Source organism: Pituophis catenifer, unplaced genomic scaffold (genome assembly GCF_029215685.1).
Source record: "Pituophis catenifer annectens isolate HBS135680 unplaced genomic scaffold, rPitCat1.0.hap2 SCAF_1, whole genome shotgun sequence".
Taxonomy (NCBI): Eukaryota; Metazoa; Chordata; class Lepidosauria; order Squamata; family Colubridae; genus Pituophis; species Pituophis catenifer.
This window is the reverse complement of record NW_027256881.1, coordinates 53,991,153-54,054,678: the sequence shown is the minus strand read 5'-3', so window position 1 is coordinate 54,054,678 and position 63,526 is coordinate 53,991,153. Positions and strand designations below refer to the sequence as shown.

General features: G+C 39.6%; 1 protein-coding gene across 1 annotated transcript; it reads left to right on the top strand.

Moving 5' to 3' along the window:
• The first annotated feature begins 34,211 nt into the window (after positions 1 to 34,211).
• Positions 34,212 to 54,091, top strand: LBH (LBH regulator of WNT signaling pathway). Its single transcript, XM_070932436.1, has 3 exons — positions 34,212 to 34,504; positions 38,708 to 38,807; positions 51,537 to 54,091. The coding sequence occupies exons 1-3, from the start codon at positions 34,479 to 34,481 to the stop codon at positions 51,723 to 51,725; spliced, it is 315 nt and encodes a 104-aa protein (XP_070788537.1). The 5' UTR covers positions 34,212 to 34,478; the 3' UTR covers positions 51,726 to 54,091.
• The last annotated feature ends 9,435 nt before the right edge of the window (positions 54,092 to 63,526 follow it).

Sequence of the window (63,526 nt, the reverse complement as noted above, 5' to 3'; positions counted from 1 at the left end):
TTGTTAAGTGAGTTTTGCTCCATTTTGCGACCTTTCTTGCCATAGCTGTTAAGTGAATCACTGCAGCTGTTAAGTTAGTAACCTGGTTGTTAAGTGAATCTGGCTTCCCCATTGACTTTGCTTGTAAGAAGGTCGCAAAAGGGGATCACGTGACCCCAGGACACTGCCTCCGTCTTAAATACGATGATAAAATTTGGTTGCCAAGCACCCAAATTTTAATCGCATGACTAGGGGGATGCTGCAATGGTTGTAAGTGTGAAAAACGGTCATAAGTCACTTTTTTCAGGGATGTTGTAACTTCAAACGGTCACCAACTGAACTGTTGTAAGTGCCTGTATGAAGAAAGATATTGTGCTACAAATGCAGTCAACAGAAGATTTCATAAACCAAACCAAACAGTTGATATAACTGTACTTAATTTCCATAAATATGAGCAGGAACTACAGTCCCATAAAGAAAAATTGTGAGAACAGAATATAGTTAACCTTGAGATATGATAACACTCTTCAAGTACCTGATGGAATGCCACAAAATCAGTTTTACTCTGTTGCCTTTTGGTGTATGACACGGTACAGATTTTGTCAGGGAAAACTTTCTAATGATAACACATTGTCAATGAAAGCAATTACTGAGGGTAATTATGAGGTTCCCATTGCTGGATGCATTCAAACAGAGGATGGGTAGCCATCTTTCAGGATCTTGCAAACTGAATTTTTTGTATAGAACAAAGAGCCGGGCTCAGTAGTTGAAATCGTCTTTGTTAACTCTGAATCTTCTTGGACTTCTTGCAAGCAAAAGAAGTAAGAGTTTGACTGGAACTGTTTCTTAGAGAGAGAATATTGTTGGCAGAAAACTGGTATGCCATTCTCATTCAGGAGTCTAGAGCTGACAGTCTAGACAAAGAATCATTTTATTTCATTGCAGCAAAACCAGAGCCTGAGAGTTTAATGGAAAACTCAGTAATACTGCAGAACATAGAAAAGGTCTTAGATTCAATCCCTGTAGCTTCCAGTTGGGTTGGAATAAATTTTATTTTAAAATCCCATAGATTTAAGGCCTGTCCATTCTTCAGACGATACTAGCTCAATTATCTGTTTCAACATTAGATAGCTTATTCACATTATTCCATATATTTATTCTTATCAATAAAGGAGAATATTTGTAAGTCAGGGTTAAAATGTGGTGTCCTTGGTGCTCTTTGACCTTGGTTTTCTTGCAGATATTCATTACCCAAACTAGGTAATATCAGTACTAGTCATGATGATGTTAGCACTGGTGATGTTGCTTAGTTTGGGTAATAAAATGTCTGCAAGAAAACAACCAAATTCAGAGAGTACCAAGGACCCCTCATTCATTCTTAAATCAATTAATTCATCCTTAGCACATATTGATAAATAATTTTGTTGTTCTCTTACTATTTTGAAAGTGAACTACATGTTTCCTTTGCTTTTTCCTTACTGTATATATATTTAACCTACTCTGGCAAAATGTAAGAGTTATGTTAGGAAATGATTTTACCTAACTTGTTGGGTTGGCAATATATAAACCATCAATATTGCTTTAAGACTGCTGTATTGCTGTATTGCATCATACTGTGTCCTGATTGGTTAGCTCTGTAGCCAATGTTCTTAAGAGGGAGCTAGAAACCTGGTTTGTTTCTCTTTGCTCTCTTTGCTGATTTTTGCTGCTTTGCTGTGTTTGCTACTGTTTGCAAATATAGAAGAACTGTTAATGTGTATGACTACGACAACTGGTAAGAAGACTTTGTTATTGGATTATCCCTGGACTATTGTTTTACTATCTACTGCTTTATCTGTGTATGACCTGGACTGTTTATTGGACTGTGCCTTATTACTATTTCCTGAAAGTAAACAACTCAGTGTATCTCTGTGTTGGCTGTGTTATTTCCTAACTACTCTCAATCGCTTTTCATGTGCACACCCTTGCTACTCAAGGGTTGCTCTGCAAATTCCTCAACAAGTTATTTCTTCCCAAGTGGCACCATAAAACCTGAGAAATGTGTGCTCTTTGTGACTACAAGAAAATGTAATTGGTTGGAGATAAAGTTGCATTTAACTGATATGACTGATCCTAGGTTATATTGTGCCTTTTGTGCTTAGTATATATAAAGAGATAAAGTGGAATCTCCAGCTAGACTGGAAGGAGAGATCAAGAGGGAGATTCTTGTATAGTTGATTAGCAATAAATTATTATTGAGACTCTTCACTAGAGGTTCTGATTGCTTTCACCTGACAGATAAGATGTTCTTTCCTTTTTTGCCTAAATTGAAAGATAGAGATGAAAGTTAAAGTAATGCATTGCTCAGTAAATATAAAAAACTAAATTGATTCTGCCTAGTGTGGGATGGTTTTCACAGATACCAGTGAAAACTTTAAGAAACAGAGGGAAGAGCTGATGGGATATAAAAAGCACAGAGAACAATCTTTTAACTGTAATATATAATTAAATTCTATATAATAGATGATTAGATTCTTATTTATGAACAAGCCCTGGCAATAAATTGCTGAGGTTAGATTACCAGCGATTCAAGCTGGAAATCTCAGAAAACACTATTTAATTTTCCTGTCTTCTCCCTTCACCCTACTCCACCCCACCAGTTTCAGTTATTTTTATTGGTAGAGCTGGAAAAATGCTGTGAGTGGAGACTAAACCTTGCATGATAGCATTGTTTGCATTTTAATAAAGACAATAAATTTGTGTTCATGAAGAAAATAAGAAGCCTAGCCATCAAGTCTCAAAGGTGCTTTTTCAAAAAAGGCAACTGAACTGTTTTTTGTTTTTGTTTTTTTGCTTGAGGAAGAAGAAGACATATTGCTTCTCATCTAAGAAGCTTCATCAATTGTGATGGTATGGGAATGGAAGGATAGGTACTGACAGGATGTGGGAGGATAGAAGGATTGTATTTTTTTGAAGTCATCAGGTCATTAGCAGTCTCTCTGAGAGCCATTGAGGCCACTTGGGGATAGAGAGACAGAGAGACAGAGGGAAGGAGGGGGAGAGGGAGCGCTAATGACCAGATGACTGTAAAGCAGTATAATCCTTCCATTCCCCCCCAACCATCCTGTCAGAACCTATCCTTCCATCCTCCCACCATCCAGTCCTAACTGTCAGTACCTATCAGGGGTGGGTTCTAACATTTTTTACTACCGGTTCTGTGGACATGGCTTATTTTGTGGGCATGGCTTGATGGTCATGTGACAATTCTTTAGGATTTAGCAGAGGTACTGGTCTACCAGGTTTTTAACTGCTTGCAGAGCTGTACCGGTCTACTCATTTGTTTTTGGAGGCACCGGTCTACCACCAAACTGCCTTTTTACCACTGATCAGCTGTAGGGTGGCCCTTTGAAGCCCCGCAGCAAGAGTTTAAACAGTTTTTTTTTCCTTCTAGCTGATCAGCTGGGACTCAGGAGGCAGCAATAGATTGGGGGTGGGGCCAAATAAAAGGTAAGAATAACGCGGGGGGGTGTGGGGGTGCGGGGGGGCAGAACCAGTTCGGTGACATCATATCATCACCGCTACCGGCTCAGTGGAACCGGGCGGAACCGGGCGGAACCCACCACTGGTACCTATCCTTACATCCCCTCCCCCCACCATCACAACTAATGAAGCTTCTTGGATGAGAAGCGAAATGTCTTCTTTTTCTTTCTCAAGGAAAAAACAGTTGCCTTTTTAAAAAAAGCACCTTTGAGACAACTATGACTGAATGACTGAGAATCTCCATAGACACATAGCCATCAAATTTCTTTATGGGACTTTGCTTCAATTTACAACTATATAGTGCTACACTGTGCACTATGCAGTAAGTGGTGGAACAATGTATAAACCTTCTTTCTTTCTTTCTTTCATGCCATGTAGATACTGAGGCAAGGAAAATATTATTCACAACAACCCTCCAATGGTCATCTTGTTGAAACTTCCCATGAATTTTGTTGTCTTCTGCAGCCATATTTTTAAAGATATGTTTAAGAAAGCCTTTGGCATTCACTATGATTTAAACATTAGGATTTAGTGTTGGAGGTTTTGATGGATAAGAAGGAGCTGTTCTGATATCATTTGATCAGAATTTGATAGAGTAAGATTACTACAGTATATCATTTTAAGAACTCTCATTTTTATTTTAATTCAATCTCTTGTCTGTTTTGATGTAGAAATCAACTGATATATACTCCCTGCTAGAAGAGGAATGGGGGAGTATGATTATTTTTCTGGACCAATTGTTGGCTTTTGCTATCATGAAGTGGGATAGCTTTCCAAATAGGTTATCTTTACTCAGGGCTGGGGGCCTTGTATTTCAATGAATTTCTGTAGCATTGTGTTACAATGCATGGCTTTCTTTATTCATTTATATTTACTAATCTAATTTATATGGCTGCCTATCTAAGAACAAACAGATGTTTATATTAAGATATAAAAACAACAACCGAAGCTTCATGGAGGCTTAATGAAAACACAAGACCACGAGACAAATACACCTGTGCCAGAGATTCCATACTAATATCCTGACTCCAATGCCTGGGGAAACAACCAGCTCTTTATAACTTTGTAAAAAGCCAATGGAGTATTTCAGGGTGATTGAGGAGGGTTGTTTCACAAGGTAGTGCCTTAACAAAGAAGACATACTTCTAGCAACCCACTAAATGACATTGTTTTATCAGCGGCATCCAGATCATACCCACTTTTCCCCATCTGGTGGGGCAGTCAAAAACCACTGGAGTGAAGTATTCCCCTAAGTAACCTGGTTCCATGCCATGTAGAACTTTAATGGTGGCAATCGGCACCTTAAATTGAACCCAGAAACCTAGTGAAATCCTTTGCAGTTCACAAAGCAGTGGAGTTACATTGGCTTCTTGTAGTGTACCTTAATTACACATGCCACCTAGTGAAATCCTTTGCAGTTCACAAAGCAGTGGAGTTACATTGGCTTCTTGTAGTGTACCTTAATTACACATGCCACTACGGTACTTTCTGGACCATCCAAAGTTTCCAAATGCTCTTCGAGGGCTTCCCCTTATAGAACACATTGCAACAATCCAATTGGGAGATATGAGGCATGAATGTCTTTGAGGAATGGGCATAATTGGCACACAAGGTATATCTGTAAAAAAAGCTCTCCTGGTCATAGCTTCCACTGGCTCCTCAAGCAAGAGCTATGAGTACAAAAGAACCTCCATACGGTACACAGACTTTGAGTGGGACAGTGAATCCCACTCACGGATAATGATGGAAAGTCAGTAGGTCTGGGTGGGTGGGCACTAAACCCCACGTGCAGAAGATGCAGTTTTCAGTCTGTGGCATCTCCAGTTAAAAGAAACCAATAATGAATAATGATGAAGCATTCCATCTGTGGTCTTGGACAGAGATATCCAGCCAAAGCAGATAAAGTTGGTTTAAGAAATCTGGTCGTCTGACAAAGCATTTAGCAGCCTCATTTGATTTATCAGTTTTGGCCAGCCCTTCTGGCAACATCCATTACTGAATAGTTGGAGGGAGGGAGGGAGGGAGAGTAAAGTAGCAGGGGTTCTTGCCTAAAGCCCAGATTTCTACTGCTAAACCTAGATATGATGGCATGTGCTTTCAGGTCAAAGTCAGGCACTTCGTGGAAATATTATCAGAATTGTAAATTCCTTTGAAATCCTGACACACATTCCACCTAAAGAGGAATAAAGAGTGCTTTTAATTTTGTCTCAGTTGTGTTTCTGTTAATATCCAAGATCCATCTTTTTTTCAGATTTATGGGCAATTTAGCATTTCTGTACATTGAATCTTTTTCAGGGAACATACCAGAGATCGGTTCAGACTTTGAGCCATTCTTTTCTTTCTCTGTCTTTCTCCTCTGCCATTTACTTCTTTGGCCTGTAAGCAAAACCTTCAACAAGTTGACAGTTTTCCAAACATTTGCAATAATAACCCTAAAAGGGGTTTTCTCTAGTAAATACAAATGTATCTGTGCTAAAATGGTCTTGTCTATAACTCTCCTTTTTCTGTACAAGAGTCACAACATAGAAAGTATTGAAGTCTTTTGATAAAAACAAACACACATTAAAAAGCCAGGAGTAGCATATGACATGACTAATATTTAAAGTAACTAGAGAGACCCTGCCTGACAGAACTATGGGAAGTAATGTGTTGGGGCAGATGGATTTATATTTCTTTTTTAAAAAAAATATACTGATGCCATCTGTTTGAAACTATGCCCCAAATCCACATCCTACTGTGCACAATCATCTGTGTCAATTAACAGAACAACATTTTAAAAGTTACACTTCCAGCATGTTAAGCAGTGTATTCCTTACTATCTTTACCTGGCTTATGCTTCTTGGGGAGCGACTGTTTCTATCACACTGCTTCCAACCTCTCCTTATATTCTTGGAAAAGCAAGCAAAGCCAAGTCACAGTTTTTCTGCAAGCAAGCAGTTCTCTCCAGATCACACTTGCACTCACAATAATTAAACAGAGGCTGCAGCCAACAGATAGGCAGCCCTCCTCAGCAAGGGGCTGCTGTGTGGTAGATGAAACAACTTCTGTCACATCCCTGTAGGCAAAGATTTAGCAAATGAAATTGATCTCTTGTCTAATTATGTTTAGAACTTTATTAAGGGCCTTCTTAGTGCTAAGCTAGAAGATTCTCTCTCTTTTTGAACTAATCCTGTCTCCTTTTGACTCAATTAATATTCACATAGTTTTAATGTTAAGATTTAATCAAAGCACTGAATACAATCAGTCAAGATACATTTGTACAAAACAATTCTAGTGATTAATGATTAAACCTTCCTTGGAGAGTCAAACAAGTGACGGAGACAATCTGCATAGTCATACCTCTGCTTGCATGAGCTGGGAAATCAAACTGAATTATTAGCAGCTTCGGAAAAAGCCAATAGAATAAACTAACAGCAGCCTATGGTTAAACCAAGGGCAGGAAATCTTTTTCTGGCCAAGAGCCATACTTTAATACTTTCCCAATGTCACAGTTACTAGGGAATGATGCAAAGTCTACGAGGCCCTGTAATCCACATAGAAAGGGATAAGGTTTTATAGAATAAGAGAATATATATCCCATACAAACAAAAACTCTTTGGCTCTTTCATAATTTTTAAAAGTGGGGTCCTGACAGCAAAATAGTGAAGAAACACTGCTGTAGAGTGAATGTCAACAATTTGTTTGGTTGTTTATTAAATGCATATGTCACCCCTTTCATCATTAAAGTTTGGAAATTTGCAAGTAGTTTTTTTTTTTTCAACCTCCCAGGTTTTTTTCAACTTCTTTTGGTCTATCACCCCAGAATTTCCCAGATGAACTCCCTCTATATATTAATCAGGTCCCTCCCTACTAGTTTTTCAAGCTGAACTAAAGTGAGACAAGAAGATTGCTTCAGATCAGAGGTGGGTTTCAGCAGGTTCTAATCAGTTCTGGAGAACCGGTAGTGGAAATTTTGAGTAGTTCGGAGAACCGGTAGTAAAAATTCTGACTGGCCCTGCCCCCATCTATTCTCTGCCTCCCAAGTCCCAGCTGATCGGGAGGAAATGGGGATTTTGCAGTAACCTTCCCCTGGATTGGGGACGGAATGGAGATTTTACAGTATCCTTCCCCTGCCATGCCCACCAAGCCTCACCCACCAAGCCATGCCACGCCCACCAAGCCACACCCACAGAACCAATAGTAAAAAAAATTTGAAACCCACCACTGCTTCAGATGCTATTTACACCCTTGCATCCCTGTGTGTAATTAATTTTAATTAATGGACACAGTGTCAAAAATAAATTAATCCTGAAGATGGCGGAAAAAACAATACAATTGTCTCTTGAGAAGCAATTTAGTTCAGTCCTAATGCTCATGTAGTCATTTGATAAGGCTTTGTGTATGTACAGTATATGCCTAATTCTAGCTTTAGGATTGATAGCTCAATACCTCCCTCTGCTGTTCAAGACAAAAACAACGAATGAACTGGTGGGGAAATCTTTACAAGGAAGATTAGAAAGAAAAATTATAAATACTGTACAGAAAATCCTGGGAGTGCCAGGCTCCCTAAGCTGAAGATCCCATTTCAGTTAAAAACACTTCTGGAGATTTCCCTCTTCCCAATTAATATATCCAGGTCCCATTTACTTTTGTACAACATAAAAAAATATTCTTTTGTGACCCTGTAATCCCTTAATTCAGGGTAGAGTCAGGACGACTGGATGGAGCTGAATCAGATTTACTGGTCAGATGCCCTTCCTGATGCCACACAGAGTTCACAGCAGATAGTTTTCTTTGTGCCCTGGGAGAGAAATATCTGCTGTTACTTTCAACCTTCGGAGTGGGAAGCAAGCGTCTTCACCACTAGGCTACCACACTGCCCACTTTTGTATATCATGCCGTACGGAAAATCCAATGTATCCTTGTAAGTGATAGAATTTGCACAAAATTAGCATCACCCCTTAAGTGTCTTCAAGGGAATCATTTCCTTTATCTCAAAAACCATGAGTCCATCCATCTGCCTGTTTAAAACAGTGTCCCACTGTCCCAGTTATGTTCCTCTTCTTAGCAATAAAATCCCTATACAGTTATCCATCCTTGCATTTTGAATTTTTCTCTCTATTCAGTTAGGTGCTGAAGGCACTTTATTATGAAACTAGTATAAAAGACAAGTAAAATTAAATGAACCTAGTGAAATACAATAAGGCAGAAAAAATCCTCTAAATAGCAGTAGCAATAGACTTAGACTTATATACTGCTCCATAGTGCTCTCTCTAAGCAATTTACAGAGTCAGCATATTGCTCCCAACAATCTGGGTCCTCGTTTTACTGACCTCGGAAGGATAGAACCTTGAGAACCTGTCAGGATTGAACTCTTGGCTGAGTTTGCCTGTAATACTGAATTCTAATCAGTACACCACCACAGCTCCTAAAAGAGCTTTTGTACTTCTAAATGTGTTATACTATCATGTGCTAGATTTGTACTATACTGTACTCACTTTCAATTTCCTAAATAAACCAAAAGTTATGTGCCATCATAGCTTAATTCATCATAGCATATATTGGGGTAAACTGAAATGAAAAATGTGTATTATGGTTTGGAATGATATATAAATGCAACCATTCATTATTCTGTTCTTAACACAACTAGAGTAGTTTTATTTTTTAAGAAGTATAAAAATTGTACCTTTTATACAAAAGGCACAAGTTGGAAAAGCAGGGATAAGAGGGAGTTAGGGTGCAGCACAAATGGTTACCTTCCAAACAAGATTGTTTTGGAAGCAACATGGCAATTTAAAAAATCCCAATCTTTTTTTGCTCTGTTAAAAAGCAATACACAAATTATTTAATTAGCACTGGAGTTCTTTTTCAGAGAGCCAGAACATTCTTTTATGAAGATGGGTTTCCCAAATAATGGGTCTCAACTTTGAAGCCACTCTCTGTGTGGTGCATATCCATTGCACAAATTAAAAGAAAGGAACCAGGTTTCTAAGTGTTAAATTGAATGTGATCATGAAGAAATACCTCTGCAGAATGTGTTGGGATCAGTGGTGGGTTCCACTGTGGTGGTGGGCGAACAAGTAGCAGTGGCAGCAGGAGACTCCGCCCAACCGCCCGGATGTCATCAAATATGCTCTGCGCATGCACAGAACCGGTAGCAAAGGTAAGTGAAACCCATCCCTGGTTGGGATGCTGTGAAATAAGTGGGATAGAGATACAATGATAATATCTCTTATTTAGAAAAACATCTGACAAGGAATAAATAAAGGCTAATATGAGGACACCTAAATGTTTCCCACATAGAATAGAATAGAATAGAATAGAATAGAATAGAATAGAATAGAATAGAATAGAATAGAATAGAATAGAATAGAATTCTTTATTGGCCAAGTGTGATTGGACACACAAGGAATTTGTCTTGGTGCATATGCTTTCAGTGTACATAAAAGAAAAGATACTTTCATCAAGAATCATAAGGTACAACACTTAATGATAGTCATAGGGAACAAATAAGCAATCAAATCATATTAGAAAACAGTCAATATAAATCATAAGGATACCAGCAACAAGGTTACAGTCATACAGTCATAAGTGGGAGAAGATAGGTGATAGGAACGATGAGAAGATTAATAGTAATGCAGACTTAATAACTAGTTTGACAGTGTTGAGGGAATTATTTGTTTAGCAGAGTAATAGTGTTCAGGAAAAAACTGTTCTTGTGTCTAGTTGTTTGGTGTGCAGTGCTCTATAGTGTTATTTTGAGGGTAAGAGTTAAAAGAGTTTATGTCCAGGATGTGAGGGGTCTGTAAATATTTTCACAGCCCTCTTTTTGACTCATGCAGTATACAAGTCCTCAATGGAAGGCAGGTTGGTAGCAATTGTTTTTTCTGCAGTTCTAATTATCCTCTGAAGTCTGTGTCTGTCGTGTTGGGTTGTAGAACCAAACCAGACAGTTATAGAGGTGCAGATGACAGACTTAATAATTCCTCTGTAGAACTGGATCAGCAGGTCCTTGGGCAGTTTAGCTTTCTGAGTTGGCACAGAAAGAACATTCTTTGTTCTGCTTTTTTTGATGACATTTTTGATGTTAGGTGTCCATTTTAGGACTTGAGATATGGTAGAACCTAGAAATTTGAAGGTCTCTACTGTTGATACTGCGTTGTCTAGTATTGTAAGAGGTGGTAATATGGGAGGGTTTCTCCTAAAGTGTAAATAAAGTGTAAAAAGTGTAATAAAGTGTAATCATAATGCTACAAAGGACTTGTTCTATAATTTTCATTTGCTTTTTTTCCCTCATATGTTCCATACAAGGAGGCATGTATTAAGCATTAATCCAACCAGGACACATCTCTGAAAGCTGGGATCAGTCCAGATGAGTTGCTAAGGTTCTTAAACACCAAATAGTAGATAGCTGAAACTCTGCCAAAGACACAGGATATAGCATCAAGAAATGGTTTAGGGACATTCTTAATCTTTTAAGACTTTAGGACTGATGTGCCTATTTCTAATTATAACTGTATTGTAAAGCCTCTTCCTTAATTGAAAGTATCTTTCCATTAAGTAATTATAGATATTTGGGGGGGTTGCTTTAAGGAAGCAATTTTCTACTTTCATCAAACTAAGAGTCTCAGATAAAAGATTATTTCCTAAAGTTGAAGCAAAAATAGTTGATGAAATCGGATTCTTTCAGAATGGGACTTTTGTAAAGCTGTACTGTGATTGTTTTTTCACAGCTTTTCAAATAACCCAACACAGTGCTCAGAATCAAAATACCCGATATGCCAAAACAGGTTTTAAAGACTAACCATGATGATCAGTTCAATGGAGAAAAAACGATGTTTGTTCTTCAGCATTATCCCCAAATTAAACTTTGGAAGGGGATAGCTTATTCTGTTTGTGAAAGTTATTATTGTTATTTTTGAAATTAAATGCATTGGTGGGTAACATTAATATCAAGATTTTCAGTTCAGGAAGGGTAGACATCTCCATTTTGCTTCTACTTGCCACCCACAGGACGCCATAAAAATATAGAACAAAAAGCTGCTAAATAGAATCTGAACAACTAAATACAGTGACAATGTTGTTCAAATCTTTATGTGAAGCTAATCATTGATAGCAGTAGATTGCTTTTTTAATAGCTGCACTTGTTAGTTTATCATGCTCCCAATAGATAGTCCAAAGCTGGAGAGAGTAATGATGAATTTATGCAGTAAAAATACACAGGAGTTCTGCAAGATAGAAAAGTTACAGTCCCAGTGCAGAAGTTGGTATCTAGAGAAATAGTTTCTGGATGGGGCTAGCAGTGGTAAGTAAGGTATAGATTTTTGGATGTTGCAGAATCACAGTCCTTATAATACCACACCTCTTGCTGTGCTAACTAAAGCTGATAGGAATTAGACTTCACTAATTTCAGAAAGGATACATATTGTCTGTCCTTTTCATACGGTTTATGTTCACTGTGTTGCATGCCTAAAGAATGTTGAGGAATAGGCTAGTGTAGACCATTGAAACAAATGGGTGATAATTGGGAACTTCTAAAATTGCAATATTTTGTGTAGCAAATCATTCCATGTCTACGGAGATCCTTAGTCATCCAGGTCATGGTAGTCCCAAAGATGCTTTTTTAAAAGGCAACTGGACTTTTTTTTTTCTTTGAAGACATTTCACTTCTCATCCAAGAAACGTCTTCAGTTCTGACTGAAGTTTTGACTGAAGAAGCTTCTTGGATGAAAAGCAAAACATCTTCATGGAAAAAGCACCTTTGGGACAAATAACTCCATGTTTTAAAATCAGAGCAGGACAGACAGATTGAATAGATATTGAATAGATATTACCAAAGAGAAAAGAGGATGTCATAAAAAAAAGATGTGCAAAATTTGGAACAAGGATGTTTGTGAAGGTTCCTCTGCAGATTCTAAAATAACTTGATTCAAAACAAACAGTAAGATAATATTTATTTATACCAACTAAGATGAGTGCGTTTTTCTTAGGATATTTTGGTTGGCCTAAATGATGTAACAGTTGTTTATTTGATGCCTTTTCCCCCCTTTTGCAAATTAATCCTTTCACCAGGAGGGGGAGCGTGTCTTCCATTAAATGGTCTGGTGCTATATAGGAGAAGAGTTATGAAGAAGAGTTCAATTTGCTCTAACTGATATTCATGTTGTGATCGTTTTGAATTTAACAAGAACGGAAAGCATTTGGGAAATTCCACGAAGGAGAGATGGGAAAAAGCTCATGAACTTCTTCCTCCTCTGTCTGATTTCTTCCTTTCATTTGACACATTCATTTGTGTGTAAAAATTCTGATCAAGGAATAATGGCAGGCATGTTTATTAGGATTAGATATATTTTTTCTCTGCGATCAAACGATTAAAGACAATCATCAAGAAAGAGCTTTGCTAATACCCTGATGTGGGTGTTGGATTCTTAGAAACGGTGAGATTCAATCTGTTTATTATCTTAGTGGCAAGGAACATAATTGCTATGTGTCACCTAACAATATTTAGAATGAAGCATGGGTAGGGAGTGGGCTGTCATCCTTCTTGATTGGCTTTTCAAAGAATGAAGGGGGAGGGGGAAGTACCCTACTTTGTTTTTAATTCCAGTGCCTCTGGGTGCCATTGCCAAGAGCTTTTGGTGGGCACTGCTACTACCTCTTTTAACCAGGCTCTTTTAACCAGGCTGCTTGCCATATCCCTGATAGGTACCTCCATTTTTTTTTGCAGGGAGCCTGAGAGTCAGGGTGTAGCCAAATCTCATCTGCAGGTAGTGAAATATCAGGAGTCATACCCGCCTCTGCTCGGAATGAGCAAAAACAATAACCATCAGTTCTGGAACAAGCTAGACTGAAGCAGCTTGACAATGCCTCTGTCAACATTTCAAACATTAATGGAGTGGCAAAAGAAGGATTAAATCATAGCTGTGCTGGCTTTAACAGCCTGATGCAAGTGAATCATCACCATCATTTTATTTGTAGTTTTTAAGGTATGTCTCACATTTGTCTTCCATTTATAAACTTCCACTATCTATAGAGAAATGTGTTGGGGAGACAGAAAAAAAATTCAGAAATTGTGAGGTACTAATAATATCAAAGTCATTTAACTCTCCACTATAACGTTTCAAGTTGGGCTCGCATATTGGGCTAAGCCACAATGCAATTTGTTTGGTTCTTCTTCAGCTCAACCAACAGTTTTGGTTTGCAAACTCTGGTTTATGTTAGGCATCTCATAAAATAATAAGAGTCACAGGAGAAATGGCTATTCACAAAATGGTACTATATTGGACAAGGCTTATGAGACAACTCCCACCCCCCGCACATTTTTTAAATTAAAGCCATAATACTACATCATGATGACAATGATGATGATGATCTGTGCTGGACAAGAAGTTCACATTAAGAAGTGGAAGAGAGTTTACATGAACATTCATCCTCCAATTCTTAATTCCTAGCAGTAACTATCTTTTCCAGTTAAGGAACCTACATGAATTTCCAGTCAACATGGCTTTTTGTCTTGCTGGCAGCATGGTAAGCAAATTGTAGCCCAATAACTATGAGAAACCAGGGAGGATTGTATCACAGAAACTAAAATTATTATTTGTTTCCTTTATACAAAAACAGTTTTTTTTCCTCTTTTCTTTTGTTTTCCACCTTTCTAGGAACTCATGTGTTTTACTTCAGATTAAGAACAGGGGGAAATCACCTAATGTGTGTTTCTCTCTCTCTCTCTCTCTCTCTCTCTCTCTCTCTCTCTCTCTCTCTCTCTCTCTCTCACACACACACACACACACACACACACACACACACACACACACACCCTGGTTGCAACCTGAGGTCAATACAAAAGCAATTTGAATGTCCTCAACCTCCGTGGAATCTGATTAAACACAATTTTCATTATTTCAGCCACTTTTCCCTTCTCCTTTCATCTACATCTTGCCTTATAAAACAGTCTGAAAAGTGAAAAATCTGTAGACTCCTTTGTGGTCTTGATGTATTCTCAGGCATAGGTTCAGATCTAGTCACAAAGCTAATCCAGCACTCTGGTGATCATTTAATAATGATGCTAGGGATTTACACTTGTTATGTTCTTGGTTCTGCTTCTATCTGCTATAATCACCAGGTTTTGTGCATATGGGAAGTTTTGCAAACAATCAATGCTTTTGCATAAAATGAAGTTGGATCATAATATTATAATCTTCCATAGAAGGGTATGCCCGGCTTGCTTCATTTTCAAGTTTTCTTATTGCCAAATGACAGGAATGACAGAATGCTATCATCCTAATCCTTCAGTGGGGGAATGGAACAATTTGTGTTTAAGTGTGAAACTGAATGACAGGCTATTGGCCAGCAGATGAGCATGGGTGAGCTGAGACATCTCTGTGCTCATCTTTCAACCAGGAAGCAAATTGTAATTGATTTTCGGTTGTCTGCAAGTACTGCAGACCTGTCAATCAGTGATAAAGGCAGTCCTTGTCATTTATTGGTATTCGGAATGTCAGAACAGTCTGCTTAAACCCTGCTAAGAACTTGAATGAGTTGGCCTAAAAAAATATATGGTAGTTCTTCTGTCATTTTGTTTGAAGACAATGACAGAATTTATTGAATGTTATCATTGTGGTTATATCAGGCCAACACAGAAAGCAGCTGTGTTTCTTTGACCCCACCTCACAATTCATTTAGTCATGGATTGCTGAATCAGCCCAACTTTTTTGAATTGGCATGAAACATCTGATAAACAAACCACATGAGCTGTTTCACACAGCATGCTAGATTAAAACAGGATTAAGCAGATAGTGATTCAGCGGTTGTGTAAATTTAACTGTTGACACACCCTAATTAATCCTTATTGGAATACCTCCAAAGATATACAATAAAGGCTGCTAAAGCTGATCTATTTTATATTCCAGTGATAAGAAAGCAACATAAATCTACCGATCATTTATTTTTCAAAAGAATAAAAATTGGTTGAAAGTCTCTAAAGCTTACAATATAATAACCAGATCCTATTTCTTTCCCAGTGAACTTAATCCTCTTCCCTATTCTCATATTACTGCATTTGAATCTGAAATGATAGCAGTTCCTTAATTCAGTACTCAGCACAAATTAAATTCCCCACATCATCCATAAATACCCACTGCAAGAGATAAGGGAGTTATATGCTTATCGGAGTAATCTTGAATGTGACCTTCTATTCTCATGTGCTTGGAAAAAAAAAATCCATTTTAGGCTGACTTCATTCAAAATATGCAGTGTTGGCTATCATGCCTGTGATATAAACAGTGCAGATTCTGAAGGTCTCTTTGCGGCACCTAGGGATCAGCAATAAAAACAAATCAAAAAATTGATTTGTATATTAACTGAACTCAGAGCACTGGCAGAAGATCTATGCAGGTGATTTCAGATGTAAAAATCCTGTCAAGTGACTGCTGGGAAGGAAAAATTTATTTTCTGGCAGAGCTGTCCAGGTCTGATTTTTAAAGAGTTGTAATATTGCAAAGCTTCAGCCCAACCACCAAACCTTTCCATTTGTGAATTTCAGAGCTGTGTGCAGCTGGTTTATGTGCACAGACATATTAACACAATATGTGTGTGGATATTAGAATAGAATAGAATAGAATTTTTTATTGGCCCAGTGTGATTGGACACAGAAGGAATTTGTCTTGGTGCATATGCTCTCAGTGTACATAAAAAAAAAGATACATTCATCAAGAATCATAAGGTACAATACTTAATGATAGTCACAAATAAGCAATCAGGAAACAATATCAATATAAATCTTAAGGATACAAGCAACAAAGTTACAGTCATACAGTCATAAGTGAAAGGAGATGGGTGGTGGGAACGATATGTTGGAAGAAATATCCTTCTGGGTTCAGCTCCAAGTGGGAAAAAGACACTGGAAACATGGAGACTGCTTGGAAAAATGGTTTAATGATGGACAGGATCACATGGCTTGAGTCCCTGAACAGAAAAGGCAGATACAGCGAGTCTCCGGGTTTTATGCTCTCTCTGGCTTTGAACTTCCTGGGGCCCAGAAAGAGTATCCTGATTGGTTGTCAGACTCCAGGAGGTGGGGGTCTTAGCTAGCCTTGCTGGCTGATGTAATCTTCCCAGGTGCCATGTGGTGAGTTTCTGTCCTAGATGGGTCCCATTGTCTTGCAGATGAGGTCCATTGACAAAGATTGAGTTTCTGCCTCTGGTCCATTAACAAAAGGGTGGGGGCAGGAAGGTGGGAGCTGCTTTGTCTTTAAAACATACTTCTCCATTTCTCATCCAGGGAAACATAATATTCTGCCTTTTTAATATTTCCCAAAATATTTCATTCTTCTAGGAAAGGGGTGGGTGCTAACTTCCTACAGATGAGAAGATTAATAGTAGTGCAGACTTAGTAAATAGTTTGACAGTGTTGAGGGAATTATTTGTTTAGCAGAGTGATGGCGTTCAGGAAAAAAACTGTTCTTGTTGTCTAGTTGTTCTGGTGTGCAGTGTTCTATAATTACTGGATGACAATATTGAATGACAATTTGTGGAGATATACAAAGGCTTTCCCAAGCGGTTAATATGGGCTGCAAACACTTGCCCTCCCCCACCCCAGCACTTGAGTTACAGTGCAACTCCTTGGTTCCATCTTGTGGTCATCGAGGTTCTTGCAGCCTAGTACAATGTAAAAGTCTGTGGACTTCAACTCACAGAATTCCCTAACTAGCATGATGGGAGTTGAAGTCTAAACATCTCAAAATTTGAAAACACTGAACTAGATGAATCTCAGTTTGACAAAGTGCTTGGACAAGAGGCATCATCTTGAAGGAAAAGCTTTGCATTATCTTGAAGATTTTCTGATACAAACTTTAATAACTAGGGCCCATATTCATGTCATTGATGTCACAGCCTATCTTAAAGGCTGCTAGATATGTTGTTGGTATTATTTCCTCCTCCTCCATCTCCATCTCCATCATCCCATTTTGATGCATTCACTCATTAAATGTAGTGAACTAGGATCCATTTGATAAGAGTTATTGCTCAAGAGGTATAGAAAACTGTAACAAATACCTCTGCTACCTGCAATGAGAGGTTATGTTTAAGAAAGAAGCCAGCATTCCTCAGACTTCAGAGAATATCTCATGACTAGCAGAGGAGATTTAATTTTGAATAAGTAATTGTGATAAGTCAGATAGTTACCTGGGATAGCTCTGCCCAGAGGACAGGAGTTAGAGATCTCATCATTTGCCTGATTTGCCTGTGATTTTCCACTTCATGTGACTCGTTTTATCCAGTTGACAAATCTATTAACTTTTTTCATAAAACACACATTTAAATCTTCCCTTAAACGTTTGACAACAATGCACTGTCTAAGGAGGCATTTGACGGAAATACAAATGTGAGTTCATTATTGTCACATGAAGAAATGGGAACCCATCCGTGAAAATAAAATGCCTTAGAAGATGAAAGAGGGAGGGAAGGAGGTGGTGTCATGTTGGGCAGTTTTGCATGGTTTCCTGGCATAGTGGCAGCAATGAGGTCATGGGCAAAGGCTGGGAATGGCATCTGTCTAGATCAGGGGTCTCCAACCTTGGCAACTTTAAGCCTGGTGGACTTCAACATCCAGAATTCCCCAGCCAACTTTGCCAGATGGAGAATTCTGGGAGTTGAAGTCCGCCAGGCTTAAAGTTGCCAAGGTTGGAGACCCCTGGTCTAGATATGGCATACATCCCCCTCCCCACTCAACACTGGGTGCTGCCTCCCTTGCCATTTTGGTTTTGACTATAACAGATACAGTACCTGACCTCTACAAGCAGCTGCTCACACAATGCCCAGTCAGTGTTTTCCAAAGCATGAGTCAGGTCTTTGATGGCTTGCTTCTTAGTGTGTGCTCACTGATTTTGTGAAACAGCACAAGGCCTCTTCCAAAATGCTTTTGTAAGACAAAGTTAAGACTCTAAAAAAAGAACTTATCTTTTTTTTAATGTCTCTTTCTTTCCCTCTCTCTGTGCAGAAAGCCAATGGTATTGGAAAATTGAAAAAGATGTCATTTATATGATGACATCATGGCTCTGCCCTTGATCACTCTGCATTCAGAGAAAGTTTAATTAAATGTGGACTATTCATCACAGTATGCATGTGGATACTTCTATGTGATCAGGAATTTGCTGGCATCCCCTGCCTGTTTAATGTGTTCAGTAAACACTGTTATTGTAAGGGGGGAGGGGAAGGGAATAATCAGTCAGTTGCTGATAAAAGAGTAGGAATGTGCACACAACAGAAATGTAAAGGCTTTCCACCTTTTTCCTATCTGTAACAGCTGCATAATGGATAGAAACATTCCCTCCCATTGTACCTTTCCTCTACCAAAAAGCGCTTTAGTTGCTGACCTCATTTGTCCCTGGTCCTAGTGAAACACCTTGAAGGGGTTGTACTGTTTCCATCAGTAATAACATTGATCTTTCTGTACTCTTCTGTCTCATGGCATTTGTATTCTCCCTCCATCGCCTTCCCTTTCAGAACTGCAAGTCAGACTTTTAGGAAGTATAATGGACTTATCACTGTATATTCATATAAATGTTAGATGTCAAAAGCTTCTCAGGAGAAGAAGCAACCATTCTTGCTACATTTCTTGACCTCCAATCCTCCCTCAGTTAAGACAGTGACCCTCTTAGCTCCTCAGACTGTGCTGTGCAAGGGAATAAAACCTTGGTTGCCACTTCCTTTCCATGAGCAGCAATGAAATTCACACTCTTAACTGGAGGTTTCTGTGAAATAAGTCTGAAGACATTCCACAGAATATACCATTGGAAAGAGTGACAAAGTGAGCAGTGCCCTCCCGCCCTTTTTCCAGTGAAATACATTGATGGACATATACTGTGACGTCACAATGACATTTGGTATGAAGGTAGCTTTGGGAGCAGGTCAAGTAAGATGATGGATATTGATCTGGAGAAACTTTCCAAGGGATAGAAGATTTCTCTTGTTTAATGGAAAGAGAAATATTGTTTATGGCCAAGTTAATGCTCAGGTACAGCAAGTCAAAAGCTAGCAAGCAACAGCAGCAAAGAAGAAATATTTGGAGACTCTTCCCGTCCCCTGGAGATGGTGGGGCGGAAGTCTGCAGTAAGTCACAGGTTTCACATCAAAGTTATCATATGCAGAAGGAATATGATGATGAAAGGCAAATAGCAGAGAAAAGTAACTTCAAATGTGTGCATTCCATAATGGCTGTTTATGGGAAGAATATGCTGGTGCCTTTCAAGACAGACAGGAAGACAGACAGACATGTGTGACATAAGTGGCATATTTCCAACAGTAGTGGTGAAATAAGAATATTCTGCATTTACCTGGAAGGAAAACTAAAAGGATCTTTTCCCTTAGATAATTGAGAGTATGGTAATAAACAAAGGTGTGATTTTCTTTTTTCAGGGAAAAAGAATTCCTTGCATATTTCTCTTGTGTTGTTGTATCTTTCCTCTCCCAATGCAATGTTTCTGATAAGAAAAAAGATGAAAGAGTTAAAAAAGAAGAGATGTGAGGGTACCTACTCTAAAAGTTATGTCTGAGTCAGAGCAATTGCATAATAATTGCCTCATGTAGAAGCATTTTACTGCTTTTTTCCACAAAGGTTTTACATTGCAGGGAATTGGAATATAGAATTGCTCTGCAAATTCATAACAATTAGCAGAATGGCGATGAATTATCTACATTGAAATCATTTTCACTCCACCAAGATCAACCTTACTTCAATCTAGATGCCCTCCAAATACGTTGGACTTCAACTGTCTTCATTCCTAATCTACATGCAGTGCTTTCTAGAACTTTTTTGTTTCAACACATTTGGAATACATTGCTTTGAAAATCCACTGAAAATTATTTTGGGGTCTGCTCATATCCATAAAGTTGGCTTTACTTTCTGTTCCAATCTTATTAATCTCAGCCATGATGTCAAGCTGAAGAAATTTCCCAAGATATCTGCGGGCAGGTGACTGTAGGATTTGAATTGGACAACCTCACTTCAAGTATTTCCATTTTCCATTAGCCTTTTTGCCCTTTAATTGCCATTTTGTGAGAAAGACATAGAGTATGTTTTTGCAGCAGTCATATAAGCACCCTTGTAAATGGCCTATCGCTTAATCAGTTTAGTTGCATAGTTATGAATAACAGTAGGTTGCACTCCCTTTCTGATACTGGCTTGTACTGGCTGTGGTTGCTAGGCAACCAGCATGCATTTTCCATCCATTGGAGCTGGCAAAATGGCCACCTAGCATGGTTGCCTTTACAACAGAGTGTCTCTAAAGGATGGAGCACTACTAAGGAAGTTAAATAATCCAGGTTAAGAGTTCTTAATGATAAAAATTCTCATGCCAATGATTTCATCTAACTATAGCACTAATATAGCATCCAGAAAGTGAAGCTGAAACATTAAAATGCCAGTAATCCAAAACAGCTCTTCTACATCAAGGTAATGATGTAGGCCAATGCAAAACATCAGTGGTTCCAGGAAAGAAATTCAGATCATGTTTCACAATCTGGAATTTTTCAGATGCTTTGGCTGGAATAAGAACAAGCTCTATAGCTGACACATCTAGAGAGTGCCAAATAAGGCTGAAGTAACTTGGGGAAATGACTGGGGAATGCAGCAGTCAAGAGAGCCATGTAGATGAATGATTAAGGAAGGAGGCTGGCAAGTTTGTGTATAAGAGATGATAAGATGACATAACCTAAATAGAAGCTAGAAAAATGCAGGTCTAAGATACAGGCTCTGAGTTTGCTCAGGCATAAATGTAGGCCAAGCCTGCATTTTACATGAGGTAAATTAGTAGGTTTCTGGGCTGCTGGATTTCTGTGTTACAACCTTGAGAGGCATCTCAGGGGGCACTTTGAACAGATGATTGCATGGAGCCCAGAAAATCTCTGCAATATGCAGCCTTTCAAATATCACATATAACGCCAAGCGTGGTACTGCCATTTAATCAGAGTGTCTTATTTGTGGTATTGTAACTAAACTGGACATGCATTTGGCATAAGTACACAAAGCTTTTTTAAGTTCATTATGTCTCCTGAATGGGTAAAAATGCTGCCCAGTTTGATTTCATTTAGTGACAGATTTGTTTGACGTTACCACGTTCTGCCAGTGTCTTTTATACATGGTTGATCATTCTGCTTGGATTTTCTCATTCCTATAAATAGTTTATTTGTGTAGTTCAGAATGAGCACAACTGGTGTGGCGTCTTCTGAAAACTTTCTTAATATTACTAAAAGTTAGCAAATGCCAAATAGAGCACATAGCTATGGAAACAGATTATCAGTTCTTCAAATGCCCGGTTCACACTGAATTGCAAAAAACAAATGTATAATTCTATACAATACAATGCTTAGTCATCTTTTGCAACTCAACAGTTACTGGATCCTTGGTGACACATAATCAAAAACAGATTATCTGCCTTGAATCCAAGTGATTTTCAACTCTTTTCCAATAAGCAAATCCATACACACCCAAAAGTTCCTGACTTTGAGACAAAATATCTAAAACTGTAGTCTAAGACAGCGGTCGCCAGCTGGTGGTCTGTGAGAAAATTTTGGTGGTCTGCAGAAAAATTATTTGCATTTTTTATATTGCACTAAATCAGAGGTCCTCAAACTATGGCCCCTGGGCTGGATACGTGCAATGAACGTTTGTGTTGCTGCAGAGCAGTGGTGGGTTTCAAATTTTTTTACTACCGGTTCTATGGGTGTGGCTTGGTGGTAATGGCAGGGGAAGGATACTGTAAAATCTCCATTCCCACCCCACTCCAGGGGAAGGTTACTGCAAAATCCCCATTTCCTCCCAATCAGCTGGGATTTGGGAGGCAGAGAATAGATGGGGCGGGGCCAATCAGAATTTTTACTACCGGTTCTCTAAACTACTCAAAATTTCCGCTACCGGTTCTCCGGAACTGGTCAGAACCTGCTGAAACCCACCTCTGGTGCAGAGACATTCCCCCTTCGGGGTCTTTTTGTGTGGGTTGGAGGGGGGAAGAAATTCCAACTTAGGGTCTGCTTCAGCCTCGTAGTGCGGGGCTTTGGCGAAGGCTGGAGGGAAGTGCCGCTGGTGGCGAAGAGCCGGAAGGCCTTGTACCAGTGGGACAGCATCATGGTCTGGAACTGGCTGACCATCTCAGCCTGCTGAGCCTCCAGGCGCTGGTACCTGGCCTTGCACTCCCACAGGTCTTCCTCTGCTTGGAAAGCCTATGCTCGTAGTCCTCAGTGAGGTGCTTGTGCTGGAGTCTCCTTCTCGGTCAGATCCAATTTGAACTGAGCCAACTCTCTCTCATGGTGGCTGCTTCCTGTTGGGGCCCTAAGGAGCCCGAGTGGGGAGGCGAGGAGTGGCTGGCAGGGGAGGGGCGAGTAGAAGCCAGCGAGGCACCCCTCGACATGAGTGACATTGAGTTGGCCATGCCCACCCAGTCACTTGACACCTAGCCACGCCCTTCCAGCCAGTCATTAGGCAGATCACATTAGTAGTCCACGGGATTTAAAATTATGAATTTAGTGGTCCTTGAGGTCCGAAAGGTTGGTGACCCCTGATCTAAGAAGTGCATGCATTTCCTGTCTTGCAGACTTCAACTTTTAAAACAGGCCTTGATTTGAAATGTCTGTTCCATCTCCCTGTACTCAGTCTGAGCCTAGTCAGTCAGATTAATCTCTCAGCAACCTTCTTTCAGTGCAGTACTTGAAAATCAAGAAGAAAGGATCCCAATCAGATACCATCTCAGAAGAAAGGCTCAGGCTGATCAAAAGAAAGTCACTGAACACAAGTGCTTCTAAATAAAGAAGCATTTTTGTGCACTATGTACTGTATCAGGTTTAAATAGGACATTTGCCATTAATTTTATTTCTTTGTGTATATGTTTAGCAAAACAGCATTTAATTATATATGTTAATAGATCACAGAATATATTTGCATGTTTAGATCTCTTTATATAAAAGAAAGTTGAATTAGATGATAAAAAGAAAAACATACAAAGCTATTCACAGTTCATTGTTTATAAATAATACCTCGTACTTGACTAGTGGGTAATCTTATGTTAATTAATATTTGAAGGTGATAGGAAGTGGTGAAAACAAGACTTGATGTGCCCTACCTGTAGAAAGGGAAGTGGACAACATTACCTGGTAACCCAGTACTGTGATCACAACAACATCATTTGAGAAACAGTAGTGTATTCTTCCCCACATTTACCGTATTTATTTAGAAAACTTATACTGCCGCGAGCGCACATGGTGACTCAAGGTGACTTACAATGATATAAAGACACCATATAAAAGAAATAAAAAGAATAAAAAGAAAAAAAAATAATAACCCCCCCATCACAGCAACAACACTAATTCATACTAGCCGTTTATCCATCCCACTCTGGATTCCCCAGGCCCACTGACAGAACCACGTCTTCAGGGCCTTCCGAAAGTGTGTTAGAGTGTGGGCCAATCTAATCTCGGGGTTGGGGAATGATGTTTCAGAGAGAGGGAGCCATATGGAGAATTCCATCAGATGTATCTTCTTAGGGGACGGGACCCGCAACATTGTTCTTACTGTAGGACAGGCACACATTCTTTTCTCTTCTTAAGAATATAAGAAGAACCCTTAGCTGAATTAGTTCAATTAGTTCAAGGCCCATCTTTGGCTTCTCACACATAATAGCCATAGTAGTCAACTGTGTTTCCATTTTAAGCCAAAAATGGAAACATATCCCTCGCTCACCATTGCTGATGGGCCGTTATTATTTGGGGGGGGCTGCCCAACCCAGTGGAAACACTGAATCTTCAAGACTAATATCCCCTGATAGATTTGTTCTCCATGAATGCATTCAGTTCCCTTCTAAAGTCATCCATTAGTGGCCATCACTGTATCTTGGGCTAATGCATTTCACATGTGCTATGTGAATGCTTCCCTTGCTGTTTTAAGGCTCTTTCCAGTCAGCATTAATTGGAGATCCCTAGTCCTAGTGATTAGAGATAAGAAGAAAAACTTCCTAGTCACTTTCTACATGCCATGAATGCTTTCATACACCTTGATTTTGCCTTCCTGACACCTTTTCTAAGCAAAAGAATTAAAGATTGTTACGATATTTTCAGGATCAGACTCAATAAATGAATTAAGAATTAGATATTCAAATAAAGCACTGTTTATTTACAGAAGGCATTCTATATTCACTGAATAATCACAGATAGAAGCGCAGAAAGAATGCATACAGCTCCTTATATATACATGGGGTGGAGCTAGATATGGGAGTGGTTAAATATGAATATATTAAGTAGTGAAGAATAAGTTAACCCCTGATATCCTGGTCATGTACTATTTACATAATAAAGAATAAGGCATTTACTTGTGACAAAGATGTTCTAGCTTTCTCTAGTACTCAGTCCCCCTAATTATTTTCGCTGTTATCCTTTGCACGTTTTTCAGTCTTATTACATCCCTTTTTCAAATGGAGATCTGATTAACATTTGTAGCCAGATATTTTCCTCATTTATTTATTTAGATAACAAGGCAAGGAAGCGGTGCAAATTGTGAGAGCTTCACCACTGGAAGCTTTCAAGAAGAGACTGGATTACTATCTGTCAGAAATGGTGTACATGGGTCTCCTGCTTCGGCGGGAGGGGGGAGGGGGGCTGGCCTAGATGAGCTACTGTGATGACCAGGGGTGAAATCTAAACATTTCCCCTACCGATTCTGTGGGTGTGGCTTAATTGGTGGGTGTGGCTTGGTGGTCAGGTGACCAGGTGGGCATGGCCAATAATAATAAATAATAAAAATAATAAACAAAGTACACAAAACAATAAGAGGTACCAAAAACAACTTTCACACTTTACGCACACACAACACAACACAACACAACTGACTCACATACAATGTAAAAGCAGCTGCACTTGACCCAAAATGGCCCCTGCAACAAAGGAGGAACCTCACACAGCCACAAAAAGCTCAAAAACCAACTTTCACACTGTTTCCACACTGACAGATCTATTAATTTATTTACATCTATTTTCAGAAAGACTTACTGTATGTCTGAATTCAGTTGAGATTTTTTTAAAAAAAGCAAAAATCTTTATGTTGCCTGCATTGAGAAGCTTTTCCAGCTTTAGTAAAAAATTGAATATAACAAAAACAAATAATCTGCTCAGTGGGAAACACAGTTGTATGGAATTATAAGGAGTCTGTACATCATTCTGGCTTCCATTCCCAGGTTTCCCCAAGAGTCCAGTGTTTCCTTTATTTCTATTGTGTAGGCTATTTTGCCAGCATTGCACATACAATCCCAAAATGCACGTTTACAGGGAAGGGAAATAGAAGAACCACAAAGGTTGAATAAATATAAAGCCTTTGAAGGAAATATGCAAGCTCCAGAAAAGAGCCTGGTGGTGGCCCTTTTGGAAAATGTATTTATTTTATTTATTTAGTTTGTCAAACATGTAGGAGATAACAGGAATAAGTATAAACATGGATATGAACACAGGAAATGGGTACGAATAAATGGGGACAGTAGGACAGAGACGGTAGGCACGCTGGTGCGCTTATGCACGCACCTTGGGGGATGCATAAATGGGATATAAATAAATAAATAAATATCAATAAATAACTATAAATAAATGGGGAGAACAGAGGTGAAATGGAGTGTCTCATGTCCAATCTAAGAAGCTTTCCACAGAGTAGCATTTTGTTATGGATCCTTCTTTTTCTTTTACAGGATTAGGAGTCTTTGAGCAGCTGAGCAATTTCCACCGCTATGAACTTTTAACTAACCTCGATTAGCTGAAGTACTTAATCTTTGCTCTCATTTGCCCTTGCAAAACTGAACTTTTTATTTGTTTGATTTTTTTTTCTTTCAAGGAGACCCAGATTATATTGTATTTGATCAATCTAATGGCTCCAGTCCTTCTTTCGTTAAAGTAAACAAGCCTCGTGCTCTTAATATTTGTTCAAGAAATCTTTTTTTGATCTCCATTATTATAAACTTCACTGATGTCCTTCAAGGCCTTTCAAGGATGAAATTATCCTTTGTTGGGAAAATAAAAGGATGCAACAAGCATGAGGTCTATTCATTATTTTATTTCTTTCAAAGCCTGCCTGCTCTCCAAAGGAGGGTTAATTGCATAGATGTTGCTAGATTCAGAAGTTATATTTCTGCATAACTTAATGGAAATGAACATGTATTAAAATTGCATGCACACATAGAGTATTATCTCCTGCTTGAGCAGGGGGTTGGACTAGATGACCTATAAAGTCCCTTCCAACTCTGTTAATCTGTAATCTAATCTATTAACCATCCAGACTATTTTCACATTTATTGCTGACTTCTTTTTTGATTCTAACATTTGATCCCATTCTTTCAGTTCTCAAGAGAGTAATCCTGATGACTGGCAAACAGAGTGAGAGTCCTGACTCCCTTTATATGTTTTATCTCTAACATTCTGTTGCGTTGGAAAGAATAACAAGGTGGGGAAAACAAAGCAGAACAGTTTCTGCAATTCCTTGTGACCTCTTTACCAGCAGTGGCAATAGGACACATCTGTGCTTTCTTCTGTGATAGAAAGTAATGTGCTGAATCTCTTTGCATGTTTCTCCTCTCCCCTTGTGTGTTTTATGTGTATTTCAGTGTGTGTGTGTATACATTGTTCTGGAGTGCGTGTCTTAGAACAGTCTGCAGTTATTCCAAACTGCTGCCCAGATGATTTATCTTAAGTGTGCATTGGAGGCAACACATTTCGCTGCATTCTCCAATCAGATCCAGCACATTGTCAACCTCTTTTGCTGGCTTCTCCACCTCCACCCCAGTTCAGTTTTCAGGGATTTATTCTGCTGGCTGACACAGTCCTCCTTAGACCCTCCACATTATTTCTTTATAACATTCCATTGGTGGAAAATCATACAATGCTAACACAAACAGATGCAATTGAATATAATGAAATTTAGAAGTCCATCTTCAACAAAAATTGAAATCATTTTCTAAACTCCATTAAGCTTCATTGTATGTTATAAAACATAATTGTGCTGCAAATCATGTTAGTATCAGTTCTATGACAGAAAAGTTGTTGTACAGCATGAAGCTTATAAAAGTCTTGTATTAAATAATATTCTTAATTACTAGTCACTTGCTTTCTTTGAAGAAGTGCCGAGTTGGGTTACAATAGCTTGCAATCCTAAATATTGACTGCATGAAGGACATTTTCTGATCTTGCCAACACACATATCTGTTCTTGACTTGTTCCTTTTTCCTGTTTAACATATGAATAAGGTCTATAACAAACAATGAGCAAAACTCTTTACAATCTAAAAGGCTTAAAACAATATTGGCTATAAAGAGAGAAAAAACAAATAATAAGAATAATTTTAACAAAAGCCCAGAGAGGGAGCTAAACATACATCCCCAAAATGAAACCATTCAAATAGTTATGTTCATTTAGTGGAACATGCCTGGATGAGCTTAAAAATAAGAGAAATGTAAAGCAGACCTGGATCTTTTATTTTTATCCACCCCTTTCCTATTATTTTGTTTTAAACGTTGTTTATTAGTACTTTAAATGGCAGTCAGGCTAAATGCAAGAATTCCTGCATACCAACATATCTACAATACTATTTCCTTTCATGCTAAACAGTGTCATGTGAAACACAGAAAGGAAGTATGGAATTGTAAGCCCCAAAATTGAAAGCATGACACAAGAAACAAACTACATCTAATTTAAATCAACATCATTCATCATTCCTCTTTTATACTTTCTAACCTTGCAAACAATCCTTGCTTGCATTATATTTCGTACACCTCTTCATTCTTGGCCTTTTGTTCTTTAAACTTCTCATCTCTTTCTCTCTCTGAGATTCTATCCAACCATAACTTTTTCAATTTTCCCTTTCCCCTCAATCCATTCACTCTTTCTATCAGGTGTTTATTTTGTGATTTAATCCTCATTCTTTGTATATGACCCAACCCACTCCTTTCATACTATTCGGCCTTTTGTATCTACCCACCTGCATGCAGCATTCTTTGCATCCTCTTTCGGTTCAATCTGTTGAGGCAGAAGCTTCAACAGAAATCTGTCAATAACTTTTTCAACTAACATTTATATATAAAATATTTTTTTTATTTATTAGTCAGAAAAGGTGCTAACAGACCTGTGACTTTCTACTACCAAACATTGCTCTCCTCTTACATTATCTACTTCTTCATGCAGGACTCAATTTGCCTCTTTCTGTGGTTATTCTTCTTTCAGTTTTTTCAGTCCTTTTTTTTTTTTCCAAATCCACTCCCCCCCCCAATCTATGGTATGGTGTTGGCAACCATGGGCTTGGAATTTCTCATTGAGTTCTTCATTAATTCTCTAAATTTTTCATGAGCAACTGAATCATATTTTTAGATTTAGTTTGCTGGGCATAAGCTTAAATCATATATTTGAAACAAACATGTACTTTATCTAAAATACCAAACAGCACCATTCTTGCTCACTCAAGGGTTTCCAAATGGCCTAATCACTTTTTTCTGTACTGTCATCTTTTTCCCACCCATCCATTCATGTCATCTATCAGAATAAATTTTCCTCGGGTTTGCATTTCTTCATAATGTTGCACGATTGCAAAACCCATCTTTTCCCCCCTCCATTATCACCATTCACTGGAGCGTAACACGCATCTGTCACCTGCAAATGGATTTCTTCTTTCATATGTACCCACAAATCCTAAATGACACCAATTTATGCATTCTGACATATATTTTAGTTCTTTCATGGCTAATTAAATTTAAGTATTCATGTCCCTTCAGAACACACACAGGAAGTGAGAGAATAGCTATGCACATGAAATCCTACTCACATAATTATCAGAATCAAAATATGTAGGCGAGAAGAGTTCAGTGTATTTTATAATGGAAATATAGTCCACATCTCCTATTTACCTCTCTTGAACTAGACAAGCATATTCTCTCTCACTTTGAAATAAAATTATTTGGGCTTAAGGAAGTGTTATCAAATTCTAAAAATAAATTAAGTAAATGTGGTATCTTGCCAATCTCCCTGTTTTCTCATTATTCATTAAGCACAAAGTGATCTCTGCTCATGATAGATTGGATTACATCTGTTTGTCATAGAGACTGTTGAAGGAGGAAATAAATCACCATTCTGGAGACCCTCTGTGAAGATACGTATATGCCAAAAATGATAACTCATGACTTTTAATTAAACATAAATCGTAGTGGGGTTTTTTTCCACTCCACATAGCAAGGAAGTTTCAGTTACTCAACTGGAAAAAAAATGAATCCGAGAAGTAGACTCTAGTCATCCCTTTATTGCTTGCAAAGATTGATCTAGTGTGATGCAGGAATCAATGGCAATAAAGAAGCCATAATATTAAACCATATTCCAGTTTAGTGATATGGGTGATCCAGGATTTTACATTAGTTTTACTGAGTATTTAGAGTTGGAAAACCAGGTATGAGAAGATTTATTGGACCATCTGCCTCCTTTTCTACACAAAGGCCTGCCTAACAAACAATCAATCTGCATACAGGATGCTCAGCCAGAAATGGAAGTTTTGCATAAAAAGAAGATATGGAAGAAAGCATTCAACTTTGTCATGATGTCCTTTTTAAAATAAAACAGAGATATGCTGCATAGATGATACAACTAGAAAGACTACAATTCTTCACTTTTTATTATTTAAAAGGTAAGATTTGTGATTTTTCAGGCATATTATTACATTAATAATCTACTTGATTGAGTAAACTGTCAGATTTTAAAAAAGAACCTAGAAATGATAGCCAATCAACATTTCCTGCTTGTTTGCTTTGCTTCAAACCAGGTATGGGAAATAACTGCCTAATTCTCCAAGATTCATTTTTAAAATGAGGAGAGAACATAGTTTGTGATGGAATCTACAGCTAAAGTCGGAGAGGAGTCAAAAGACTAGCAAGGTTGGAGTCCTTGCAGGAAAGGAAGCAATGGAGGCTTCCTGGGTGCCTTTAGCTGGCTGTTTCCAAGAGAATATACAGGTAGTTCTCAACTTACAGCCACAATTGTGCCAAAAATTTATGTCGCTAAGTGAGAAATTTGTTAAGTGAGTTTTGCCCCATTTTATGACTTTTCTTGCCACAGTTGTTAAGTGAATCACTGCAGTTGTTAAATTAGTAACATGTTTGTTAAGTGAAACTGGCTTCCCCATTGACTTTGCTTATCAGAAGGTTGCAAAAGGGGATCATGTGACCCCAGGACACTGCATAAATATGAACCCGTTACCAAGCATCCAAATGTAAATCAGATGACCATGGGGATGCTGCAATGGTCATAAGTTTGAAAAATGGTCATAAGTTACTTTTTTAGTGCCGTTGTAACTTTGAACGGTCACTAAGTGAACTGTTGTAAGTCGAGGACTACCTGTAGTTAGTCTGGCGAGATTCTTGTAAATAGGCAAGCAACAATAAAGAAGTAACTCTGATCAGCTCATCGTCTTGGTTCCATGCGCCTGGATGTTTGATAGCAAATTGTTCAGGAAAGAGGATAAATGTTCATGGTTGTACAGGTGAACAAATAGAGAAATGCATTGTAAACAGAAGTATACCAGATAGACGTGCAAACTGCATTATTGAAATTGAATGTGCCAAGTCATAAACCCTGGCAAGCAGTATTTTATTTGGCTCCAGTTTCGGTGTTTTATGAACTGCGTGAATGTAAATGCACCTTTTCATACTTAGCTACAAGCTGAATGAAAAGCATCTTTTTATAAAGTATAGATGAAAATCTTCAGTATATCAATTCTTTTGACACTTCGATAGTTTGGATTGACATACCTCTCTATATTATTGAATTGACTGTCTCAACATCCTATTTAATTCTGAATCTACCTTCATACTAGGCACAGAAAAAGTGGTTTATTCAAGGTTTGGAACAATGTTCATATCTTGTGTGGCATCATTCATAATACTATTTAACTGGCAGCCCCTCCCCCAGACTAGCTCATGTCACAAAAGAGATGGTATTCTTTGCTATAGTGAGGAAAGCATCCGGTTTCCAAATTTCCATTGCTAAGCATGGCAGTTAAGTGAGTTGTGCCCCATTTTATGACCTTTTTACCATAGTTGATAAGTGAATCATACGTTTGTTAAAGGAATCTGGCTTCCCCCATTGACTTTGCTTGTTGGAAGCCAGCTGTGAAGGTTTCAAAGGTGATCAGCTGATCCTGGGACACTGCAACTGCCTCTAAGCAAGATGGGCAGCAAACAAATTTAATAAATAAAAAATAAAGGCCAATTGCCAAGTACAGGAATTTTGATTACGTGACCATAGGTATGTTGTGAAAAACAGTCACAAGTCCTTTTTTTTCAATGGCATAACTTTGAATGGCCACTAAACCATGGTTGTAAGTTGAGGACTACCTGTATTTATATAGTCAGAGAGGCAAAAGCTACACAAGTGCAGCAAAGATTTCTTTAAAAAAATTGATTACATTTGAAATTGTAATTTGATTAAATGCATGAGTAGAGATAAATTATATTACATTTAATATTTAGTATCAGACGGCATCAACCCAAGCTTATTCTCTTTCTTTGCCCACCCCACCATTTTTATTTATTTATTTATTTTGCATGGCAATTCCAACATGCCACCCAAGGCTGGAGGGAATTGTGCACTTCTACTGTAATACTGAAAATTCTAAAAACTAAATGAATCTGGTGATCATTCTTGCTAAAGGAAGGCTGATGTGGAAACCCAGGGAAAATGCTACGTAGTTGTTTCCATATCTAGTGCACTACAAAATAAAGCACTGTGGATTCTCGCTTTAAAACTAAAATGTTTTTTTTTCCTAATAATAACAGTAAGAGAGTTGGAAGAGCCTTGGAGGTCATCTAGTCCAACCCTCATGCAGACCTATAGTAGGGATTCGAACCGCCAATTTTTCTGATCGACAAACTCAGCATCTTAGCCACTGAGCTACCTAGCCAGGTGTCTTCATGGACATATTGTCTTATTATTGACATAGTGTCCTAGTGTCTCCATGGACATATTCCCGGCAGCCCTACAGAAGTGTTTCCCTTTTCCAGGACATTTCACTGCCCATCCTACTACACATCATTGAGATGTCTGTTAGCCAGAATGCAGCCAGATCTGACCAGTTTAGCTCCAGGATGACCAGGAGAAATGGCTATCTCTTGAGCACTTCAACTTCAGTCATTTAAATGTGGATTCTGGTTAAGGAACAGCTGTAAAACCTGCAAGTTAGTGTTGGTGCAACACCATCATAGTTCAATCACACATTGTGTTTAACATTATTGTTTAAAGACATCCACTGTAGTTTCCCTAACATAGGTGACCTTTCCAAATGCATGTACTTCAGCTCTCCAAATTCCCCAACCCCCATTGCTGAGAATTCTAGGAACTGAAGTGCATGCAGCCGAAGAAGGTGGCGCCCTCAACGCGATCTGTGAACTCCCTCATCTGGTGAAATTAAGAATATCTACACTCATGGATACAAAGCTTGTATGAATGGATTAAAAAAAAAACAACAGATGAGAATAGCAGATTTATATGCAGAAGGTCCCGCAAATCCAATTTCTGGAGGGTAGAAAAGACCTCTTGAGAACTGCTGCCCGTTGGTGACATCAATACAGAGCTGCCCACCTCACTTCTGAGAAAGAAATGAAAAAGCAACTCTTTTGTTCTTTTTGTCCCTTCTCGTGGGAAAACAATTCGGCAGCACCAAAGCACACATTCGAAACACACCCTGTTCCTTTCTCCCAAACGCTAAAAATAATTCCTATTTTGGAGAGACGGAAGCCAAACACAAAAATCACCCGGTTTAGCAATTGATGGCCCTGCAACGCTGCAAACTCCGCCCACTTTCCCAAGGATTATTATTCCCGGTTTAGGAAACTAAAAATAGGAACCAGCCTGACCCATATCCCGCAGTTCCAGAGCAAAATAAAATAAAATAAAATAAAACGGGGGAGGGAAAGCATCGGCTTCCTCAAGGCAGCGCATTAACTATTGCTTCAGTCCTTGCAGTCTGCGCGCACCCGCGCATGTATTTGCGTATTTTACTGTATTTTTTTAATGGAAGCTTCAACGCAGCCGGTGGGAGGAATAAACGGGTTTTTCTGACGGAGGCGAAAGGTCCGCCTTTTCCGAGTGTACGAAAGCAGGTTACGGCGAGCGCTCGTAAAATCCATTATTATGAATGAAACGCCGTATCTGAATGCATCTTCCGGCGATTTTCCTCAAGGATCGTATTCTGCTTCTGCAGGAGACTCTGGCGTCGGCAAAGGCTCCGCTCACCCTTCCCAGAAGAATTATTTCTCACAGGGAGAGGGATGCTTTAAATACTTTTCCCTTTAAGCCCGTAGCCACGCATTAAAAAAAAAAAAAGAAGAAGAAGAAGAAGAAGAAGGTGGTTTGGGGGGGGGGCGGAGAGAGGGAGAAACCGGAGGAGGGCTTATGGCCAAACTTGGATCGACTGAGATCAGCGTTAGGTAACAAGGCGCACCAGCGGCAAGCCGGGCTCGTGCCGAAGATGATGCCAGAGGTGGCCGTCCAATAGAAACGCCCCGCAGTCCCGCCGCTTTTCTTCCGCGGCGCAGCACTGGCTATACAGGCCGAACGCACAAAACCATTCATGAATTTTGTGACATCATCGGAGGGAGAGGGCGGGCTTTGGTGAGCCTGGACACGCCCCCCTCGTCTATAAAAATAGCTCTCAAACTCTTTGTGCTGGTCAGTTTAGTGGAAGCAAACCTGTAGCTGCGGCGGGTGGGAGAAAAACGCTTTCCCCGAGCAGCTTCAACCCGAAAAGAAAAAAAGAAAAAATCCGAACGGGGCGTTTTTAATCTTCTGAGAGATCTCCTGACCAGAGTTTCTCACGGGGAAGCTTAGCCCCTTTTCTCTCTCTCTTTTGGTTGGTTTAGTTCTAGTTGGTCTCCCCCCTTCCTCCTCCTGCACGACTCCTGTGCTGAGCTACAAAAGGACGTTGGGTCGACCTCTTTGTCAGGACTACATACATGTCTGTATTTTTCTCCATTCGTTGGTGAGTAACGTGGCTCTGCGGTGTGGCTGGCGGGGCTCGAGGCGTTGAAATTGGGGAGAGGTTTACTTAACGCCACCTTTGCGAGAGCCCGCCTGGACGGAGAACTTCAAGGAATGTTGGAGGGGCTGAAGGCGCGGGAGGGAGAAACAAAGAAAGGACGGTAGGGAGGGGCGCCACGAACACAAGCCGTGGGCGCGTCCCTCCAGTCCGGCGCAAAACGGGGGCAGGACGGCGCCTGCGGTCCGAGCCTTGTCCCGGGTCACCCGCAAGCGGGTCCCGCTGAGCTCTTTCGGGAGGCCGAAGTCTACCCAGAAACGGCGGGTGGCGTTCCGAGGACCTCCTTAGCAGTCTCGGCACGTCCTATTGCTGGGAGGGGGGGGAGGAGAGAGGAGAGGTTGCTTCCGAAGCGCTTCTTTTTATCCGTCGCTTGTCCTCCGCTTCACCGCGCCAGGAAGAGCCGGTTCAGGCGGATCTGGGCTTCCTGCGAGAAGGTGGGGGGGAGGCTGTGGTAGAGGAGTCGGTCGGTTGCGGGGCGAAGGCGGCAGCTCTCCTCTCGCGAAGGCAGGCTGGTGGGGTTGGTGGTGTCTGCATCGAGGCTGCCTGCTTCCGATGAGGTCCCCGGGGGGGAGGGGGATTTTTTTTTTTTTTTGTCAGCAAGTGTTAATTTCTTCCAGCTGGAGCTCCATGGAGAAAACAAAACAGCTACTACTGGTTTGGTTTCTGTGGAAAAATAAATAAATTACCGGCACAGCAGCTGTTTTTTTTCCCCGGTATTCCTAATTGCAACTGTTTAGCTCCCTAGGTTTTTTTTTAAAAAAAAATCTATGGAGCACTATCCCATCGGCGATGGGGAGTGGAGGTGGGGAAGGGGGGCATCAGGGGTATTAGAGTCCGAACAAAAGAACTGGTCTGTTAGAAGAATTCTGCAGATAGTAATAAAGATTCCCAAAGATTTTTTTTTTTCCGTTTCCTTATCTGGGTTTCTCCCCCCAACCCCACCCCAAGAGGTGAGACGCTATTTGGAGCTGAAGAAAACTTAATGGCAGTAGGAAGTTTGCCGCTAAACAGCTGCTGTTTTTCAAGATGGTTAACAAAGGCAGGAGGCTGGTTACTCTGGAAAGGGTGCTGCAACAGTTGCTGCTTTTTATTTATTTGTATTCTGCCTTTATTATTTTTACAAGTGACTCAAGGCAGCAAACAAATCCAACGCACCTTCCTCATCCTATATTCCCCATAACAACCCTGTGAGGTGGGTTGGACCGGCCCAAAGTCACCCAGCTGGCTTTCATGGATAAGGTGGCACTTAAACTCACAATCTCCTGCTTACTAGCCTTGTGCCTTAGCCACTAGACCAAATTATTCTTCCAGTTGGGAAGTAATAACCTTGATGGAGGGGGAGGGCAGGGGGAGAGAAATATGGATTTAAGATTTTGTCATTTGTCTTCTGGGTATTTCAAGTAACTCAGAAGCCCCGGTCCATTATCCTGAATGTGGGTGAATATGGTACAGTAAGCCATAGTGGAAAGCAAGGGGTTCTGGATAGGAGTTCAGAAACTCCTGGTTCCATCGGATTTATCCCCGAGTTTGACTTGCACAATTTGCACAATTTGGACTTGCACAAAAACTGGGGCTCCAAATGTGCATTTTATGGCAGGTGCACCCAATGGGTTAGGCTTGCACTTTAGAACTGAGTGCAGCCCGATTTCTTTGTTGTTAAGAAGAGGAGTGAGCTGCGGCAAAGTTGTATAACCGCCTTCCTGGAATGTTTTCAAGAAAGGCTGGCTTGATGTAAGTAAGGATGCTTAAAGTATTTTTGTCTTTTGGCAGAGAGCACGAGGGCAAAAATAGCTCCCCCTCTCAGATATTAAGCCCTGATGTGCATATATTCCCATTATCTCTGTGTATTGCTTCATCTCTTGACAAATGCCATTAGAAGAATAAAATACCTTTTAAGCAGACATAGTAAATTCTTAGCAGTTTCGCCAGAATTCAGTAGTCTGAGTACAAGTGGCAAGTATGACACAAAATATGCATCTCTTCTGAAAAGAGCTAGTGCAGAAACAGTGTAAGGAAAGTGAACTTTTCTCTATAAAATCTGTGAGATGAAATGCTGAGATCTTTGGCAACTGATATATTTTATCTTATTTGATGAATTTTCTTGTTGCTTTATATATAGTTCTGTTGCCAGACACTCCAACTTGGATGGTTCCCTGGCCAATTAACTAACGTTTATATACCTTGTTAAAAAAAACCAAACTCAAGAAACAAATGTTCCATTTAGCTGCAACATTTTTTTGTTTTCTATTCTGATTGTCTTAAAATCTAGCTGTTTGGCTGATCTCAAATCCGTATCACAATGTTATTTCCCCATTTTCTTGCAAACAAAGACACTTGAAGGTTTACTCCCCTGTGTTACTGATAGCTCAAAATCATTCTCCTAGATAATTCTAACCAACTTGTTGCCTCTTCACCAACTGTTAGAGTTTAAGGGATGAGGATACTTTGCTGTGAAGCTAGTTGTAGCACCCCCATTAGGGAGGTGGGGGGGGGGAAGTAAGATGTGTATGTATGTATTCTGAGGACAAGATACAAGTCTTGTTCCCCAAGATAGGTAAGACCAAGGGACAAAGAGTGGGAAAGAAAGAAATCAACGGTGTTTTCAGTCTTTTTTACCTGGAATATGCAAAACTAAATGTTGCTTCCCTTGAATATATAGCTAAAATGCATAGGAGCATGCATTTTTTTAAAAAAAAAATAGGTATATGGCTGCCCATTTTTCAGACAACTCTGGATATCTCCAATAATGTTTACTTACTTTTTTAGTCTGTCTAATTAAAATCTAAAAGTGTAAGCTCTTCCCAGCAGCAGAAATTTCTTGTGATAACTTACAAGTACAATATGCATCCTAGTATTATAATATGCTGTAATGATGCCATTGTTACTTGTGCAAGTGATTCCTTGGGATGATCTGGCTAATTGTTTTTAAGCTAAGCAAAGCTGATGCTGGACTTTCAGTATTTGCACTTAAAGTATTAATTTAGAAAAGCATCAGGTACTGTAAGAGCAAGCAAGGAATAAAGTCCAATCTCATGACTGACTGGTATAATATAACCTCTACCCATTATGGTTTAGCCACTGGTGATTGATGGGTGCACATTCTTTATATTGACATTCTTGTGGGTTATCTGGAGTAAGTATTCTAAAAAATGTCTTTCAGTGTAGAACAGCCAATGACCTTGCAATACTATTTCTTTATGGCAGCCTTATGCTACAAAATGCATTGTTTTTATTTCTATTGAAACTTAAGTAGGTGCAAGAAACTTTAAAGAAATGTTGTGCTGGGAAATTGAGATGGAATTATCACATGCTAAAATACAGAAGTTGCTTGCTTGCATGCATGTAAAATGTACTTTTGCTTTCAAAATAAATTATACTGGAAACAATGAGTATAAGGCTGAAACTGAAATTGGGGCTATAGAATGAATCATTATGAAACCTTCAGGTGACTTAGGTGGTTTAAAATTCTTAACTCTGAAGCCTTCACAGAATCTGTAGGGATAGTGTTTTTCAACTTGTTCCAAAATAGGTTGAAGTACTTTCTTTCCAAAATAACTATTTTTATTTATCAAATTTGTTTGCTGTCCATCTTGCAGTTCAAGGTGACTCTCAATTAAAACTGGATATATGCATTGGCTCAGTGGTGATATACGTGGTGGCTCAGTGGCTAAGATGCTGAGCTAGTCGATCAAAAGGTCGGCAGTTCAGCGGTTTGAATCCCTAGTGCCGCGTAATGGGGTGAGCTCCCGTGACTTGTCCCAGCTTCCGCCAACCTAGCAGTTCGAAAGCATATAAAAAAATGCAAGTAGAAACAATAGGGACTATCTTTTGTGGGAAGGTAACAGCGTTCCGTGTACCTTTGGCGTTTAGTCATGCCAGCCACATGACCACGGAGACGTCTTCGGACAGTGCTGGCTCTTCGGCTTTGAAATGGAGATGAGCACTGCCCCCTAGAGTCGGGAACTACTAGCACATATGTGCGAGGGGAACCTTTACCTTTATATGCATTGAAATGGTTTAAGTTTCTTAATCTGTACTAGAATTCCTTATCAATATGGAGTCCCAGTTCTTATTTGCTTATTTACTATTAATTGTGACTGAATAAAAGGGTAATTGCTGATGTTTTCTCTCTGCCTTTGTTTCCAGCCCTGATTATTTGAGATCAGCTGACATGACTGAGGTGATGAGCGCTCCAACTATGGATGAGATTGGTTTAAGCCCCCGCAAGGATGGCCTATCCTATCAGGTAAAAAACCTTAGTGCAGCTAACTAACTGCAAGTTGCTAATGGATTCAATTGGATTAGATAGTAATCTCTTTAGAAGGCTGATGAATTAGTTCTTAATATTTTAAAATGTTCAAAGCTATTTGTAATGTTTCCTTGGCAAGAGCAGTTAGAAAGCACAGAATCAGACTGTTAGAATGTTTTGGGTTTGGAGGGATCTTGGATGGATTTATTTACAAGTAAATGTATAAACAGTTTGAAGAAAAAGTTCTATTGAAGAATCTAGCAGATAAATTCACCAAGGATAAGACCTGCTTTCTTATAAGATATAAATGGTACTAAACATTATGATTATGTCTCTCTCAATACTGGCTATTTAGGTTCATTCAAAATATGGGTGATGGGCTTAATCTGGATGTGTGTGGTGGTATTGCAGTTTCTATTAAGGACTAGATGTCCTGTTGGATCTCTTGTGCGTTCTGTTGAATCTAGATCATTGGCAAGAAAGGTCTTTTATCACCTTTGGGTAATATATTGGTGTTAATCCTGGAGTGGGTGTCAGCAATGTGCAGCCCCAGAGCCACAAGCAACTCTTTCGGCTCCCTGTGGTGGCTCCCTGTCGGCTGGCTAGCCCTGCCCCTCGCCCTCCCCTCCCCTCCCCGTCACTCTTCCTGTTACCTCCTGAGAAGGTAAGAGCGACGGCGGGGATGGAAACTCACTCCAAATGAGAGGGAAGTGCCCTTGTACTTGCCTCTCATCTCGCGGAGGCTTCTTCTGGTGCTTCTTAATGCTGTGTGCACCTCGGTCGCTTGGGGAGACGCGTGACTTGCTCTCTGCCCCGAGATGTTGGCCTGGGCTGGCTGCAGCCGATGCTCTGCATTGTAAACAGTGTCCCCTCCTCATCCTGGAGCCCATTATGATGCAGTGCATCGGCCGCAGCTGGCCCGGGACAGCGTCTCTGTGCAGAAAGCAATTCACGCATCTCCCCAAGCAACCGAGGTGCGCACAGCACTAAGAAGCGTCAGAAGCCTCTGTGAGATGAGAAGCAAGTACAGGGGCGTTTCCCTCTCATTTGGAGCGAGTCTCCATCCCCGCTGTCACCCTTATCTTCTCAGGCTACGTGAGGAGTGACTGGGAGGGGAGGGTGAGGGGCAGGGCCAGCCAGCTGACAGGGAGCTATAGCAGGGGGATGAAAGAGCTTCATTTATCTGGGAACCTGCAATGACTCTTGATTTAAATCATATGGTAAAAAGCACCCAAAGAAGAAGAAAGAACATCAGGAGAAAACAAAACAAAAACCCAACCCTTGTCTGTTTTTAGAAAGGGTTCAAGAGGGAGCACACACACACACACACACACACACACACACACACACACACGAGGGGGGGAAGAGAGAAGGGGGGAAGAAAGAGAGATGAGAGAGAGAAAAGGGGAGAAAAAAATGAGAAAATGATGGAGGGAGAGAATGAGAGAGAGGAAAAAGAGAAATGAGAGGAGGGAGAGAGAAATAAGAGGGAAAAGAAGGAAACAAATGAGGGAGAAAAGGGAGAGAAAGAAAAAGGAGGGAGAGGAAAAAGAAAAATGAAAGGGAGAGAAATGAGAGAGAGAAAAGGGGAGAAAAAGATGAAATGATGGAGAGTATGAGAGGAAAAAGACATGAGGGAGAGAGAGAGAGAAATGAGAGAGATCTGGAGGGAAAGAATGAGAGAGGGAAAGGGGGGAAACAAATGAGAGAGGAGAGAGAGAGAAAGAAAGAAAGAAAGGGAGAGGGAGAGAAAAAATGAGAGAGAGGGAGAGACCCATTTCCCACAGAAAACACCCGGAACCATCAAACCCTGGTAGGTGTGGCTGGGGCAGGTCATGTCCCTGGGTGGGAGTGAGGTTGAGTTGGCCACGCCCACCCAGGTTTTGTGGCTCCCAGTGTTTTTATTTTCTGTGGGAAACGGGTCCAAATGGCTCTTTGAGTGTTTTAAGTTTGCGGACCCCTGTCCTGGAGTAGAAAGATTGAGCATTGGTGATACATATTTTGGTGGCCTTGAAGGTTGGATTACGATGATCTGTCCATAGGATGGTCCTTGAAGATGACTCTGAAGAGTGCACCTGACCCAAGATGCCCTCACCCAGAGGGTGAGGGCATCATATCACTCACAGAACTGAAGCAACCACATTGTTGTCCCACCACTGATACATTTAACAAGAATATCTAATTGTGCTATTTTTCATATTGCCTCCTAGAACTTGGAATAAATTTGACATTGAGTAAGCCTTCCTTGTTATACGTTAGTAGCATACTTTAGTTTAAGAGCAGTGGTTAGAATGTGGTATTGCAGGCTAGCTCACTGCCAGGAGTTCGATTCTCATTGGCTCAAGGTTGACTCAGCCTTCCACCCTTCCGAGGTTGATAAAAGTAGGACCTAGATTATTGGGAGCAATATGATGACTCTGTAAACTGCTTAGAGAGGGCTATAAAGCACTATGAAGTGTTATTGCTATTGCTAATGTATAGCCTTACAGCATTTCTTTCTACTCTTGCTTTGATAACTTTTTGTTGTTTTTACAAATTCTTGGTTGGATATAGTGGTTGGTTACTTTGGATGTTGTTATATTAGTGTTTGCAAGCCTGAAATGGAAGTGAAAAGCATATAAATGGTATAAATTACATGCATGAGTAAATGTTGTTTCATTCAGATCCAATTTGTGGATAACCAATCTGTCTTATCACTATAGAGACAGAATAACCAGCTGTATAGAGCTTTGATCTGATTGAATACTACTAGAGTTTTTTCAACATATTTCTGAATAAATACAGGTAGTCCTCCACTTATAACAGTTCATTTAGTGACGGTTCAAAGTTACAATGGCGCAGAAAAGAATGACTTGTGACTCTTTTTCACACTTACGACCATTGCATCATCCCAATGGTCACATGATTAAAATTCAGTTGCTTGGCAACTGGTTCATATTTATGATGGCTGCAGTGTCCTGGGTCATGTGATCAGCTTTTGCAACCTGACATGCAAAATCAACAGGAAATAAATGCAAAGATTCACTTAAAACGGTAGCAAGAAAAGTCATAAAATGAGGCAAACTCACCTAACAAATGTTTCACTTAACAACATAAAATTTGGGCTCAATTGTGGTCATAACTTGAGGACTACCTATGTGTAGGTTGCACAGTATAAAGTGGGCAATTTGATTTTGTAAAGCAATGGCAGGTTTCGCTTAAGCATTTTCTAATCCCATTAGGATTTTCCCCTTTAGCTGCTCTTAACTCTGCTCTGTCTTGAATGGAAGGTGTGTAGCTCACTTCTGACTTATCTTTCACATTCAATTATCTCAGAAAATTTCCTTTAGGTGAATGGTAGTGCAAGGAATCTGTTAATTCAGGCTAATTTTAACAATGTTTTTTTAATCTTGATTTTGGAATGAATCCCAGTGGAAAAATACAGTTAGCAAACATTGCATCAGAACTGAAAAAAGCCACATGAATTTCCAGTGTAAGGCTCAAGGGTCTTAACTATTTTGAGACTGACCTGAATTAGAATAAGTAAACTTTGTGTTTCAGATAACTTTGGCCAGCTGGATTGAGTTCAATATGTTTAGACTACCAATACAACTTCTACTGAGTGAAGCAGAAGCACTGTTAAATCAATGGCCTTAAGCACATTGCTTTTTGCTTATTCCTGCCCACAAAGACTTGGCAGTGTTTGGATTTGGGATGATTTTATGACTATATTTTGGCTCATAAATCATCCAAACTGCCAGCAATTCAGATTTTAAAGTGTTTTTGAAGACTGTTTTCTTAATCTCTATCTCACAGAACAAAAACAATTCTAAGGTTATCCTAGATGGCATAGTCTCTTGTCTTATAAATATACTAGAATTTATACAGTTTGAACTTGATCTAGAAAAAAATTTGTGGCCATTAACTTCGATAACTCATCAAACCAGAACCTAGAATTCAGTGATTTAAGGGAGTTAAAGCCCTGAAACTCATTTGTTGTATTAGCAAAAATCGCCATTTAGAACGACTAGAAGTTTGGCTTTGACCTCATCCTCACTTGTGCTATGCCTATACCACTAGTTCAGATCGTTGTAGGGTGCTAAAATGATTATCTGAACTACAGTATGGATTCATTGGTTGCCTATATATTTGCAAGACAACATCATTGGATGCTAGTATTCTTTAGAGAAACACTGTCTACACATGGTTTTTTCTATGTTCTAAATCAGAGGCACCCAACCTTTTGGGCACCAGGGATCGGTTCCATGAAGAAAGGTTTTCATAGGCCAGAGTGGATGTGGTTTTGCATGCTACCTGCATCCCGCAGATGAGGCTTTGCTTGTTTCCACGGCCCAGTTGCTGGCATGCTGCAGACTGGTTCCAGTCCACAAACTGGGGGTTGAGGACCCCTGTTCTAAATAGAAATATTGCCCGCGTTTTAACTCTTATCTGATTAAATAATAGGTGGAAATTACATTTAAAAACTTTTAAATTAAATTGAAAAGTTTGCTTACCACTGAAAAGCTGAAGATCCAGATTTTTAAAAAAATTTATAATATAAATTTATAAGGCTGGTGAAACCATTATGACTCTAGCCATATACAGTACATGACTTGAAAATGACAAATGGTGGCTCTAGGATTTCTTGGTGAACCTGAACACAAATCTGCAGACCAGTTTAGATCTTCAGAGTTTCTGCTGCTATAAAATTGGGACCTGTAGGTTCCTTGTTATCTCTCGGAAAACATCTAGAGATACACCAGGGGGTAGATACTAATCTACACACACACACACACACACACACACACACACACACACACACACCCCTGGTTCAGAGGTTAGAGGAGCGTTTTTTTTCTCCTTGTGAATCTGAAAGAGGAAGCCACTGGAAACTGAAGAGAACTGTATTTTTCTAGAAGGTTACTATATTGTAGTATTGTTCTGATGATTTCTAATTCTACATAAAAAATTATCCAGCCTTAGGACATCATTTTGTTTCTGGGATGGACAGAAAAAAAAATCTGCTCATCCTAATCTATTACTCCTACTAAAAAATGTCTGTATTGCATTGTTCACTTTCAAATGTCAGCGTTCCCCAAAGTAACAGCTGCCCGCTCCAATCAAATCGGGAAGTGCAACAACTCAAATGTGACCTAGAGAGTTATTTCCCTCCTGTTCTGAGTTCTCAATCAGCTGCTAAGTAATGCATTTATGAATAAGCAAAGCTGCAGAATTGCATCTGTCTTCAAGACTTGGATAGGAATTCCAGGAAAAAACAATGGCCGCCTGTTCTGACCACAACACCGCCTTTGCAAGCCATGCCTGGGGCTGTATCCTAAAAGTGGGTGGAGTCAGGACCGATTTGGGTAGGCGTTTGTAGAAGTTTTAAAAGGTGAAATAGCTGCTTTAAGAATCTGCAAAACTATCCATTTCGCCCCTTAAGTCCCCATCCCAATTTTGGTGGGGGCATATTTTGGAAATTACCAAATGGTTCCCAACCTTTACAGCTTGGCAGCCCATCGGGGAAAAGGGAATCTGGTCACTTGTGCAAGTCGAGTTGTGCATGCACACATGTGCGCTGGCCTGCCGCTCACACGGCCCAGTTCTAAATAGGTCACGGCCCAGTAGTGTGCTGTGGCCCAGCGGTTGGGGACTCCTGCCTATACACTGTTATTTTTTAGAAGCCCGCTCTGGAAATTACCAAGTAGATGCCACTTGAAGCTACTGGATCATATTTTAGATAACCTGGAATGGGATAAAGATAAAAAAGAAGTGATCTAGCTGGAGTGGATTTGAAGCTTTCTCTCAGCGGTCCTAAACAAACCTTGACAGCCGCAAACCACGCTGAAACCAGAGTCGGAGAGAAAGTTGGCACTCTCCCTTTTTACTCTTTTACTGCCTCCCATATGCGTTGTCGAGTGTTGGAGCACTCCAAGCTTTTCTATTGCTTGATTTTGGCTTGGTTCTTTACAAGCATCTTTGATTGAAGTTTTGCATTGTTTTTCAAAGAAAAAGGTTATTGATAACTATTTAACTAATAGTTATTATTAATTATTAACTAGTGATAACTATAAATTAAATTCATAAATTCATTTAATCACATATGGAGAGGGGAGGGATGTGTCAGCAACCCTGCTCTTTTTCTCTCTTTCAAGGAGAAAGAGACAGACAGCAGAGTATAGGTAGCCCTTGACTTAACAACAGTTCGTTTAATGACCATTCAAAATTACAACAGCACTGAAAAAAATAACTTATGACTGTTTTTCACAGTTGCGACCTTTGCAGCACCCCCATGATCATGTGATCAAAATTCAATGCTTGGTGGCTGGTTCATACTTACGACCACTGCAGTGTCCCAAGGTAACCTGATCCCTTTTGCGACCTTCTGACATGGAAAGTCAATAGGGAAGCCAGATTCATTTAACAACCAGTTTATTCAGTGATTCACTTAACAACTGCAGCAAGAAAGGTGGCAAAATCAGGCAAAACCCATTTAATAAATATCTCACTAACCAACAGAAATTTTGGGCTCAATTGTGGTTGTAAATTGAGGATTACCTGTAACTTGGTTTGACTTTGGATTTTGATTCTAATTAGTCTTTTCCAGAATGAGGAATCGTAGCCCAAAGCATCTGGAATGCATGTTTGTCTTTAGACTAGAACCTTTAGGCTTTTTCTAGATATTTTTGTTTGTTAAATTTGAACCCCCATCCAGTTTTAGCTTATCTGAGTGGTACCGTTTCGGGCAAGCAGCAGTGATTTTGCATATTTAAAATTCACAATCTATTTCCACCCCAATGTACTCCACATAAAAACTAGCCCAGCTTTCTTGTCTAATGGACATTATTTCTTTTCTTGTATGAAAGAGCTTTTCAACACAGCCTTGAGAAATAAAGCCCAGTATTATTGAAGGTGACTAATGTTAACTGTTAAAATTGGCTTTCCCTAGCCTGGCAAACTGCAGACGTCCTGGATTACTGCTTCCAGCCATCCCTCAGCTAGAATTGCCAATGCTGGTTGGATGCTGGAGGCTTTAGTCCAACAGCAGGAAAGTGCCAGGTCAAAGAAGGCCTCTTTTGCTAAATAAATAGCAAATGGAAGCCAGGAACCACATCCAGAATATACATAGACTTTGGGACTTGTAATAATGTTGTTAATGTATGGGAACTCTTCTTGCTCTACATTTTATTAATATCAACATGCAGCTGAAAGCGGCAAAATGGCAAACATTTCTAATTTAATGGTGAGTGAATATCCCAACATTCTTGTTCCGTGAATTTTATTTTTTTTTAAAATGATGTTTGACTATTGAAACAAAGGCTTTGCTAATTTTCACCCTGAACTCGGGATCGCATCCATTATGTCCTCCTATTTTCCTTTCTACCTGGAAATTACTATGTTCTTTTTTCCAAGTTGATCATTAATGATAATTGACTCTAGCACTAATCATAGTATTTGAAATTGAAGTTGACTTAGGACTAAAATATCCCTACTCCGCTGTCAAAATAATGTTGTGTTGAAATTCCTTTAAAAATAATTTTTTAAAAATCTCAGAATAGAATCTGAAGTGTTGACCATTGAGGCAGCCTTTCATTGTGGCAGCTGGGTTGAATAAACAACATTCAGAGGCAAGTATTCTTTTTCTGTATACTGTTGTGGCCCACCAGACTCAGACGATGAGGAGGTTGGGGAGCAACTTGGGCCAGTCCTGGAGTCTGGGGAAGGCTCTGATAGATGCTCTGCATCAGAAGCCAAGATAGAGCCAGGGCCATCCAACATTTCCCAGCTGCTTTCGGAGTCAGAGATAAGTGGGGAAGAACAGCTGGGACCTGTTCCAGATGCGCATATGCGCAGAGCTGTCAGGAGAGGAGAACAACTGAGGAAGAGGAGCCGACAAAAAGGCACACATGGACTCTGAATGGCTCCTTCCTGGCTGGGGAATAAATAGAAGCAAAAGGGGAGTGTGGTTGCAGGAGGCAACAGTTTGTATTTCTTTCGGAAGATTTGCTTATTGTGGTTCGTGCCTCAGAGACTGATTGCCAGGAATTTAATTTTAATTTGCGACTGGAAGCTCTCAGCCTGGCATTCAAAGCTGATCCGAAAGCAAACCAAGCTGTTGTGTGAAGCAGCGGTGAATTGGAAGCCTGCCAAAGTAGTACCCCAGAATAAGTTTCTGTTTGCAAGGGTGACCCCTTGTAGTGAGATCTCTTCATCTCTTATCTATCAGCTGTAGAAGGAGAAGCAATTCTGGTATACATGACTTGGACTGCACAGCACATTTGTTTTGTTCTGGGCTCTCTTTGTGGGTGTTGTTTTACGCACTGTTAAAGACAAATCTTACTGAGATCCACCAAACCAAAACCTCTGAACCGTTAATATCGCTGGTGTTCATCAAACCCTAAATTGACCAGCTAGATGACCTGTGGCCTTTGTTTTTGTCATCCTAATGGGGTGGCAAAAAGTAGTCTTAATTGTGTCTCTGGTAGGTTCACTGAAGCATGATGCACGTGCCTGGGGTTGCAATGAGACAGTGCAATCAATGGGTTTGGGCTGGTTGCATTCAGATAGCACTGAGTAAATATGCCCCTGCCTCCTCCTGCTAATTTCAGTGAAGGTCTTGTAGACTGTATGGACTAAGACACAGTCAGTATTATAGCTAGATGCTTAAAACCTCTTCTCAGTAGTATTGGTTTCCTTACTTGCAAGGCTTGGTTAAGCATTTTTTTCCATTCTGGGGCTAAGTTCAGTCAATTCTACAGGAAGGGGGTGGGGTGTCACTTGGCACAGGAAAAGATGTTTATCTTCAGGTTTTGAGTTTTGTTTTTTTCTCCTCTGCCTAGCAAATAAGCATCCTTATTATCTATGAATATTCCACATAAAATAATAATAAAAATAATGGTTACTTGTTACTGTATTTGAACAGTTAAGTGATGTCTCTGATATTTGGTTCTTCCTCCTATGGCAGCCACAGAGCACATTCATAATGTACCAGCCTGCTTCCTATGTCTCTGTGGCCTGAGAAAGAGTTTGTTAAATGTTTAGTTGTATAAAAAAATGTTACTGCTGCCATAGATGGTTAGTGAAAAATTACATAAAATGCAGAGCAGAAAGGGGATTTGCAACAAATCCTCCCTAGAAAATTGAACAAAAGCAATGTGGTAGACAATAACAAGCGGCTTTTGGGGACAAAATCTGTAACTTAAGCTTTGCTTTTGGCTGGCCAGAATGGCTCCAAAGAGAGTGCAGGATTCTAGCAACAACAAGGTACAACAACAACAAAATAAAAGTGATGGGTAGAAGGAAGGATAGGTGTCAATATTTCAGCTATAAAATCTGCACTTTGGAATTAATCTTGATAGATACTGTAGACTCAATATATTTGTGGAAGGTAGAGAATAATTGTCTACAGCAGATACTAGTACCTTACACCTGATCTCCAGTATTAAGCAGGATTGAATCTGGTTAGATCTGGATAGGAAACCAACATGGGTTCTCATGAGTTGTAGACTTAACTAAGAAATTGAAAAACTGGATGAAAGCAGCGATAAATCAAGTTGCAAGAAAACTATAGAGTTTGCAAGTAGTCCTCAGGAATTGAGTTCAAGGAGAGGCTAGGTTCAAGTACAGGTAATCCTCGATTTACAACAGTTTATTTAGTGACCGTTCAAAGTTACAACGGCATTGAAAAAAGCGACTTATGACCACTTTTCACACTCATGACCATTGCAGCATCCCCATATGACGAAAATTCAGATGTTGGCAACTGGTTCATATTTATGACAGTTGCAGGGTTCTGGGGTCATGTGATCAGCTTTTGGGGAAAGCTGGGGTTGGGGAATCACTTACCAACTTAACTAATTCAACAATTCACTTTAACAAAAGTTTAGCATAAATTTTGGCCTTAACTGTGGTCATAATTTGAGGACTAGCTGTAAAGTTAACATTCAGAGAGGAAGACAATGTTGACTCCAATGCTCAGCTCTCAAAACCACAGAGATAATTTTTAAGTCTCTCTCCTCCTCTTATAAAGAGAAGAGTGCAAGCAATATTCAGCTGAATATCTTCATGGATTAAAATGTCATTATGCAAAGGCTCTTGTTTCTTTGCTTCTATTGACAGCTTATCCTTGTTTCTCTGTCATGTGCTGGGAAATGTGACTTCATTTATTTTCCATTGGGCCATCCATAATCCTTGAGTGCAATTGCAACATCTCATTTTTATGCTTCCTTGATTATTTTAAAAAAGCATGACTTAGTGGAAAAATCCTGACCTCTTCTATCTCTGCAGCTGTTACAGATAAGATTCTTCAGGCTATTTAAATTACACACAAAACATATATATTTGGGGGCTGTTTATTTAAAGAAATCATTTATTCCTTACTTTAAAATGGGGTAGGTCAGCATATTTTCAAAACGGCTATTCCACTTTGACCTAATGTGCTTACCATAACAAAGAAGGTTTAATGCTATGCTATTCTGTCCTGTGCTGCTGTTCATTGTAGATATAGGAGGTGTGTTGTTCCCCTACTGAGGATGCATATTGGCTTATCCAAATTATGAACTTCGGGCTTGGCTGCAGCTCATCTCTTCCCCCAAAGGCACCTGATAATGTTGGTTGAGGATAATGGGAATTGTAGTGCTGAACAATTTGGAAATGCTCTGCTGAGGAAAGCAACTTTTATTAAATGCCAACATTTCCCCCCTCTTGAATGGAGATACAAATTTGATTCTTTATACACAACCTGTAGAATCCATATAGGGCCCATTTGGTCATCTGATGTGTTTTAATGGTGAAATGGAAACTCCAACTTAGTTTATAAAATACCTAGGATGGAATAGATCAGACATTAATATTGCAGTTTTTTCCACATGAGCTTTAATAGATATTAGTGTTATTGGAAGTTTTAAAAAATAGGTAAGTATAGTAGATGGATATTTACATAATACTCAGATTTGTTGGAATGCAGCTCTTAGTATCTCTATGTCAAATGCATGTGCTGGCTTGAGAGCTAGTATCTAAAACATCTGGGAACACCAGGGTCAGCAAAAAGCTGACTAAGGAAATGGTATCTGTTGAGTATCTGCAAAGAGCTCAGATAGTGGGCCAGTGGAATTGTCAAGATGTATGTTTGCCAACAGTAACATCTGGCAGTACTAACCTAGCCAGAGTAAAATGGCAGGTTACTTAATGTAATGGCTGAAGTATACTTGTGTATGATCTGATGTTGGCAAAAATCCAGTGGAGTATCAGGAATAGAGACGAACAACCCTTCCAAGAGGAGAATTTGAGTCATAATATTGTGAGTTGCCTGATGATGTCCAGTTAGTCAAGCTTTGCCATAATTCATTCATTATGGGTGACCGAGGCCTAGCTCCAGAACTGAACTATATATAATGATGTTTCGGGAAGTTGATGGGCAGGACATCTGTTGCATTTTGGATCCTTTGTGCACTATAATCACATTTGATACTTATTTATAGACATTACACTAACTTGAAGATCAGTTTTCTGAATGACTTTTGTGTACAAATTTGTACACAACATTTGTATGGTCAATATCTCACAAATACAGCAGCTGACAGTAAACATTTTTTTTAAAAAAAATCTAATAACAATCAAGTGCAATGTTCATAAGGTTCAAAAAAAAATCCCTTCTATTTTACCAATCAAATAGCAGACTAATAACCCATCAGACCTTAGGAAAAACAAAGCCTTTGGCACCTTGAGGAAGGCTGACGGGATCAGGATTGTTTAGACTTTGAGAGGAATGGTTTTTTCCATGGGGGCAGGTGCTTATGATTGAGAAGGCATATCTCCTGTATCCTGCCAGGTGGCATTACTCCATAGAAGGGAACTTACCCATCCTATTGAGCAAATGAGCAAATGAGTCAAATGAGCAAAGGCAAGCAATCTCATAAATAATCTATACTATCATATAGGGATTCATAAGTGATAATCAGAACCTTAGATTGCACCTAGAACCTTCCCTGTAAGCAAGTGCAGCTCAGGGAACCGTGGTGTTACATGAACATATCATGACATGCTGGTCATGATGTGTTCTTGCATCATGGGAGTTGTAGCTTCCAAATGCTCTTCAAGGCCAGCCTAAACAAAATGTGTCACCTAAAAAGCCTGAATATGAAGAATGTCATTGTCAGCTTGTAACCTGCCCATAGAGTGAAGATAGATCTTGTCCAAATTGTAACCATTGCATGAAAGGCATGTTTGTTTTCAGTCAAAGATGTGTTGACTTTAAATCAGGCTGTGAAGACTGCATTCCCTTTGGATGTGGTGATCTTTTGACTGCCATTAGTGCCAAAGTGGGTAAGTGCCATTAGTGCCAAAGTCCTTTTACCTGCCAGCCAACTAGTAAATGCAAGGAAAGAGACAAACTAATGGGAATCTCTGGCTCCCTAGACATTGCTGCTAGCATTCCTTACCAGTATTCATGCCTGCTACTTGAAGTTGTAGATCAATAACATCTGGAAGGCTTTAAAATGATCACCTATGGAAAGCAACAAAAAATTCTCAGAGAATCTCAGCTGCCTATTATGCTCAAAATCTTACAATAAGGTATCATATCAGTTTAATTATAATAATATAGATTTTGAATATGAATATGAAAAATTAAAACATTTTTCATCTTTGAAGTTTATAGGGGGATACTTGGATAGCTGTGAATAAATGAAAATCTATTGAAAATACATTGGATTGGAGATACTGATTACTCTAAATCTCTTATTTCAGATTTTCCCTGACCCTTCAGATTTTGATCGTTATTGTAAGCTGAAGGACCGCCTCCCTTCCATTGTGGTGGAGCCAACAGAAGGAGATGTGGAGAGTGGAGAATTAAGATGGCCACCTGAGGAGTTCCTGGTCCAGGAAGAAGAGGAACAGAACTGTGATGAAGCAAAGAAAGAGAGCAAGGAACAGTAAAAGCACCGAAGATTTTCTGTTCTACTCAAGATGTTAGGCCATCTTGAGGGAGAGAGAACAGCTTTCTGAAGGGTCTTTTCTACAAAAGACATTCAATTTTGCACCTGCAAGATCTTAGTTTTTTTCATATTCTCTATTGAGAACTGAAGCGCTTGACGTGACAATCTCCAGCTAAAACTAAGAAAGTTTGGGCAGGCAAAGCAAGCCAAAAATGATTGCCCTTCTCAAGATCATTGTTGAATTCTGTGGTGGTTGCCTGGGGCAGCCAGGAAATTAGAGGGCGCTTTGGTGGAGGAATAGGCCAGCAGGAAGCATGCTTCTTCTGAAGTGTGTGGTATTAGAAGAAATAACTGCAAGTATAAATGCAGCTGAGTTCTGTAAGGGACTGCCTCTGGCTACAAATGCATGAGAATAGTGTTCATCTCTCAAAATCATGCCTTCTCATAGTGTTTTTTCTGGTTTTATGTGTGCATGTGTTTAGAGGCTGGAAGACAAGCCATTGAAGTGCTCCTATGACATGTTAGGCAGTCTTCCTGCAGAACACCATAGAGGAGCCATGAGTAATAACTAGGTTGGCCTGTAGCCTAGTGTCCTCTTAAAGTTGCACCATCTTTGTCAGGCTGCAGGGTCTGGCATTGGCTTGCTCACCTGTTGCACATAAACTATATTTTTTATGTCTTTTCCTTTCTTGGGACCTCTTTAAGCATGCATTTTAACATCGCAATGAATAGCTTTGTATGGCCATTGTGCTGTTGACTGTAGAAATGGCCTTTACTACTTGTTCTGCAGTTATCTTGTTTAGGCTGTAAACAGTCACATTTTGTTTCATTTGGGAGGTGGGATTGGAAGAAATGCTTCTTCAAAAAAAAAAACTTCAGGAGATTTTGACATGGAAAAAAAAGTATATTTTTCTTTCCTGCTACTGAAGCTGCTGTTTAACTTTCTCCGTCAGCAATTCATCTAGTTGCTGTGAAATACGGCTTTTTCATCAGGACTGATTTATGATTTAGTCATGCTTTAATGCTGGATCAAGGGCTCATGATTATAGTACAGGGCCAACCAAGGCTGTTAACTAGGAAGATCTTAAGAGAATCGGTATCCCTTTAAAAGCAGGATGGCGAAAGCAGGGCTTATCTTCAAAAACAAAAGGTATTACAGCATCTCAGTATTGTGGAGAAGATAACACTTTTTTGAACCAAGGATTTTTTTTTATTGACTTACCTTGTTCACAGGTTCTAAATTCCCCATTATAATCTCATTCCTCATGTCCCATATATCTCTCTTTCGAGAAGGCAAACAAATAGTTGGATAAGCTAAATTGGCAGCCTTATTAAAAAGAAAAACAGTGTCTGACTTCTTGGCAGGAAGTTCCACAAAGTTGAAATTTCAAGTACGACTTTCAGATATTAAAAGCCAATAATTCCATATTAATTTTACAGAAACTAAAACTTTGTAATGTATAAGCATTATAGCCTTATCAAGATAGTCAAAATAATCCTTAGTTTCCCATGATCTTTTCCATTCCTTTCCTACTTCGTTGGAACTCTATGTATGTGCTATATATAAAAGACACACGCATACACACACGTACACTTATTTTTGATACCTCATGAGTAGTAAAATTGCTGGTAATGGATTAGAGTTGCTTGTTGAAATCAGCAGGGTTACTTTTTTCAGTCTCGTCTCGCATGTGTTTTCCACATAATGGCAATAACTTAACAGCTGTGAATCATTGTTACATGTGGATGTGAGATTGTAGGGATGTAGTTGGGTGTTCTTGTGTGTGTGTTTTTCAGCCAAGAACCTGTAACACATATACTACCTGTCTTGGTGGATGTTTGGGCATCACTGAAATTTGTCTTGCACCCTTGACTTGTCAAGGTTGCTTTAAAATGGATGGATCCAGATGTTTTTTGTATCCTTGAATCTGTTCTTGTCTTGCTGTTCAGTACAATGAGCTTTCATACTTGCACCCAACCTGAATTGCCCTATTTTTTTTCTCCCTTCAAAAGTCACTTTTGGTTCTCTATTTTTGTCCCAGTTTGAAGTTGTCAAATGTTAACCACTCAGACTCAGAAAAACAAAAATCCTTAATGCTTTAAGGACAGAGTGGGGTTGTTGTTTGTCTTAGAATATTTGCATATCATTTTTCTGCTTTTTTAAAAGATACAATCGTTGCTTGTATTTCTGTCACTTTTGAATGTGTCTGAGGAACAAAGCACTCCAGTGGAACTTTTCCTGTTATATATTACATTCTATATTTCTGTAAAATTCTTTTTTGAGCCTCAGGGAAAAAGCTAGCATTTTTTTCAAACTACTTTTGTCACTGTGACAGTTGTAAATAAAGTTTGAAAATGCTTTCCAAATTCTTAAGAGGTGTTCTATTTATTTACATTATTTAAAGCTTTGGCTTTCCCACAGCCTTTTAAATAAACATTTCTCACAAATTTGGATGAAGGTGGAATCATCTCACTGAACAGAGCAACCATAGCTTCAGTTTATGGCAAAAATGGGGAGAAGAGGAACCATTGGTATAGCGGCAGCACATTCACTGTCCTCTCTTTCACCAAAGCCAGGACGATCTGATTTTTTTAAAAAATCCTTTTGACTATTCTCTACAATGGAGGTAGTGATGCTGTGCCAACCCTGTGATGATAAGTAAAGCCATTTCTGCAGATGTATCACTGGAAAATGGGCTTTTGAATCTCATCCCAACAGAGTATACCTCTGCTACCTTCTTGCACCTCAGGCAGAGCAGTTATGCTGTCCAACTCTTGTGACATGTGAGAAACGTGTGATGGCAGAATGATTGTGGGCTCCTGCTAGAGCAATACTTGCACCATTTCCTTAGCTAGTTACCCAGGAGAGTACGCACGTAACCAAAGCTGCACATTAACATCGTAAGATCTATTGGGTTGTTGCATAAATGTAAATCCAAATATATAGCGCAAACAAGGCATTTCAGGAATAGTTTTAATCTAAAGCAAGCAAATGAAAACATTCAGAAGTGGGGTTTAGGGGAAGCTTTTTCTAAAATATTCCTTCATTCCTTTCCTTCCTTGAGAGGTAGATTTAAGTAGTAAAGCATAGCCCATTATCCACCAGGTTGGCCCTTGTCAATTTTTCTGCATATACACACCCAAAAAACATTTCTACCAAAGCAAGGGAAATTTCCTTGGTTGGAGGAAAGCCATCTTTCTTACTGAGTATCCTCTCAAGGCCCCAAGTCAGGAAGATATCATGAAGTGGAGCCTCACTGCTTTGCACAGAACGCCCCAGAGTTTTCCCCTTTTGAATGGACTCTTGAATGGAGTATAAATTAACTCTTTGCTTGATCCATCAATGGAGCATGGACTGAGCCAAATGGTATCCCAAAATGGTGTCTCTTCAAGTTAAATCTTTTAAGATTAAGAATATTATACTTGTAGCAGAACATCATTACAAATAAAACTTAACTTGTGAAGGAAAGGATGACTCTTACGTAGTTCTAGAAGTAAAGTGGGAGGAGGTATTGTTTGTTTTTAATTTCAAGGAATTGTCGCTACATAATGCTGGGTTAACATAAAAATTAGCTAGCTAGCTTCTCTAGTCTCCATCCCCATCACAAGGGCTTTATGTTTTGTGTCAATCTAGCTGATCTTTCCAAGGATATTGCATAGAAAATGGGCCTGTACAAAACAGCAAAAACACCTCTTCACAACAGTGAACTCTTTTTCCTCACAAGGGATTGTGGGTCAGTTCCGAGCCTTCTCTGGTATGTTCGATCACCATTCTCTCCTTCCACACAACCACTGCTGCAAAAGAGCAGCTGTACACAAACACAGGTTATTCTGAACGTAGAGTATTTAAATCTTATGTTCCACAAATACAGATTCTGTAACATATAGATTATTTATTCTGAGTAAAAAAGGTAAATACGAGTGCCTTTAAAAAAAAAAGTCTGGAAAAATGACCCCATTCGGGATATATTTAATGCCTTTTTTCAATTATCAAAAACAAGTTGCAACTGTAAATATGCCATCTTGATCTTTTTATTATTACTAAATGACAAGAATAATAGCAGGCAATATTTTGTTAGACTAGGACTAAGCTTTAACATTTTTGGGGAGCTACAAGGTGGCAGGAATTTTTAGCTTTTTAGCTGTGATAATGACTATTTTTAACTCTGATAATGGATATTCTTCATCATTTTATCTGTTTCCCAAGTTAATTATGATGTTAGCTTTTACCAGACATGATTAGAGGATACTTTAAAATAGCCAAAAAAGAAGAATGAATACCCATTCCCTACCTCTACTACCTGAACCATTTGAATCATCATTTTGAACTTTTATATCAGTTTTCAAAAAATTGAAAACTGATAAAAAGTTCATGGTAAATCTACCATGTCTGATCTGCAAAAATTCAAATGTGAGGGTGATCTGGCTGTGACATTTGTCACCCCATTGATCGCCAGGGTTGATTAGGCTGATCTGACTGGCTAGGCAGGTGTTCCCTTCCTCCCTCACTGCTCCATGTGCGTCCCTTCCAAAGCTGCACACTCGGTGGAAGAGGACGACCATTCCAGATAGAAGGAGTGTACCGATCTTCGGGTGCTCCCCTGCTAGAATCTCCAAACAAGCTCAAAGGACCACCAGATAGTATTATATAGGAACATTCCTTAGGTACCAACTAGTGTTACTGGAGTTTTGCAGTCCAAATATGTTTCCCCTAATGTTCTAACTCTTTGCATATGATGTTGGGAGAAAAGTTGTCTACAATCACTTTTTAAGTATTAAATTTATGATATAAATGAATAATAACATGGACTTGACTACTTTTACAGATGTTTCATGATTGAACACATGGAGTTAGCTATGCCATGAAGAACTTGCTTTATGTTCATTGGGAAGCTGTATCTATGAACAAGCCGATGTGCACAATTAGTAATCAATTCATATGATTGATTGTTGCAGGTGATTGTTTAGGTTCCCAGAATAAAACATGCCACAGAATAGGAAAGGCTTAGATACATTCACTCCTCTTCAGCAAGTTTAGTTGGAAAAAAAAAACAATACTCAAAAGTATTGCTTTTTAAACTCAGAAAACAAAATCCGAAAGTTGATGATGGAACTTTATTTTCTATGAAATGTTATTTCTGTGGGTCATGAAGAGGAGAGACCAACATAGGAAAGAAAACAGGGAGGAAAGAAACCACAAAGGAAGCATGTACTGCACATTTTACTCTGTAAAACAGACCTATGAGCTGCAAACTCACCATGAATGTACCCAGAAACCAGCAGCTTCATCTGATAAACACAACTAAGGAAATGAAGCATGCATAAAGAAGAGGATGTCAAGTTGAGAACGAGAAAGTCTCACCAATTCTTTGGCTGTATTTTTTGTACTTCCTCCTACAGCCTGTGCTTCTTAATGTGTTCTTGCCTGCATGGCATTTCCTGCTGTTGGTAAGGTTCTTCATGTGTGCAACTTTATTGTTCTCTAAAATTAAATCATTCCTCCCCTCCATGAGTAAATGATATTCCAAGCAGCTTTCTCTGATTAATGCATGACTTTACACTGGCCTTTCAAACCTAGGTAGAAGGCAGGAAACAATTCAAAAGAACAATAGGGCAACATTGATGATTTCTAGATATGCTAAACAACTATTCCCATAATTATTGTCCAGCTTGGCCAGTAGCCACTTGATTGGGAATTGGGATCAAACAGTTCTTGAGGAGGTCATCAGGCTGAAGAAGTGTAAAACTATTTCTCCTGTGGCCATGGCAATACATTTTGAGGCATATGTGGGCTTTCTCTTGTTTGACCACGTTATAATTATTGTATCAGGAGAACATAAGTGTTACATATGACTTTTGCTCTGGTGGAATTGCCCCACTCCTAATCCAATACCCTATGGAGTGAGTTAAATTACACAACCATAATATATAGTTTGTGGCAGTGGTAAAATCCTGCCAGTTCTGTCCGGTTCGCGCGAACCGGTAGCGGTGGCAGCGCGTGATTCAATGAACCGGTAGTGGCGGCAGCATGAGGCTCTGCCCACCTGCCTAGATGTTGTTACTTCCTGGTTTTAACCAGGAAGTAACCCATTTTTGGCCCTCTGCACATTCGCAGAAGGCTTTGGGCATGCGCAGAGGGTCAAAAATTGGACGTGACGATGGCGCACACACTTCCGAACCGGTAGGGAAGGTAAGTAGATTTCACCCCTGGCTTGTGGGGCTGGAGGCTTACATGCTGACAAATATCCAAAATATTTTGGCATCCTATGTTGTGATACCAACATAATAGCTGGTTTGTCTCTGGTTAGTGGGCAGTGTTCATATTTCTCCTGGGCCATGGGATGATGATGCATGTCTGTCCTATTCCTGCTGGGTTTTATGCTCTGTTTTGGGATATTGGCTTCCCCATTCCTTAGCCGAGGGTCATAGAATTTCCTATCTTTTCTGTCAAAATAATGCCAATATATTTCTCCCAATGGTTATAACCTAAGTTGAGCATTGCCTGATTAACTCTTACGGTATAATGATAAATCCTAGTGCATTCAAATGGCTGAAAGTAGTATTGAAGTAATTTAATCACTTTGCACTGGGTTTCTCTGTAGGAGTGGATTTTTTTCCATCACAGTTTGGATAGTATTACAGTCTTCCTGAGGTGAAACCCAAATCTATGCATTATAGATTATGCTCTCTAGTTTTTGATAAAAGACTGTTGAGACCAAGTACAGCAGCAACATTTCTATTTGTTGTGACTCTTGAACCACAGAGCCCGTTGCTAGTATGAGATATTCCTTTGGATGATGATTTTATAGCATGAGACATATTTTTCCACAAGAGAAGATGTAGATTATGCTACAGAGCAGCCTACATCTACCTCAATCCAGTTGTGTTGAGACTGCAACTCCTAGAAACCGACCATGCTGTGTGGAAGTTTTCAGTCTTAATACACTAGGGAGGTACCGGTTTAGGGAAAGTCACTATAAAATTTGTGGGCAGCTAAACATACCACAACCTATACGCAATGTATGGGTGAAATGCAGTAACCTACAACTGCAAGAATGGGTTGTTGCAAGTGGTAAGAGAATTGTGGCAGCCTGGATACAGGATTAAAGCATCAAGGCATTCTGGAATAATCCCTCCTTTTCTTTTCAATTTGGACAAATAAAACAGAAGAGCTTTATTTTGTACTATTTATATGCTAGGCCTGTGAAAATAGTTTAACTAGGCAATAATAACCGATTCGTATTTCTCACATCTTTTCTTTTGCCTTGGGGACTTTTTGTGAAGACACAGTGATGGATTCATGTGCTCTTCATTGTTATCATCCGGCAAGACTGCAGAACAGATCATGATAAATTCTCAGCTTTGTTATGCAAAACAATGTTCCATTCCCTTTTTTCTAGAAAAATGTCAAATATTCTTGAGATCTCTCCCAAACAAAATATTACCTTTGCAGCTCATTTGATAAAGCTACAGCTTAGATATGCCTACTTTTTGCTTCTGCCTGTGTTTGTATGTTTTTTTTTAAAGACTACAGATAACACAATCCATTGTAACTGGACATATTGGCTAACAGGATTGAGATTAATAACACTGAAGTGTAACAGGTTACCTATTTCATTGTGTGTGTGTGTGTGTGTGTGTGTGTATATGCATTCATTCATACATACATACACAGATACTGAATCAGCTTTTCTTGTCATAAACTTTCTCCAGGACTTCACTTCCAAGTATTCCTAGCAACATCTACACCGGCTGAAGGATTCTAGGAACTGAAGCCAACACACATCTGGAAGACACCCAAATTGGGAAGGTTGATATGAACAAATCACTTGTTAGATAAAGCTTCTGGAATATGAAAAGGCCCACAACTGATTCAGTATAGTAAGTCAATAGGCCCATGTAAAGTGGCTTTGATTTACTTTGTCAGAGCATTTTGCAATGTGAAGGCAATGGGATGCAACTTACTGTTGTGGTCCGCCAGCAGCCTGCGGAGCTGGCAGCTGAGTCGGACAGTGATGAGGCTGAGGAAGAACATGGGTCAGTCCTGGAGGCTGGGGAAGGCCCGGATGAGGGCTCTGCATCAGAGGCAGAGATAGGGCCAGGGCCATCGGGGAGTGAGGTGTGGACTCCAGAGCCTCCAGAGACTAATAGGAGTGAGGCAGAAGAATAGGAGGAGCCTGTTCCTAATGCACACATGAGAAGAGCTGCCAGAAGGCAAGAGCAGCTCAAGCAAAGAGGACAACTCAGGAGTTGGGCCAAGAGATGATTGGCCCCTCCCATAAGGCTTAAAACAGACCAGCAATGGCATTTGGGCTTTGCCGAAAAACAACGTTAGTAGCTTCGTCTTCTTCTTCTTCGTTGTCTACATCTTGTATTTATTTTTGTATCTGTGACTTCTGAACGTTTGCCAAGAAAGGCCTTTGGCAGTTTGCCTAATTGGACTAAGGTTTGTGATAGGACTGAGGAATTTGTGTTGGGAGGAATTTGCTTTAATTTAGTTGAACGACGCTGGGAATGAAGTAATTCTCAGCTGTTCGAATAAAGTTTGTTTGTTTTTTCACTGACTGATTTTCCTACTACTTACTTGGGCCTGGGTCACAACACTTACTAAAGTGAAAAGGTGGTTCAATTTGTCTTGACAAAACATTTGATGTTCTGAGAGCATCTCTTGGTTCTTCCAATACCTGCACAAAGCTTCTGTACACATAGAGAATCTCTTCTGATTATTGCAACTGCTAGAGGAAAGCTGGAGGTGAGTAGTGATGAGATAAAGTCCTACAACTTCTTTGCTTCTTGATAAGGTAGAACAATGTGGGATAGACAATAACACCACCAGATGGATTCACATCTGCCTGACCAACTGCACTTGGTATGTAGTTCACAATGGAATTACATCTACATGGACGGAAGCATGCAGTAGGGTACCCAAAAGTCCTGTCTTAGGCCCAGTAAATGATCTAGATGATGGGACAAAAGATGAAGTCATCAAATTTGCAGATGATACTTAGCTAGGAGGTAACACTTCAGAAGATAGATTCAAGATTCAGAAGGATCTTGACAGTTTTGAACACTGGGCTCTATCCAACAAAATATAATTCAGTGATATGAAAAGTAAGGTTTTACACTTAGACAAGAAAAACCAAATGCACGGGTATGGAATAGGTGGTACCAGCTCAACAATAGCAACTGTGATAGGGATCGATGTGTTCTAGTCGACCGCTACTTAAGTATGAGCCAGCAGTATGCTGCAGCTGCCAAAAAAGATAGGTTGTAACCTAGTCCTAGTCCTAGGTTGCAATAACAGAAAGATAGTTTCAAGATCATGTGAAGTGATAGCACAGGTGAGACCACCCTTGAAATACTGCATCCACTTCTGGTCAACACAATACAGAAAATATGTTGAGATGCTAGAAAGAGTACAGAGAAGAGCAACAAAGATGATAAGGGGTCTGGAGTCTCAGCCACATAATGAACAATTGAGGGAACCAGGTGTGTCTAGTCTAATGAAGAGATGAACTAGGGGTAACTAGCAATCTCCCAGTATTTGAGAGGCTATGGGTATGTGTGTGTGTTGATCTATTGTCCAAAGCACCTGAAGGCAGGACAAGAAGTAACAGGTGGAAGATCATTAAAGATTTAAAGATTGCAGATTTAACTACTGCAATGCTCTCTACATGGGGCTGCCCTTGAAGGCCACTCGGAGGCTTCAGCTGGTGCAGAATGCGGCCATGCAGGTAGTGATGGGAGTGTCCCGACACTCCCATGTTACACCTCTCCTGCGTGACCTGCATTGATTGCCAGTTGCCCTCCGGGTGAGACTCAAGGTGCTGGTGATCACCTATAAAGCCCTACATGGCTTAGGCCTGGGATATTTGGCGGACCATCTGCAGCCAGCAACAGCTTCCCATCGCCCGGTGTGCTCTCACAGGGAGGGCCTACTCAGGGTGCCATCGGCCAGACAATGTCAGCTGGTGACCCCCAGGGAGAGAGCTTTCTCTGTAAGTGCACCCACCCTTTGGAATCAACTCCCTCTGGAGCTCCGGATGGCCCCCGACCTTCGCTCCTTCCACTGTGGGCTGAAAACGTGGCTATTTCACCTAGCTGTCCTAGACTGATGGGATTTTTAATAGAATTTAATGGGGTTTTATTGGATTTTTTTGTCAATTTTATCATGGACTTTGTTTTTAACGGTCTGTTTGTTTATGTTTATTGTTGTGAGCTGCCCTGAGTCCTGTGGAGATAGGGCGGCATATAAGTCCAATTAAATAAATAAAGATCCAACCTAAAATTAAGGAGAAATTTCCTGATAATGAGAACAATTAATCAGTGGATGGCTTACCTCCAGAAGTTGTGTTGCTCCACCAATAGAGCTTTTCAAGAAGAGACTGGTCAGCCATTTATCCAGAATGGTATAGGATCTCCTACTTAAGTAGGGGCATGGACTAAAATACCTCCAAGCTCTCTTCCAATGCTATTATTCTATGTTCTCTGCTCTTAGATATGAAGGGGTCAACACTGCTGTGCCAAACAGCTTTCATCAAATTCCTCCTTTGAACCTTTGTTAAAGCACACTTCAAGATCAGTGGGCAGCCCTAGCAGTCAATGGTTTTATTGCCGCACTTGGGTAGAATTAAACTACAGTATTCTTTCTTGAAAAGGCAGATGTAGACATCCTAATGAATTTACTTCTCGGTGTTATATAGGAGAAATGCCAAATAAGAATAATCCATTCCTTTTTATATAAATAACTTCTTGTCGCTTTATTATAAAAATGCCTTGAAAAGTGACCCTATCATCATTGATCAACAATAAAATGAATAATTTGAGGACATAGTTCATATGGATGTCTACAGATTTTTGTCCTGGAAAGAACATTCCTTTTATAATGCATATATCGGAAATTTTGAAATAATAGGTTTCCCAACTATTAAACAGACCACTATTAATAATTTTACTCAATATTACAAATAAAGCTGTACCCTTGGCACTTTTGTTTGCAGCATTGCAACTATTCCTCATCTTACAAGTGACTCATTCCAGTGTTTTTCAGGGACAGATTTCAGCAGCAACGCTTATGTAATGCATTCTCTTCTGGATTCACTGTTTTTTGTATCCCAAATTTAATCCAAGATAAAATGCAGCTGCCAGTAGCTGACTTGCTATCAGTAGCTTTTGGCATCCCAGTGCTGGGGAAATGTTACTACCATTACCACCATTTTTATTATGCACATGACTGCTGAAGGTGACATACTTGATTGTGTTATCACAAACACTGATACATAAAAGGATCAGACAGCTTTGCATAAGCCCTTTTCCATATCACAAGACCACACACTGGTGTTCTCAGTGCATTGTGAGTATTGTCCTGCCAACTGTTTTATAAGCAGTGGTTCAATGCTTTTAAGAGTCAAGGGAATTAGCAGTCCCTACTCACTGTCTACATGCTGGGGGATTATTCTGTGATATTTTGAGAGTAAAACATCTCCTGCTACAGATCTCTTAGGGGGCCAAATTTGGGTGTTTCCCTTCCAGTAGATCCAAAGCAGGGCGAGGGCTCACAGGAACTAAGTCCAATGGTGCCAACCTTCCTTGAGGTCAATCGGTGATAAGGAGTAAAGTAGATTGAAATGGTTTTGTAAATATAAGAATTTCAACTATCTCATCTGTTTAAAAAGAAAGTCTACCTGCTCTCTCACAGGCTAGCAAAATGTATTTGAAAATCACCTATGTGTTTGGATGAAATACAAAACAATGTTCTCTATGAAAGTATCCCTTTGGGTGTCCCTTCAGGAAGCCTTTTTC

What these genes read in the sequence shown, in the direction of transcription:
- LBH (XM_070932436.1), top strand. Translation starts at nt 34,479, where the DNA reads ATGTCTGTATTTTTCTCCATTCGTTG. An exon ending in GTATTTTTCTCCATTCGTTG is followed by an intron (nt 34,505 to 38,707) that starts GTGAGTAACGTG and finishes CTTTGTTTCCAG; the next exon opens with CCCTGATTATTTGAGATCAG. An exon ending in AGGATGGCCTATCCTATCAG is followed by an intron (nt 38,808 to 51,536) that starts GTAAAAAACCTT and finishes CTCTTATTTCAG; the next exon opens with ATTTTCCCTGACCCTTCAGA.